This window comes from Oryzias latipes, chromosome 1, assembly GCF_053564925.1.
Source record: "Oryzias latipes strain Hd-rR chromosome 1, Olatipes_Hd-rR_3.1".
Lineage (NCBI taxonomy): Eukaryota > Metazoa > Chordata > Actinopteri > Beloniformes > Adrianichthyidae > Oryzias > Oryzias latipes.
In genome coordinates, this window is record NC_136237.1 from 41,976,534 (window position 1) to 42,046,604 (window position 70,071).

Genomic DNA, 70,071 nt, shown 5'->3' on the forward strand with positions numbered 1-70,071 from the left:
GTGAAACCCACCGACTGTTGAGCTCCACAACTGGCTTTTCTTCTTCTTCTGTGTTTCTCATCGTGCACAAAGGTTGAGTTTCTTGGCATCTGGAAGACTTATTCTATTTTTATTTTTATTTTCAAATAGACAAAGTCACAGTGGAAGAGTTATTCTAATATATCTCATTATACCATCTATAATGACAATAAAAACGTTCTATTCTATTTTATTCTTCGTTTTAACTCATGCAAATGGCTTTATCACAGTGAAACATTTCTAAAAAGAAGATTTTAAGTCCAGATTTCATCCAAAGGTTTTCATTATAGTTTCCTCTTTATCATTGGGAGTCTTTGAAAACTACATTTTTCTGCTGTAACCCTTGTGCTATACTAGGCACTTTACCATTGGGAGTTGGGTCATCTAGACCCACTAGACAGAGCTCTGAACCTTTTTTCTTCAATGATTTGTGATCTTCACTGGTGTCCATGGATTACATGAAATCCTCTCCACCTTTATCCACCTTTGTCATGGTAGGGAGAACATATCAATGGAAGGGAGGGGGGGGTTTATCTGGACTCCATAGGATAGCACAAGGGTTAAAAATGGTTGAAGCTTTTGAATCCAAGAACACGTCTTTAAAACTCTCCTTCTTGGTCGGATTTTTACCATTTCTGTAATCTGTGGAGCCACATGTAGGAACTTTCCCATTTTCCTCCTGATTTTCTCTCCAGAGGGTTGAGCCGAGAATCCTAAACACAACTCCATCACTGTGGCGACCTCCAAGGAATTCTGTCTGGGAATACGGATATTTCCAAAGAGTTTCTAGGAGAAATAAAACGTTTTCCTCCACGCGTGAGAAGATCCAAACTCAGACAGTCGTATGCAACAAACCCCAAAAAGCCTGAGATAACGCGGAGAGTCGGCAGGTCAAGATGCAAACTAAAAATAAAAGTGATTAATGTGTAACGTTAATGTTGCCCAGCTGTGACCTCCAGGTCACATTACATTAGTGCTCAGCTGTGAAAAGCAGGTTGTTAGTTTGATTACTTCACATAAACCTCGGATAGGAGCACAAGCACACAATGAGGATTAGTGGGCCTTCATCCACTTTAGCACGAGCGGCTGAACAGCCTGCAGCGCCACCTGCATGTCATTCCACGTCAACGCAGCCTCCAAACCGCAGAGGATGAGCTTTGTGCTGCAAAAAGAAAATATCTTCCGGAAACTGAAAATAAAAAATTTAGGTCTCAGTTCACTCCTGAATTTTTTGAAATAAACCAAAACATCTAAAGAATTATGACGTGAATAAATTTCTAAAGCTTAAAATTTTTCTTTTTTTTAAGTTTAGGGATTACAACATAAAATATCTACAAATATTAATAGATACCTACACATTTTTCTTGGTTGATCTCAATTTGTCCCACAGTTCAGAGTTTGGACAATATGACGATAAAATCCTAATAACCACTCGAATATTTTTTGTTTTTCTGCCAAGTTTATGAAATAATCTGCAGAATCGCTCTTCTTCTTGCGATTGAATTCTTGTTGGGATTCTGCTCAGTGGCTGACGTGACTAAAACGTGTGAAAGTTCAGAGATGCCTCTGGTCACTTCCTCAGCGACGCTCCTGAACCATCAAAGCCTCCTCAGGAGCCAGGTGACCTTCAGACCAGGTCACCTTTCTTTCAGCCGCCTCCCCAGTCCAGTCCATGCGTGTCTCGCCCTGTAGAGACGAGCATTTTACATGAATCAAATAGAATTGATGAGATCGTGTCTCCTGTTGTTCTCACTTCCTTTTGCACATAGTGCCTACTATCCAACTGGGTCAGGACCCAGGGCCGTTTGACCTAATGTGACCCCTCCTTCAAGGCTCCTCTGACCTTCACCTCCTACCAGACTTCATCTGGATTCCATCTGCCTTTTTTGGATCATTTGAATCTCTACATGGAAACATTCGAGACTACAAGAAAAAACAAAAGCAGAAGCTTCCAGAATGGCTTCCATATAAAACAAAAGTATAGTTTACATGTCCTTTCTTTGCATTTTCCCATATTTCAATGCAATAGATCAGGTATGGAATTATCAAGGAGTTCTATAACAATGCACTGGTATCAGTTGACCATTTCATTTTTTACAGTGCGGCAGTCAATTTTGCTGTTTTTGTCAAACTGTAGTTAATTTGATATTTCTAGGAAAGATGATCATTAATAAATACACCCAAAAACTCAATTGCTGTTACTCTTTTGGTAGTAATACCATCAATGTCATCTGTATTGCTTAATATCATGCAGCAGGAGGGGCAAAACTTCCAGACATTTCCACAGACTGTGCTCAGACAAAGCCACAAACGGAAGCGTTTGGCGCCCCCTGTAGGTTGATGTGAGGACTTCACTCAGGTCAGACGCAGTTTTAGTCGAAGGCGTTTAGTGACTTAAAACACACAGACTGTGGAGAAAAATCACTTCATTTATCTGGAATTTCAGACTAAGTCTCTGTCGTTTATCCTTATAGATCTGTTTTTCTCTCATGCGTCCCATCGGACCTGTAGTTCTTTGACGATCACACACTTCCTGAAGGTTTCTGGTCCCATGTTTGGATTCCACAGATCCTCCTGAAGCATCTTCTTTTTTTAGGTCTCAGTCTGCTCTGCTCGTTGCTACAGATTTATGCTTGGTATCATCGCTTTCACAGACAAGTTTGGGAGATATTTGTTCCTTTTTTTTTTATTGGTGCCACGGAGAAGTGAGCAGAGGAACTGAGAAGAGGATTGAGGTTAAACAGGACGGAGCAGCAGAGCCTTGAGCGAGAAGATGAGCCTTCAAGCTCTGAATTGGTTGGTCGGTTTGCTTTCCTTGTTTATTATTCTTATTCAGACCTGGAATATGCTGCCTCTAGGAATAATGGTATAATAAGAAGGCATAGTAGTTTTTAAGCTAATCCTAAGAAGTCAACGATTCATAATAAAACTACATTCAATAACTGATTTATCTCTTAATTTGTCTCATATGTTTTACTGCTTCGCCTCGAATGTTTCTCTGGAATTTTGAAGACTATAGTTATGCTAGGTGTTCATGTAATCCTTATGCAAACTCTGTCATAATGTACGTATTCTTGGAAGTGGGCCCCAGGAAGAATGCAATTTTACATTTGCAAAGACTAATGGGGATCCTTAAATAAACCATTAAAGAAATACCACATAAAATGCGTAAAATGTATTCAGCTGTGAACATTTTACTTGGTAAAAAGCTAAAGTTTGACTGTCGTTGAAGTCTGAAGACTAAAAGGACGTTTTCTGCACATGAATTTAAATTCTGTTTCTGTGTTAACAGGCGCCTGAGGAAGAAAGTCTCTAAAACGTCTAATGTTCTCAGCACAGACTCGTCTGTGGATTTCAACAGCCCTCTCTGTCACTCTAGAGCCGGCTGTGGTGCAGCGGTAGAGCGTTTCACCCACAAAGCTCCTGGGGTTTGAACGTTGATGTCATGTTCTGTGGTCCATCTCTTCACATGTACTGCCTAATCACACAAAGTTTCGGTCCGTTGAGAATTACGCAGTTTACGCATATTTTATTACGTGAATCTTACGCAATTACGCGTGTTTTTTTTGCGAGATGCATACACAAATTAGTGTCTTTCCATGACCGTTGCACGTATGTCTACTAAACATACGCATGCACCTATGATGTATGACATTTATATCACACATACGCCGCACGTCACAGTCAAATTGTGTAACTGTCGCACAAATCACTATTGAACTGGATATAAACAGAACAATAATTACGCACGGTTCATGTTCTATGTTTAATTCAATTTTCTTTATTTAAATAGCGACCCCGAATGGGACCAAACGGCCTACAAGATGAATGACTGTATTTGTACAGCCCAGTGTTACAACAATAGTTGTTGGTTTACGTGTTCTTTGCGTGGTTTATTCGTACTTCTTCTGTGGTTTTAATGTGGTTCATTTGTGATACATCTGTCAGAATTTCACGTAAAGACCACGAATTTTCAAACTTTTTCCACGTATGACGGATTTTCGTGACATCTTCAAATGTGAGTAGCAGCTGTGTGACACGGCCGTAACCCTTGTGCTATCCTGGGCACTTTGACGTTGGGAGTTGGGTCATCTAGACCCACTAGACAGTGCTCTGAACCTTTTTTCTTCATTGATTTGTGATCTTCACTGGTGTCCATGGATTACATGAAATCCTCTTCACCTTTGTCCTGTAGGGATAACATATCAATGTAAGGGTAGGGTCATTTTGACCCCACAAGACAGCACAATGGTTAATTCACAGCCCAGCTGCTCAGTTTTTTCCCAGGTATTTTTGACCCGTTTCCTGTCCCTGATTCCAGTTTAGTCCGTCTCCCTGGTGTTTTGGTCGGCCTTATTGGCTTCAGAATCTTAGACTTCAGATTTGTTTACCTTCTCTTGTGGACCATCTTCAACCAGGCATTGGATCTCCATTGCTGCTCTTCCTCCTCCCTCCTCTGAGTTGCTGAGGAGGCTGACCTCTTCTTACTCCCTTTTCCACTGAGATCTCCGTCTCCTAACAGTGTTCTCAGCATAAGAGGGGTCAGGGTGATCTTAAAACTGGACTTTTTTTTTTAATGGTTTCAGGTTCCCCCTATTCAACTGGTGGTGCAGAGAACTGTTCACTCCTTCGTCTCAAACATATCTGTTCATTCCTCTATCAGAACATTACCATTGTAAGACAGCAGGGCCACAATCAGAGTGTTAATGGGACGGACTGTGAAGCTTTGGGCCTTAAAGGAAGGTAGAAAAGTGCTAAACCAGAAGACTTCCTTCCATGTCTATCTGAAGTGAGAGCAAACATCCACTTCCTCTCAAATGAGTCTCTCCAGTTATACATCAAAATGTTTATAGTGTCTATAGCAGTAGCATACTTATCCGACTGAAGTAACAGAAACTCCGACTGTTTTATTTTAATTTGAGGATATCCATCTTCAGAACTTGTGAATCCCTATCAGGGTCACATGGTTGCTGGAGCCTATCCCAGACGGGCTCACCCGTCTGTCACAGGGCCACACACTCACATGCACACCTAGGGGCAATTCAGAGACACCAATGAACCCATGAAGCATGTTTTTGGACTCTTTTGGAGAAAACCAACGCCTGCACGAGGAGAACATGCAAACTCTGGGCAGAAAGGATTTAAACCAGAGCCTTCTCCCTGCCAGAGTGCTAACCACTACACCACATAAGCACTATAAAATATCATAAATTTCATCTCAGCTTCAATCTGTATTGAGGGGAAAGTTGGTTTCAAATAAGTTTAGGAGAAATTAAAAGAGGAAACGTGTGTCTGATCATAATCCACCCATTAGTCAGCATGAAATCCCACTTTTCTAATGAATTAATTGATTAGTTAAATTAAGTCGATTTGAAGAGAACGTGGATCCCAAAGCAGCTGAAACTAACACAATTCCTGTTTCTTTGTGTTGTTGTTTTGTGTTTGTTGTTGTGTTCTGTGGGGAAATGCCATCAGCAGCACAGAGTCACCGCGAGGCTGAGGCGGGAACCCAGTCTGGGATGTTAAAGCGCCACTGCTGAATTTATGGCTCTCATCATTGGTGCTCATGGAGCGGCGTTACGGGCGGAGCGGGTGGGGCCTGGCTGGGAACCGGGGAGGCAGACGGCGCTCGCTGACCGGAGACTCCTCTGTTTTTGAGTCCGGGAGCCGGAAACCAGACCGCATGTCTGACCCGGGGCCGGCCTGCCGCCGCCGGGAGCGAACCGCAGTCGTTTGTCCGATCATTCACACATGGATGCTGCCCGGTGGTAGGAGAGCGGGAGGGGGGAGGGAGGGAGTCGCCTCCGATCCTTTTTGCGCTCGCAGACCGCGCGCGCGGCAGCAGCGGTTTGGCCCTTTCTTTATCACCGGAGCCACATCCCCGCGGTGAGCTATGTGAACGCAGATCGACGCTAATCCGGATCCGCTGTCGAATAATTATGAACAACGCGCAAGATATGTCGCCCGACTTTGTGTTGATGCGCCTGGTTTCCGCGGCCGAGGACGACCGCTTGGACGCAGAAAACGGGAATGTGCCGCCGGGAGGAGTCGTGTCGGGGCTGGGGAAGGAGGTCCTGGCTCACAGCGGCGTCAAGGCGGGCTTGGACATCGGCCGAGACCCCGCGGGCCTCGAGCATCCCAGCGGATTCCTGAACAAAGCTCCGCCGAGCGGCGACGGCACGGCTGCACCTGACGCCGGGGGCACGGAGGGCCGAGCCCCGCTGTCCGCGGCTCCTCCTCAGCAGAGCTCCGTGGAGGCCCAGGGCTTCGACTTCGCCCCCAGCTCCGGCCTGCGGCCTCAGCTGCTCGTTTTCTCCAACATCATTCGGAACGGGGAGGGCATTTTGGAGCTGAATCCGCCGCGGGATGCGCTGGAGCAGAGCGCGGGCTCCGGCCCGGCCGCCAACAACAACCCCCGCAGCCTGACGGACGCGCAGCAGCGGCAGCAGGACCCGCAGGACCCCGGATGGAGAGCCCCGCCGCCGCTCTCCGTTCCGGCCGAGGGACCGGGAGCCACGGAGCTGTGCCGCCGGCATCGGCTCCTCGCCTCCCCGCCGGAGTGGCCCGTTCTGTCGGACAGGTCCACCCCGCTCACCGTGGTGAGCTCCGCGTGGGGATGCGGCGCGGCGGACCGGGACGGGGCCGTGTTCGAGCTGGCGCGGAGGTTCGGGGAGCTGGGAGTCGGCGCGGTCCCCAAGATGCTGTTCAAGGCGGGGGAGCTCCCGCAGTGCTCGTGTCAGGGCGCGCACAGGTCGGGGGCGGCGGGGGTGCCGCCCGGAGACGACCCCACGGAGACCAGCGATGCCCTGCTGGTGCTGGAGGGGCTGGGCAGCGGGGACGGGCTGGGCATGGACGGCTGCCCGGAGGACCAGGCGGAGGACGAGGACGGACGCCGAGACTTTCTCCTCCACCGGAAGCGCGAGGTGGTCCAGAAGATGACCGGAGCCTTCTCCATCAGCAGCTTCCAGGTGGAGCTGAGGAGGCAGGTGGAGGAGCCCGCCCCGGAGGCGGGGGCGGCGGCTCAGGTGTGCGCGGCGCACCACCCCGCCCCCGTCCGGACCCCCCCCTGGGCCGCGAGCCCGAACCCGAGCCAGGCGTCGACGCCGGGCAGGCGGCCCGAGCGGTGCGCCAGCGCGCCGCGGACTCCGACGCTGAAAGTCCCGGGGAAGTCCAAAAAGGGCTCGCTGAAGCTGCGGCTCAGTAAACTGTTCCGGACTAAGAGCTGCAGCGGCTCCAGCCACCTCCTGGACAAGAGGCCGTCCGTGGCCTACTCGGTGTCCTCCGCTGGGAGTCTGGTGGACATGGCGGGTTCCCCCTGCGGAGAGCACGACCCAGACAGGTGGGACACTCAGAGGACACCCCCAAAACGAGCCTATCACTAATGCATGTCACAGTGAAATATCTGCTCTCACTCATTGGTTGAATGCTCCGTTGTTTTTCCTGTTTCTCTTTCTTTATTCTAGTATCATCCGCCATTTTTTTTCTTTTTCTTTTGGTGCTTAACTCCTTCTACAATTTTTCAGCTATTTTAACATCCAACTACTCAAATGTTCAGCTCTTTCAGCTTTTTCCAGCTGTGACTTTTGGTCCTTCAAATCCTTGAACTTTTCAAGATATTCCAGGATTTCCAGGATTCTTTGCCTCCATTGAAATTCATGGGGAATCCTGGATGCAGAAGCTCGCGGGTTCGAGACCCGGCTCTGGCATTTTTCACAAACTCATATATTTTTGTTATTGTACTGTTTTCACTTTACTTATGGTCAACTTTGATCATTTCTTTCTTTATTTTGTGCCAATTATTACCCTTTAAGTTTCATTTTCATTCAGTAATACAGCATCAATCCTGCATGTTCTTCTGGAAACGCAGCTCCTTCTAGTTAGACAATAGATTTCAGGTGAGTTTCTGACGAGTCGATGCTTCTGAGCTCCTCTTCTATCTACTTTCCAAACATTTTCGTGCTGTCAGATGTAGGGAGTTTTTAGACCTTTGTGGTCTGTCCTCCTGTTAAGCAGCACACCGACAGAAGGCTGCGATTAAAAAAACATTTCTTCAAAAGCCTCCAGAGTCAGAACTTAAGAGCTTCAGCCAAACAGACGCTGCAGGATTGATGCGTATCCTCCCAGGCTCTGCTGCTGCTGCACTAACGCTCCTGCTGTCTTCTCACATTCTTCTTCTTCATCTTCTGGATGTCTCTCCTGCAGCCACATCCATCCCAGACTGACCAGGGCCCAAAGTGCCTTCAACCCTGCCTCCCTCTCAGCCTCCCTCTCTGCTTTCACCGGTAAGAGCCGCTCCAGCTTCCCCTCTGCACTAAAACCTGTGGCTGATGCATGAAAACTTTGAAGAAGTTGATCAGATCAGCTCAGTTCAAGAGAAGGAAACAGAAGGTCTGACAGTCGCTGAGCTGCAGGAAACGATTGAGACTCAAACCAAAGATGAGAGGAGCAGATAAAAACGTACTTAAACATTAAAAAGGAAACAAACGCTCAGAATGGGATGATGTAATTACACAAGAGTGTCTAAAGTGAACAGAATTTAAAAACGTGAACCAAATGTCCACATCTGAGATGGACGTAAGAGACGTCAGATATGTCCGTTGGTGGGAAAGTTGTCCAACTATTTAATGACTTTAGTCCAAACTTGAAAAAGTATCAAAAAGATTCTGAGGAATTTCTGTCAACAGTGGACAGAAACCTGTTTCTGTTCCTCATTACTTACTCTCAGGAATTAAGGTGCAAGTTTCAGGACTCGGTCCGGACCAACAGGCTTTTCCAGTCTGAACACATCCTTAGATTCACCGCTGCTCACAGAGAGGAATTCGGTTTCCTCTTCATCGGGAGGATGAGTGTGCTGTTGGGACACGGAGCTCTGCTCTCACAGACTCTAGTCCTTCAGCTGGACTTTCACGGCCTTTGCAGGCTTGTTCTCAGCGACACATATCTGTTCTTGGGACGGCTGAACAGCGTCCAGGAGTTTTCCAGGAGCTTTTCTCTCTCATTCCAGTTTGTCAGGACTGTAAGACACGTTGAGACTCTTGGCGGACTTCGGTTATCTCTGTTTTTTGGTGATGAGGAGTCATGATTATTGCTTCATGAGCTTGAAGTTTCAGACTCGAGTTCTTCCATTCATCGTTAAAATGACTGTCATCTTTTTTTGGGCAGGGGTTTCACAGAGTTTCAGGAGTTTATTTCCTTCTGATTTCCTGCAGATGTGACTCAGAATTTCCCTGTTCACTTCCTCTGGAGGTAACAGTTCTTTTAGCATCATGTTTCTTAAAGTTCCGGTCAGTTGCCAGACCTTCTCTGCTATTCTAAAGATACGTTGTTTTTTTTTAATGAACCTGCTGTGAGCTCTTCAGACTTTTCAGTCTGATTCAGAGCAACCGTCCAAATTCTGGAGTAGCTAACAGTTTGGGTGTCCAAACATTAACGCCTTTGTCACCTCTGCCCTTACGGGTGGACAGTTACGCGGTTTTCTGCAAGTGCAAAATGGTCAAACATGTATGAAATATCAAGGTCGCCGATCGCTCGTTGACCCTGTAGAGAGAAAATGTTCGTGCACAGTATGGATGGAAGGCAGGCGTGTCGCACGTATGGATATTTCATCTTTTCAGCCCAAATCTGCGGACTGTGATGTGCGCATACGGCGCACTTCTCACGCTCAAATTGCGTAATTGTCCCACGAATCAACATTGAATTGGATTTAAACAGCACAATAATCAGGCGTGGTTCATGTTTTACGTTCAATTCGATTCAACTTTATTTAATTTTATTTATTTATATAGCGACTCCGAAAGGGACCAAACGGCTTAGAAGATGAATGAATGTCCTTAAACAGCCCAATGCTACAACAATAGTTTAGGTGTTGTTTGCGTGGTTCATTCGTACTTCTTCGGTGGTTTTAATGTGGTTCATTTGTGATGCATCTGTGAGGATTTCACGCAAAGACCACGTATTTTCACACTTTTTCCACATACGGTATGTATGTTCACGTATGACGGAGTTTCCTGTCCCTGATTACAGTTTTATTTCTGATAATGCACACCTTGAAGGCCATTAACCCGCCTATATAAAGAAATAAATATTCAACCAGTTTTCTGTACTTTATTCTTGGTATTTCTTTGGTTTGGATCGCTTTTTTTCACAAAATGTGGACGATTTGTGGTGCGGCGCGTTGTCACGGTAGCTTGCCAGCGCGGACCTCAACAAAGGAAAGAGATACATGTGCTTACTTTACTTAACCCATCACGATGGGTTAAGTAAAGCATCAGCTCAGAGAGAAACAGAAAGTTCCCCTCTAACCGCTTGTTTTTGTCCAGACGATGAAGCTAAAGTTTGTTTTGTGAGAAGCCGGCGCAGTGATACATGTGACCGGAACTACTTTTTTTCTGATTGGCTGCTAGGTGTGCATTAAAAAAGTGAAAAAGAAGTTCCGGTCACGTAATTTAAATGTTCTGTATCTCTGTATCATCTGGACAAAAACAAGCAGTTGAACTCATCGTGACCATCAACATAGATGTTGCTCTCCTTTGCTACTGCACCCGAGGTAAAGGGGCACCACGTAACAAATAGTCCGCTTTTTGTGAAAAAAGGCGATCCAAACCGTAAAAATAACAAGAATAAATGACTACAAACTGGTTGAAAATGTATTTCTTTTGTAAGTGACCATGGTATAGGCGGGTTAATGGCCTTCAAAGTGTGCATTATCAGAAATGAACTCACAAGGGGGAAGCCTGAACCGCGGTTCAGGCTTCCCCCTTGTGAGTTCATTTCTGACAATGCACACTTTGTCATACCACACGCGTGACGATGGTATGTTCCATTTCCACCTTGAGGTGGCCGTACGACCCTCATGCATGCGTGCATGTGACTCAGGCTTCAGGAGTGGACTCACAGTTTCTTTTCTTCAAATCCTCTCCATGCGGAGAGTCTGCAGCTTTTGATCCAAACTTTTTGGTGATGAAGTTCAAAGCCCTTTCTGTTAGCGTTCATTAAAATAATATTCCAGTGTGGGATCACATTCAAAAAGGTGTAAATAATTGTTTGTCTGCTGCAGGAGTTTGTGATTTTATTCCCCCTGCTGTGGTTAAATCCTGACTAAAAAAACCACACAAAAACAAATCCAGAAGCTTTTTTTTTCTTCTTCCAGTTTTGCGGAGCTTCTTTAGGAGAAGTGGCAGCTGGACTCAAAGGCAGGACAGCAGATTGAAAGTGAAAAATAAAAGCCCCAGCTGTTTTCCTGGCAGAGGTGGAGAAGTCAGAGGTGGGCGGCAGATGGAAAGCCGTGCCGCGTTTTTTATTCATGCAGCAGATTTCAGCTTGGAGACGTCTCCGTGGGGCTTCACAGTCTTTCAAACACAGATGACAGATAAGCAGCAGAAGAACTTGATGGACGTATGAAACGGTTCAGGTTGGATCTGAAACCAAACCGGCTGCAGTCGGTGGACGGTTCTCTTTAGTGGCGTTTTGCTCTTAGCGTCTGATTTGGCTTCCTCTGATGCCAGAAACCGACTGCTGAACGCCGTTTTGGTAAACAGAGAACCTGCAGCGTCTCAATTAACTTGGGATTGGATGTGTTTCTTTATTGCAGTCATTTGTGCTGATTAGCTGGGTGTAATTCTCCATAAACATCCTGCTTGGTGCACTTTCAGAAAATCTCTGCATAGAAAATAGGATTTTTTTCCATTTTTCCCCTGCAGTTTACGTTGTGGTTTTGCTTTTCATCAATTCAAAAAAAAAATCTGTTTCTGGCTTCAGGTGAGACCGTTTCTTTGGTGGACGTGGATATTTCTCGGCGAGGGACGATCACGCCACACCCTCCGACTCCTCCCCCTCCTCCACGCCGAAGTCTCAGCCTGTTGGGTACTTTTTTTCCGTCCTGATTGAATGTACATGTCCGCGTTTTTGTCATTCCAGCGCAAACATCCCGACAGGAAGCGGTTTCCTTCACCATTCTGCTCCGTTCAGACGCAGACACGTTTTAGGAATCTGCTGTAATCTGATTGGTGGAGACCAAACTTCATTTAAACCTGGAGGATTCAACGACAGAGAGATGAAAAAGAGAAAATCTAGCTTCTCTTAGAGAATTGGTTTGAATAAATGTATGAGAGTGTGACGGGTTGAGCCCTGGGTTAAGGGCAGCAGAGGAATATGTAATGTTAAATTCCTGAAACTGTTTGTTTTCTGACCTTTTAAAGGCGCCTTCTCACTGTGAGTCCCACACATGATGTGGATGCCTCATGATGAATATTTACTGATATTTCAACAATAGGAATTCATCGTTTTGTTCTGCCGTCTTAGCTGCCATGTTCGTGTGTGTCAGAGGTTAAATAAATGTCTTTATGGTTCTGAAGCCGCTGGAAAGTGGATCGTTGGATCTCGACTGCATGCCAGTACTTTTACTTTGACAGTTTCAAACACATGTTGTGGTTAATTTAAAAAATAGGTTTTATGATTTAGGCTTAGTATTCACTGTTATTTGTGATCTGCGGTCTAAAAATGGATTTTTGTAGCTTTTTGTTGTAATTTTGTAAAACACAGATCCAACCCAAACAAAACAAAACCCCAAAATTAGAGATTTGGCCAAATTGTGGTGAAAGTGAGTGTCTGGATCCCCCGTAACCGGACGGTTTGGGTTCGGTTTGTCTGTCTGACGCTGATGCTGCTCAGAAATCCTCCTCTCCTGACTCCTTCCTTCTTTTGTCCCGTCTCTCCTCCGTCCCTCCTGTCATCCTCACAGACGACATAGCCGGGCCTCAGCCCGGCTCCTTCTTAGTGAGCGTCATGGGCGCCTCCCTGCAGTCCCTCCCCTTGCCTCTCCCGCCTCCCCCTCCTCCCTCCCACGCCACCATCCAGCACAGCCTCAGTCTCAATGGTAAGATGTGGGCTGATGTGTCAGAGTTGAGGGGATTTTTTTGGGGGGGGGGATAAACTCTAAAATTGTGATGTTTTTGTTGGTTAGAAACTCTTTTCTTGTGTCTTTTTTACGTCTCTGAATCAGACGCTTTCCTGCGAGCCCTCCCTCATTCCAACCCGTCGCCTGCTGACGCTCCACTTCCCGCCAGACAGGCTCCGCCTCCCGTCCTCTGTGCGCTGCGGCGGTCTGAAGCCAGCAACTTCACTGCCAGTCTAAGAGAGCTGGAAAAGGTAAAACAGTTGCTGCTCGTCATGTGTTGTAGTTTTTAGTCGGAGGATTTCACGTAACAGACCGTCTACTAATGATTATAATTTTATAATAAAAAGACTTAGATTCAAAAATGTTCTGATCTGTCTGTGAGCTGCTTGGACTTGATTTTGTGAAGGCATCAGCCAATCACAGTTCTTGGTGACAGTCAGCTCAGATGATTCTTTTTTCTGTCTGAGCTCAAAAACAAACCGCGTCAGGAGACTAAGCAGTCGGTCAGGGATGTTTTTGCTTTTAGCAAACGCCTCGGGGCTGATCAATAACCAAACTGTAAGAATTGAACAAAGTTCCTGGAAACGAGGCGAGTGAAGCTCTGGTTGCATTGAAGAGGAGCGGACACGGCGTGGGTGAAAACCAGAAATCCAGATGTTCGGTCAGAGCAGAACATCGCGATCCAGAAACGTCGCTTCTCAAAGTCAGCAATCCGCTCCAGTTGTGCCTTTTGTTTAAACAGATCTAGGGTTGATCCGCTTCACTTCACACAGAGTCTAACAGGATCGTTTAAATCTATAAAATAACACTTTTTGTTTAGTTTTGTTTGAGAAAAACTCTATAACTCCTTAAGCTCAAATAAAGAGTAAACCAAAGCCTTTTGTCTTTTTAAAAATCAGTTTGGAAAACACCAATCCTGTATAAAAAGGTCACCATAGCAACTATGGTGATCAGACTTTCACATGATGGGATAGATGGGTGGTCGGATGCTGTATTTTTCAATAGGTTGTGTGTTTTTATCCAGAATATTATCTTAACTTTGACAGGAACATTATTTTCATGCAGCAATAATCACTGACAGAAAGCCAGAATCAAGACTAAGATCAGTCTCTACCGAAAAGACGTAACTAACTATAAGAAACTGCTGAAATGTGCAAAAGCAGAAGCCAGGTCTGACAAACAGGAAAGAGTACAGACACACGGCTTCCCTTCAAAATAAAACAGGAAGTTAGTCTGAACTAACTCAACAAAAGAAAATAGCATTAGAAGTTAAAATGAGACAGAAATGAACTTTCAAACTCCTTCAGGAAGACAAAATAAAGTTTATATTTGGCCAAACAAAAATTTACAAAAACTGTATAACATTACAAAAAGAAATTAAATACATAAAGCCATTCTAAAAAGTTTAGTGTTTAGTTGACATTTGAAACTGTGAAAGTCTGGTGTCATGCACAGTTCTGCAGGAATATTATCCATAATGAGGCCGCCACCCCCCCCCCCCCCCCCCCCCCCCCAGTGTTTCTGTCCTGACCTGCAGGTACATTAACCCTTGTGCTGTCTTAAATGACCCCACCCTCACATTGACGTGTTCTCCCTACCATGACAAAGGTGGATAAAGGTGGAAAGATTTCATGTAATCCATGGACACCAGTGAAGATCACAAATCATTGAAGAAAAAAGGTTCAGCGCACTGTCTAGTGGGTCTAGATGACCCAACTCCCCATGTTAAAGTGCCTAGGATAGCACAAGGCTTAAGCAAATGTTGGCTGTCAGACCTTAAAAATCTAGAAAAGCTGAGGACAGTTAAAAGGAAACTGGGTCAAGAACCCATTATAATATATTATATTATATTATATTATATTATATTATATTATATTATATTATATTATATTATATTATATTATATTATATTATATTATATTATATGTATTTATACTAACTTATATTTACATACATGTGATTTCTTTAAAAAAAAAAAAAAACAGGAAGTTAGTCCAAACTAACCCTGAAAAGAACTGAAAAGAGACTAAATAAATGTTCAAACCTTTCTCGCTGAACGATTGCTGGTCCGTCTGCAGTGCGGCTGGTACTGGGGTCCAATGAACTGGGAGGACGCCGAGATGAAGCTGAAGGGGAAACCGGACGGGTCCTTTCTGGTCCGGGACAGTTCAGACCCAAGATACATCCTGAGCCTCAGCTTCAGGTCGCAGGGAGTCACACATCACACTCGCATGGAGCACTACAGAGGTGAGAGGCGTTCACACACACACACACAAACACAAACACACCTGTTTTTAGTGTTACTAATGGAAAACCAGGTTTGCAGCACAGAGAAGGTAACCTGTTCATATGTAACATGATATAACTTGAGTTCATGATTGTTAGATGAACTAACTCCATGTTTTGGTTAATTTGAATGTGAAATAATATTTGATTGGTAACCGCAGAACTAGAATATGACCTTATGACCTTCAGTCATGTGGTCAATGGGCCGGTGTGAAGGGCAAAGCGGTGGCCCAGGATGCTTCCCAGCAGATTTTCTGTTAAAAAGCCGTCCTCCAGTTCCATCTGGATGAAGCCCGTCTGCTGGACTAATAAAACATGTAGTTGTAGAGTTAGACACGCTCATTCTTTTTTACATCGCCTGTCCGTCCTGGGGGAGGATCCCTCCTACATGTGGACACCCCTGTGGTTTCTTCTTTTTCCCCCCTGGAATCTGTTTTTTTAGGAGTTTTTCCATACGGAGGGTCTGAGATCAGGGATGCTCAGTTACGTTTCGTCAGTTTGACCTGGCAACCAGATGTTGTATTTTATATCTGATTTCATGTTTTGGACAATTAGTGACGCCCATTAAGACAACTGTGATGTAATATTGGACACTTTTAAACAGAAATGAATTGAAATAAAGAGCCGTGAAAGGTGGTCTGTTTTCAGGTGCTTCTCATGTAGCGCCTTAACATGACAGCAGTCAGACAAGCCGAAAGAAAACTTTAAAAACTTTAAAAATCAAAACAATGAAAAATTAAGATAGTAAAAATATAAAACAAAATAAAAACCAATCAAAGCCATGACTGGTGCCCCCTCACTGGCTTCTACACACCCCTCACTCAATTTCTGCACCTGCCACCCTCAGAGCTCCATGTGATACATGGAAATATATACACATTTAAATAAAATACGTTTATATTATTATACATTTAAACAAAAATCCGTCAAAAAACCTACAACATGTTTTTCAAAACAAAGGCTTTTCGATTGGATTTATCTCTAAAGTATTAATTTTATGTTTCGATTGCCTGGAGGTGACCAACAGATCTATGTTTTTAAAAGAAAAAATCAAAGTACGTTTTAGATTTCCTTGGCAACAAAGATTGTTTTTTGTAACCCAGAGCAGACAGCTGGTTCCAGTTGCAGTAGTAGTCCACAAAGCTAAACCCAGGTCAGGCAGGGGTCAGTGAGGAGCGTGACGAGCGTGGGAGCATCAGAGAGGATACTAGAGTCTAGTCAGGATCCAAACGAGAGTCGGGGCAGGCGGCGGGCAAACGGAGTCAGAGACAAAACGGAGTCAGGAAACAGAAGCTCAGGTCCAGAAGCAACGCTCAGTAATGCCGGCTGAGAGGCACAAACCATACGTTGCAGTGAGCGAGGCTCAGCGCAGAGCTGAAGGAGACGGGGAGTGACTGCAGATGAGAGTCAGGTATCCGGAAAATGTGGGCCGGGGTTGCTGGGAGATGAAATGAACTCAGAACTCTGAAGACGGTTCCCGCCGGTGACCGGAGGGGGAGACAGAGTCCTGACATCTGACACCCAACAAGGGAGAAACCACTACAACGACCTCGCCACGCTAACGCCATTCAAAATCTACAAACTTTAGAAACCAGTTTTATGTTTGTAGCTGGTGCTAAAGATGTTTTTTTTCTTTTTCAAGATGGTTGTCTCCTCCTGAGGTCAAAGGTCAATGAAGCTTCGGTTGTGGTTTTAGGCTTAACCTGACAGGATGTGTGTGAAAGTTCGTGGAGATTGCTTGGATAAACGTTTTCTTTTCCCAGACTGCGGAAAATGTGAAAATTACCAAATTTCACACTTTGCCACAAATGGCTGCTGAGTTTTAGGTCAACTGTGGCCATCCCATAATGATTTCAAATCTTTCTTTAAATACCCACGCACCTGCGCTTTGGTTACATTTTTTAATTTTTTGTTTTTTTGAGCCTCTCACCCTGGCCGTTAGAGACCTGACAAACCGAAGGTGACGGTGATGCTGGTTTCAGGAGGTTTAACGCGTTTTATCTGTCAGCGCTCACAGTTTATATCACTGTTGACGTTGATTTCAAGAGCTTAGTGGACAAAAAGGAGGGGGGGGGCTATTTTATTGTGCAATAAAATAGGAGGAAGACGGATTACGGAACACAAACGGAAGTTTTTATATGAATGAAACTGAATTTTCCCGCAGCAGCATTTGCAAACAGAAACGCGTGTTTCAGGATTTCACCACATTACACTAAAGAGCCCCCCCCCCCACACACACACACACACTCAGCTCCCCATGCTCCACTGTCAGCGCCTCATGCATGTAACTTGGCCTTGCATCATGTGCTCTGCGCGGGCATGCATTACCCGGGTGAGTCACGCTAAAACATTCGTGCAATAGGGCAGAAGAGGGGGGCACATAAAACGCCGCAGAGCTGCAGGTCACTCTGGAATCAAAGACGTCCGCAGACAAAAGCAGCTCTCCGTTTCCACGAGCGACCCTCAGGAGGTGAGCGGAAATGGGCCACGCGTCCTGCTTACTGAGCGACGGCAGCGTTTGTGAGGATCGTTCTGAACGTCCAACAGGGATGCGGTAGAGAGGCTGCCGGACGCAACCTGCAGGGACAGGAGGCCGCATGCGCACGCGAAGGGGATCGTCCCGCAGTCATGCAAAACTTGAAAATGAAAACAATAAATAGTTGCTCCATATAGTTCAAAAACTGTTTCTTTGCTTTCAAAAAATAATTTTGCCTCAAATGTTTTCGCATGCGTAGTGCCTCATCTCGCTTTTTTCCTATCTTTGATTTTGCTCTCATGAGTTTCAGTTTAGCGTAACAAAGCCGCCATCAAACAGCTGCTGATTGGTCCAGATTGGTCCAGATAAATTGTAAAGTTATCAGACGTTGTGCTCCTGCTCCCCAAAAGATCCCAGACCTCCCGGAAAGCTCCTGAACCACAGAACACTTTGGCTATAAAAAGTAGCAGCGTCACTGTTGCCGGGTAATTTTTACCCGATATAATATACTTAACAAAAACATACTTTTACTAATAAATACATCAAAACATGACAAAACGTGATAAAATTGAATGGGTTTCTTTTATTTTCAACTGTGGTCTGTGTAACAAAATGAAAAGGAAAAACACATGAAGTTCCTAAAAACAAACTCAAAAATCACATAATTATTTAGGAATTTGAGAGCAAATAATTCCTAAAACATAATAAAAGGAAACATGGTCTTTGGTCCTCCCAGTCCTGGCACGTGTGCGACGTCCCTGATGAAGGCACAGACTCCTCGACACGCGACGTATTGAAATGCATGTAAATAGTTCTTCTGGGGTGAAAATCCCCCGGCGATGGCGCTCTAGGGTTAAACAAACGAGTTCCTTTTTTAAAAAGAGTTTTTATTAACGGGGATTTATGGAAATGTTGTTTCTACATCTTTATTTTTGATCAGATAGAGATGCATAAATGCTGATAGGACACACTCGGTCCTAGGTGAGTGCGCGTCCCCACCCCGACCAACAGTAGCTGGGATAGGCTCCAGCAACCCTGCGACCCTGAAAGGGCTTCAGCGGGTTCTGACATTCATTATCTGTCACATTTTTACTCTTCTTTAACATGTATTAAGTATTTTTTCCACAGAAGTCGTCATTTAAATGGAAGTGAAGGCAGAATAATACATTTTAAATTCTTGAACGGCTAAACAAAAATTGTGTTTTTGCCTTAAAATTCAAGATGTTCCCTGCAACAAAATATAGATTTGATAAATTGATAATTGTTTTTGGGTTTTTTTACGTATCAGAAAAAGCACAATGAACTCGTCCCACATTTGACCGATATCAGCTCAGTGGTCTAGTGGGAGAGTGTCCACCCTGAGTCAAATCCACAGTGGGGTCATACCAAAGACTCCTCCCTGCCAGACATCTAGCTGGCTTAACAGAGACCATGCTTTACCTGCTGCTGATTACCTGGACCAGGTGTGTTTGACCAATGAGAAGCCTTAATGGCAGGTTAGTTTGAAAACATGCAGGGCAGCGGCCATCGTGGCCTGGGGTTTGACCCCTGTGGATTACGGTTGTTGGGACTGCAGCTCATCACTCCTCAGCGGAGGGGTCAAACTCAGAACACGAGACGCTGCATGACCGCTGATAAGCCCCCACTTGTGTGTCTCCAGGGACCTTCAGTTTGTGGTGCCACCCGAAGTTCGAGGACCGCTGCCACTCCGTGGTGGAGTTCATCGAGAGAGCCATCATGCACTCCAAGAACGGCAAATTCCTCTACTTCCTGCGCTCACGAGTCCCAGGTGTGTCACAGACGCCAATCACAGGAAAAAAGGCTGTAGGGGCGATAATGAGCTACATTTACTCAGTTACCTTTAATTAAGGAACTACTAACTTTTCCGTGTTATGTAATGACTACTTTGAAGACAGTTAATCTTATTTTAAGCAATATTTTCTAATGAAACACGTTTTTTGATGATAATTCACGTATAATTTAACAACTTTATCTTAAAATTTGTAATTCTAGTCTTATTTTAATTATATGGTCTAGGAATAAGGATAGAATGTGACAGTATGTGACAATGTAACGGATTTGTTCACTTATCACAAAATATTATCGTATATGTTTTTAGCTTATTTTTAGCAGGACATTGTTTCTTCAGTAGCGTTTCTTGAAGCTCTTATTAGAACACTTGAAGACGTGTAAATAAACACGGCAGATTGTGTTATTTGAAGCCGTTTACATGTACTCCAAGCATGAGAGGGAGGCGTGTCATGATCAGCATGATTGGCTTGAACCAGGTTTGACGGTAAAGTCTGAGTCTGCTCTGAATGCTGCGGAGCTGCAGCACTGCACACGCTCTGCCTTTTACCTTAACTTTTGACGCCGTTGTTTGAAAACATTCCACGTTTGCGCTGAAGCCGGAGAGGCGTAAAGTGTGGCTAATTCCAGCAGAACGAGCAAATGTCATGTTCATTTTTAGAGCCACAATGGCCTAAATTCACTGCATCTGCAGCTTCCCCCTCCACATTATTTAGCTCTAAAACGGGATTCTATTTTTGTGTTTGTGGCTCTCAGCTGCTGGGGGGGGGGACAGACGCTGCTTTCAAAGACTAGCAGAGAGAAAAAAAGGAAGATAAATCTATAAATGTGAGCAATAGTCAATTCCACTCTGCCTTTGATTCTTTTTCCTATAGCACGGCAGCAGGAACGATGGGTTGGCCGTGGGTTCACCGTGATGCCTGCGGCCCGGGGGGGGGGGCTCGCCGGCCGGGTGGGGATGTGTCAGCGAGTAAAGTGCCGCTCTTTGTTTCAGGGCTTCCACCCACTCCGGTCCAGCTGCTGTATCCCGTGTCTCGCTTCAGCAACGTGAAGTCGCTGCAGCACCTCTGCCGCTTCTGCATCCGACAGATCGTCCGCATCGACCACATCCAGGAGCTTCCACTGCCCAGGTGAACAGTCCAGGACTTCCTTTCATTATTGACACACTTCTCAGGGTCTTCCTGTATTTTTTTATTTTTTTCACATACCTGACATGTTTCAAACATGTCAGGTATGTGAAAAATAAACACACAACCATGTCTGATAACAGAAGTGCCTAAGAACAATCGACTGATTTGATTTACTGGTTTATTTCCAGCATTAATTGTCGACGATCAAGCAGGAATATTAAAGCCATTTCGGAAAAAAAGAAATGCAATTGTTTAAAAAAAAAGAACAAAAATGTTAGAAGAAGAAGATCATTACTCATAATATTAAATAAATATGTTTGCAGTCATCAAATCAAATCAAAGTTTACTTGCGGAGCACTTTTGTTACTCAAAGTTTTTTACATAAAAACATAATCCAATTTTTAAAAACTTAAACGCAAGAAATCTGTATAAACCCCATACGATGCCCACCATGAAATAAACATAACATATAGTGATTATTAACTCAATTTAAGTAGAATTTGATTTACTGCTTTAAAGGTAGTGGGGACAAGCAAACCTATGTGATGCCACCCCCACTGACTTATTTCCTGTGATATTTTTGCATAATTGTCATAACAATAAATGTCAGGGATTGAATCTGCTGGACCCACAAGCAGACCGGGACTAGGATTGAAGTTATGCGGTTCATTAAACGTAGAAATGAAGGACTGGGGGGGGGTCAGTGTTCGTGGATTGTAGATCAGGTGAAGCGGCCGAACCTGCAGGAGGACAGTCGGTCCAGAGTGTTCTTCCTGGGGGAGGATGATGGCGAGGAGGAGATGAATCCAGAAGGTCTTGACGTGGTTTGAAGAGACTTGGCTTGGCTTTAAGTGGCTTGGCTTGGCTTGGCTTGGCTCAGCAAGGGTTTAGCAGTGATTGAGAAGCAGAGGAAGCGACATGGATGGACTAATAAAGGTTGTCTGATTGGATGCAGAACAGGTGTGACTGTGGGCGACCCCGGCACCTGCCTGACAACAAAAGTGGTTTAAATCCTGTCAAACTGTTCACGTGAAACGTGCGCGCTCTCTGCTGCAGCCTGACTGTGAGAAATGAGGACAACCAGTGTGTATTTTTCGTCGACGTCCTACGGGCAGACGCTGCACACGCACCCCGTGGTCGAGGAGCCCCAACACGTCAAAGAGCGTGTGTTATTTAGGAGTCGCAGGGGGGTTAAGCTCCTCCCCTCGCCGCTCCACAGACCCCAACATCCAAAAACCTGCAGAACCTGTAACGGGTCACCCTCATGCGGGTCGATTCTGTCTGGCTCATTTAAGAAAGTCTGTTAACACTAAAGCATGCCTTACCAAAGAAATAAAAAATAACCTCAATCTTCTTTTCTCTACAAAAAAGAAAAAGAACCAAATGAAATTAGTTTGTTTCATTTTTTAAATTGTTTTGTTTCTCTGCATATTTTCTTCCATAAATATATATTTTTAATTAAATTAAAATGTGGAAAAACCTGATAATTTCAAGATATCTTAAATAAACCTTACCTACTAGCTGATGCATGTGTCTGCAAACAGGTGAACATTTGCATTAAATCCAACTGCTGCCTCTCTGGATCTGATGGTAAACCATAGAAAATTGTTCCTTTTGTTCTTCTGCAGACCCCTTATCTCTTACCTGAGTAAGTTTTATTACTACGACCCGGAGGAGGAGATGTACCTGTCCATCAAGAGCATCCGTGGGGTGGTGGGGGCAGAGCAGGAGGCGGAGCCTCAGACGTAGCAGCGGAGATCGCCTCAGCATCAAGTGAGTCAGTTCTTTCTGCGGTTTGGAACTATTTTAGGACTTAGAAGAAGGAACTTCTCATTTCCCCATTCAGTTTTTCTTTCAGTTGAAGAAGCTTTTAGCAGAAACAGAAACGCGTCAGAGTTCAGATGAGGCCATCTGCAGCTGAAAAGGATCCTGTTTCTGTTCAAAGTCAAAGCTGCAAAGTGTAGTTTAGCTCAATTCATTTTGAAATATCGTCAGGAATCGTTAGAAACCCCAGTTTCTGGTGACCTGTGTGCAGGTTTCACACGGGGGGCAGATCTGTTGGGGTCTGCCGCTGTTCCAGCATCAGCCAATCAGGGAGCGTTTCCTGTTGGACTGGGATGGAGCTCCTCTGTGCTGATTTGGACTCCTCAGAGGAGAGCTGTGTGTTTGCTGTTTGACGCTAACGCTGCTGCTGCTGCTGCTGCTGATGCAGAGGACTCACGCCGAGGAGCGCCTGCAGAGACGTCCTCACCCAAAAGAAAGACTCGGAGCCCGAATCACAAACTCAACTTTCCTATTTCCTGCTGGACTTCTAAAACACAACATGCTGGTCAGTTTGTACAACCGTTGTTTGCCAACATTTGTTTGTTTTTCCTTCCATTTTGTCATATTGGAGGACTTTGGATTGCAAGATGTCTGCAGCACAGATATACACCCAGAGGCGGCGAACTGCACTGAACGCAGAACCCCAGAATCTGAATTTTACAAGCAAAAACATGTTTGTTTTGTATTGAAGACATTGATGTGCAAAAGTTAGGATCCTTTAAATGTGTTTGTGCAAAAACTGCAGATAATTGACTTATACATTATATAGAGTTTAAAAATCAAACAGGTGGTGCTCACTTACAGCTCCTACCGCCTCAGTGATCTAATTATCAAGCACAGATCTCCATAAATGATTTGTCAGTTTGGCGTTCTGGAGGATCCAGCAGTTTTTTTTTTCCATCTAAAAAAATCATTGTCACCTATTTCCAAACATGCAGATGATTCTCAATCTTCCCAGGAGTAAAGGTTCGAACCAGATTAGCTCAGGATTTGCAACAGTCTGACAAAACAAAACAAGGCTGCAAATCAGACTCAAATTTGGCTCATGGAGGATCTTCAAGACACTAAATAAAAATAATTGAACCACAGAAAGAGAGAAAAAACAAAAATACACTTTAAGTGGTGAGTCTGAACAACAACAGGAGTTAAGAACATTTAAATTCGTCAGTTTCTCTTCACCATTTTAGATAAAAATGTTGAATTAGCTATCAAGCACGGCAGTGGAGGGTTGATAATATGGGCTTTTTGGAGCCACGGGTACGGTGGCCCTGAAGTGCAAATCAACAATCACCCAACTTAAAAACGTTTTAAAGATCACAACAACAATTCAAAAAAGAAAAACAAATACTAAAACATTACATTTACAAATTCAAAACAAAATTCCAGAAACCAAAATGTAAACAATTTTGACGAACAAAATAATTTGAAAACAAAATGTTAAAAAATGAAACAAAATAAGAAAAGTTGGTATAATGGGACATCGTGATTGGATGATGATACGTTTTTAAGAGGAGGTAAAGGATGGAGTAAAAAAATAATTACACAATCACCAAACCTTCCCGCTTACAAATTTTGTTTCATTGTTTAATGTTTTTATTTTAAGTTTTTTGGAAATTTCCTTTTGTTTTCTGAAATGTTTTTTTTTTAATGTTTTGGTTTCTGGTTTGGTTTTTTTAAATTTATTTATAAAATGTTGCTTTTTTATCACCATATTTTTTTGGAGTATAAGTTGCTTTTTTTTGCATAGTTTGGCCAGGGGTGCGACTCATACTCAGGGGCGACTTATTGTCCGAAAAATAAGATATTTGTTTATTATTTTTTAATTGTGATCTTTAATATGAATTATTTGTTGATGTGATTAGAACCCTGACAGGGGGCCATAATGACAGATCAATAATAGCAGCCATAAAAGACTCCTAATCATAAAAAGTGGATCAAAGAGCCGCTCCAAACTGGACAAGCGTTTATTTTTATTTTTTATCCATCATCAAATTGTTACATGAAAAGCTGTTTCTGATCTGAGGTATGTGTTAATTACTGGGCCTTAACTTTTGCACATAACTGAGAGTTCTGTCATCCTATACAGGAGATGCATCCATTTATTTTTTATCATCAGATTTTAAGAACAGTTCTTTTTTTTAAACCAAGTTTGACAAAATGTCAAAAGACAAAAACGCCAATTAAGACTCGATGAAACTGAACAAACAAACCAAAGACAAATCCTGTTTATGACCACAGAAAACTTTAATCTCTGGTGGGAGTTTATGTTTTTTGATTTCCCTTTTTTCATTTTGAACAATATTTTAGTTATGAATGTTATGGATATGTTATGGTTGCAGAAACCTCAGCGTCCCTTTCAGAGCACAGGTCAGTTTCTTGAAGCAGCACATTGTTGGTAGAGGGTCCAGGAGTGGCGCCCGGAGCCCAAAAGCTGACGAAGTTCAAAGGTCAAAAGATGCACAGAGTTTTTCATTTTCAGAATTGAGCTTGTCCGTAGTCATCAAACACTTTGCTACTATTACGGACAACTCAAAAACCAAAGTAAGGGGATGTGATTCAGCGTAGCGGTTACGTTGATATACCAGACCCATCAGGCATTTTGTGGCACCAGCACCAGATTTGCCATGGAAGGACCTCAGGACCCGCTCTTTCAGATTAAAAAACACGTTCGCCACGAAAAAAATCCAAATGAGCAAAAACGAGCAGCCACATGGACCGAATCTGAGAACTGGGGTGAGCGAGTGTGACGTCACTCAAAGGCTTACTTAATGATGGAACGATGTCAGTTCGGTCGTCACGTTTTTGCCGATCAGGGTGCCGCGGCGATTGGTCTAACCTGGACTGAGTCGACGTCGCTATGGCAACCACTCTCACCAATCAGGAGTGAGCTTGTTAGAAGGCCACACCCCTACCACTTGAAAACAGGGCAACAAAAAATATCTGTCAAACATTTAAAAACTGGATTGGGGGGGCCAGCAAGCTCCGCCTACGTTTATTGAGACATTTGATTGGTCAGTTTATAACCGGAATAACTTGAACTAAAGAAAAAATATCATGAAGAAAAAGAGAGGATGATCAAGAAGATTAAAAAAAAGGTATCAGATCCAGAATGGTTCTTCTGAGCAATAGAATCACAGCAGTTGATTTCTCTATAGAAGTCTGTAGGACTTTTGATGCTCAAAGCCACTTCCTGTTTGGAACACCAGGTGGGAGGGGCCACTCAGTCCAGTCCTTATTTAGAGTCAATATGGCAGCAAACAGATTTGATTTCTATTGGCCCCAACAATATTAGTGCATAAAATGCCTTTTTTTTTTTTACTTGAGGGGTACCTACAGAATACTAGGATGTATACATATATACTTTATATATTTTCCCATCTTGGATTTCCTCGTGGCAAATAGGATTTTCTAAAACCGGGGCCCATCAGCTACAGTCGATTTGGTGCTTGTACCACAAAATGGACTACTTAAGTAACTAGCCCCACTTTGCCCCCCCGCCCCCCCCCCCCCCCCCCCCCCCCTGCGTGCACACCACCTCTCTGGGTGTATGTCCTCCGTGCTGCCCCCCTGCCCGTTTTCTTTGTAGAAATGCCCAGGTGTACTTTGCCCATTCTCAGTACCATGACGCTGGCCGCCGGCTCAGCGCTTTCCGTAGAAAAAAAGAGGAAAAATAAACGTCAGTGTGTGGCATATTCTTTTTATTCTAAGTATTTTTATTGTAAGATTGATGCAGATGATTATGTAAAAAAAAAACTGAACAGAAACAAAGTATGGAAAATTCAAATTTTATGAAGGAAACCTTTCTGATTTACCTCTTGTTCATGAAATAAAGGTCATTTCAGGGTTGAAACCAGGATGTATTTGAGCTGGAAATGAAATAAAAACATTGTGCTTAAAAAGCAAACATTTTTACACAATTCGTTGTTGTGTTGAATTTTCAAGAATAGTCAAGAATTTTTTCACACAGTACGTTTTTAACATACTCAAATAATGTTCATCCTCTGTAAACTTTAGATACTATGACTCTAAAAGTCAGAAAATACAACCTTGTAAATATTTTATATATAAAACTACACATACTTCTTTCAATAATATGAGTCTAAAGGCAGGAGATGAGCAAACGGGAAGACTTTTTTTCTATTTTCACGATCACTGTGAGCTTTGAGTAGCCGGTTTGGATTTTTTTCGTTATGTGATTGTGAGATTTTCTCGCAAAGTTTGGATTTTTTTTCTGGTTTGCAGTGTTGATTTAGTATGTCGCTAATCCACAATTTACCATTTAATTTACCAAGACGCCACTTAGCTTCACCTTGGACAGAAAAAACACTGAATGACTTTTGTATGTACAATTGGAGATAAATTCAGGCATGTAGGGGTTCACACAACGTCAAGAACAACGTCAACCGTAAAAAGGAACTGGAACGAGTGAGCGTGACGTCATCCATAGAAAATGTTTTGCTTTTGGCTCCAACGGCTCCATCGCCATTTCCTCGCAATGCAGATCCCGCCATGTTGGAACCAGATGTCATCAGTAAGCCGTCAGAGCTCCGAGTCAGTCTGAGTCACCGTTTCCACGGGAACCACTCCCACCAATCAGTGAGCGTGTTGGAATGCCACTCCCCTTACCTCTTGAAAGCGGGCAACACATAGGATTTGTCCTAATTCCCTGCTCCCTATAACAGCTAAAAGACTAGAAAGTGTGGCGTTCTGGATTTTAACAGCAAGAATATGACGTCACCGATTTAACGAAGTAAAAACCTGATAGATACAAACATTTTACGACAAATTTTCATGAATCTACTGTGTTTTGGTGATGAAAACTTTCATGTTTATCTTAAAAAAACACACATTTATACACATTTTTCCCCGGCAGAAAATTGTTTAGACACAATGCATTGTGGTCTATATTCACCAATGTGGTGTGCGTTGATGCTCACTGGCTTTTTTGCAGACTTCTGGGAAATTTTTTGGGCACTGGATTCAGGCAGCTTTAGAAAATGACGAACGCTCTAAATAGTGCACTATGTGGTGAGTAATGAAAGAATTTGGACATTTGGAGCTGTTATAGGCTCCAGCAGCCCTGTCAGCCGGAAAGGCAATCAGCGGGCTCTGAAAATGGATGGATGGCATAGTGACACCTATAGGATGAAATGATTCATCCTGCCGAACACGGCGTTCGCACTGATCTGCTTCACTTGTTTAAAACACACAGGCCAAATGAAGATGTGAAACTGGTCCTCGCCCCGTCAGACTCTGACTCACATCAGTTTTCTGGAGTGACAGGAACCTCCAAGTTCTGCTTCTAATGCCCAACAGGCTGGAACCGCTTTAAGTCACTACCTGTGATGTGTGTGAATCACGCGTGTCATGCATTCGTCTCACATGACCATCGGGTTCAGCGCCATGAACCTCCCGAATAATGTCTGTTGTGAGGCGCTTGATCAAAATCCATGACATCAACGGGTGACATTGACACCACACACAGCCATGACCTGTGACTTGTGAGGAAGGATGGACCAAAATGAGTCTATGCAATAACGAAGGAGACAAGTATGATCAAACAGAGGGCTGGTAGGAATCATGGGAATTACTGAGTCTTCACACACGACTTCATCATCCGTGTTTTGGTGAATACATGTTAATGCGGGGCAGACGGTTTGAAGACCTCCAGCATACTGGACTCCAAAGATTTTCACAGAAGATGCCGACATCCATCCATCATCCATCCATCCAGGCATCCATCCATGGATCCATCCTTCCATCCATCCATCCATCTATTTACTTCAACATAATTTGAAAGGATTTATACCGTTTGAAATGACTAACTGCCCAAAATGAGAAAAAAAAGTGCTGTTAAAGTGACATCATGGATCAATAAATGTCCAACTAAAAGCTAGTTTTGTTTTCTATTCTGCTGAGCAGAAGATGTGTGGATAAATGGTTTTGTTTAACCTTTTAGCTGCCAGAGGTTTATCTACAAGCACATTTGATCCTTAACATGAAATATTCAGTAAACTGTCTTTATAAACCAAAACACAAAGGGGGGAGAATGTGCAGCAAACACAGAGAGCCGCTCAGCAGGACTGCAGCAGTGACATGTTTTCTGTGGAGACGCTCCTCGCCGTCTGTGGGGGATTCTGCGCTTTCTGTCGTCAGCTATTCCCTTTGAAATGTCTGAGGCTGAAAACTCTCCAGCTGCTTTGCCGAAGCTCTCGGTTAAATTATGCAGCTCTTTGTTTCAGCGGCCCTCCGACGAGGAGCTCGGGGAGAAAGTGATAGATGGCAGCGTATCGGCATTTTGCACAGAACACTCCAGGTGAAGTGGTGGAACGGCTTTGGCTAAAAGCAGGACTTTAGAGGCCCAAAAACACGTCAGAACTCCTACAGAGAGGGATGACAGCACAGGAAACGAGATGTCTGTAAGGTCAAGAGCACAAAAAAAGTATCTGCATGGACTGTGGATGTGAACAGTCATGTGGAGTGAGCTAAAGAGAGAAGAGTCACCGTTGCCTGCATGTTGGCTGAAGGTTTCCGGAGGGCCGACTCTGCTGAAGCCGACGACAGATGGGACTGACAGCCATGACGGGAACATTTCCTCCACAGGGTGAAAGGCCTGCTGCTTCAGAGCCGGGATCACGTCAGCACAGCTCATTGGGTGGTTTAAAAAAAAAAGACAAGATTGTAAACTATTGCCTTGAAGGTGCTTTGTTTTTTTGTTTTTGTTTTTAGAGAAATTGCGAATGCGAATAAGTCCGTATTTTTTCAGGAAAGCAGCCAAAGTCAAGTCCAAGATCAGAGAAGAATTGAAAATGAAAACTTAGCATGGACATTTTTTTTCTTTTAAAGTGTTTCATAAGAAATCAGAGGGCTGTGACAACTTACACTCATAAGTTTAATATTTTAAAGGAATTGTCAGAACACTTTAACACTTTATGAGCCTTTTGGGTCCATTTCTTTCTGGCAACAACCCAGTTGGAGCCACAAAGACGGACTTCATCCTGTAGATTATTGAGATGTATTGATGTCGTTGTTACTATTATGATGGAAATCAATGAACTGTTCTATTTTGGCATAAATAAATGTTAAAAATACTAGTTGCCATCCAGCACCACCAGCAGGCCACGCCCACTATCAGCTCAATAGTGATCACCTGTGAGACTCAGCCAGGAACTTACTTAACTCAGCCAGCTTGTATTCTCTTCCCACTCCAACCTCTACCAGGAGAAGAAGCAGTCCCAGCCAAATGCTGCCACAGATCAGTCTATGTCCAGCTAAGTGGATGCGTCACAGACAGATGTTTTATTCTTATCTTCAACCAACAATGGATGATTTATCATTATTGTCTTTTGTTTCTGCATTTAATTACAGGCAAAATCCTCCCCAACTCATCAGCTCAACTCAAATAAATGAGATGCCTGTGGAGTTTTGGGAGTTCAGTGTTTGAATGTGCCCCCCACCTAAGATGTTCGATGACCCAAACCAACTAAACAGTTTTTTTTCATGAAACAGAAACATAACATGGGTTCTCTCTTCCTTAGCTTTTTTTTTTTTTTTGTCATTCTGGCCCGCAGCAGCAGTCACTGACTGCAAGGAAAACATTGTTTTCGCAGTTGGAACGATTTCGGCACCTTTCAGCGAAGATTTGACCCCCGCAGCAGTACGTGTCTTAGCAACGCCCAGCAACCGGCAGAGGTTCTGAATCCTCTCTGCTTCAAACTGCCGACCCTGGTTGCTGTGCTGCACCTCAGGGACCCCGTGCACCAGCACAAAGACAGCGGGCAACCGTCTCTGCAGTCTGGTTGGGCAGAGCATAAACATTCACAAATTTTGTGAAGTAATCCTCTACTACCAACACATATCGGTGGCCAACCCCAACAGGGACAGAGGGATGCGTTTGGGACGGCGCCTGCATCCTCCCGCAGTGGCAGGATGGCGCGTGCTCCATCACGTTATCAGGACTTTATTAGGATGTAACAACACAGGATTATGTCACAGTGATTTTTTATTTTATTTTGGTAAAGAAACTATTATTTATATGTTGTTTTGTTTTCCCTCCTTGAAAGATACTGTTGAATAATATCCTGTTGTTTGCAGGCAATGTTGTATTATTATTATTATGGCCCGCAGCACTCACAGAGTGCAAGGACCATATTGTAACTGCTACGAGGGTCGAACACTCAAAAAGGTCCAAAACGTCAAGAAAACGCGTCAAAACGCCAAAAAATGGGGTCAAAAGTCGCCCAAAGCACACAACAACACGACAATTGTGTAACGCAACAAAAATACACACACACACGCACAACACCATCGCACAAACGACAAAATTGTAGTCGCAAAAATGACGACAAAGACACAAAAAAGCCCCAAAAAGCCCTCAAAGAACGGGTTTAAAGCCAAAAAGACATGCCCAGCCTATAGTAAAAGACAGGCCGCATTGAAATACATAGGAAATCCTAACCGCAAAAACTTCTATATTGTTTCTGCTTCGTTTCATTTTTATTTTTATTTTTTTTTTTATTCTTCTTCTTTCTTTCTTCCACTTTCAGCGAAAATTTGACCCCCGCCCCATACCCGAAAACTCACCAAAATTGGCGCACACCGAGGATAAATTGAAAATGAATTTTCGGCAAAGAGAACGTCACCCCCCCCACGATGATGACATCACGGCGAGCGTTCCCGTAAAAAAAATGAAGGGGCCGAAAATCGCTTATGGGGCCAAAAAAAAATATTTCGAAATACAGTTACCAAACCAAAACACACGTGTTGGACATATCCCAAAGAAGTTATGAAATCATTATGGGATGGCCACACGACTTACGGCTTGGCGGCCATTTTGTGGCGAACTCAGTGAAATGGCGATTTTCGTGTTTTTTGACAATATGGGAAAACGACACTTTTGTTTGAGCGATTTTAGCGAAATTGCACACACAAGCCACCAGCTTGATTCTACAACTACCAGAGAAGTTTCCTTGACCTTTGACCTTGGGAAGGGGCAGCCATCTTGAATTTTCAAAAAAAGCACCTTCAGTAACGGTTACAAACGAAAACTCGTCCTAGGGATTTTTATCGATCTTTTTGAAACTTCTCGGGCATCAATGGCAAGCTACTGTGGACAAAATGTTGGAATTAGAAGTTGTAGAATTTGAAACGCGTGCGCGTGGCGAATTCGCAACCGTCGCCGTTTTAGCTAGCTCGCACATATTTTATCAGAATAGCCTGAAACTGAAATATGCGATACCCTGGTCCACACTGAACAAAATGATGTCACATACGACAAAATCCATAAAGGAATGTGGCCGTGGTAAACAAAAAACGATCGCAAAAAAAAGTGCTGACTCGGCAAAAAAAATTTTTTTCGGATTTTATTTTTAAGAATCGGCTAACGAAACCCAGATAACTTTGTCGGGTATATCCAAAGAAAGTTTTGAAATCATTACGTGATGGCGACACGACCTACGGTTTGGCGGCCATTTTGTGCCAAAATCGGCCATTTTGAGTTTTTCGCGTTTTTACACAATATGGAAAAAGGAACTTTTTTTTGAGCGATTTTCACGAAATGTGACTCGCATGTCCGTAGCATAAGTCTACAATCACCTCTGGAGTTTCGTCGACCTTTGACCCCGGGAAAAGGCGGCCATCTTGAATTTTCTATAAAAAACACCTTTGCCACTGGATTCAAACGTAAACTTGTCGTTGGAATTTTTATCGATCGTCTCGAAACTTTTTGGCCATCAATGGCAAGCTACTGTGGAAAAAATGTTGGAATTAGAAGTTGTAGATTTTGAACGGTGTGCGCTTGGCAAGCTAGCAAAGTGGCGCACTGTTATAACTCCCATGCATTTCAATACAATACAGTGAAAATTGAATGCATGCATTCATGCCTGAAACTGAATACATTGAAAAACACTGGATATGGACATATAAGGAATGTGGGCGTGGTTAGCATAAAACCACTGTTGCTAAGGACGACAAAAAGTTTACTTTTACCGATTTGTCCGAAACTGACGTCAATCTGTTCGTCTTCTCAAGGGGAACAAAACATAAAATGGTTGCTATGGAGATAAAATAAACAAAAAAGCCGCCATTTTGGAAAAAGTGGGTTTTTTATCAACTTATGGCATATAGCTCTCACCAATGGAGGAATGTGTTTTTCTGAGTCAGTTGATGATGCCGATCGCTATGCTAGCACTTTTAGCCACATTAGCATAGCTAGCATAGTTAGCATAATTAGCATTTTAGGCAATGTGTTTTTCTGAGTCAGTTGATGATGCTGATCGCAATGCTAGCACTTTTAGCCACATTAGCATAGCTAGCATAGTTAGCATAATTAGCATTTTTAGTAATGTGTTTTTCTGAGTAAGTTGATGATGCTGATCGCTATGCTAGCACTTTTAGCCACATTAGCATAGCTAGCATAGTTAGCATAATTAGCATTTTAGGTAATGTGTTTTTCTGAGTCAGTTGATGATGCTGATCGCTATGCTAGCACTTTTAGCCACATTAGCATAGCTAGCATAGTTAGCATAATTAGCATTTTTAATAATCTGTTTTCCTGAGTCAGTTGATGATGATGATCGCAATGCTAGCACTTTTAGCCAAATCAGCATAGCTAGCATAGTTAGCATAATTAGCAAAAGCCGTTTTGACTAGCCTTTATCAAAAGTGGGCAGTGAGGGAGGCGGTGGTGCGTAGAGTTGGGCGTGGAAGGCGGGTTGCGTCTGCGGGCCATACAACGCCGCTTGCGGCTTTAATTATTATTATTGTTTGTCCTCCTGTGGTGGGATATTTGCCTGTGGGTTTTGAAAACTCATGTAGTTCCTGTTTGGATGACTTTTGTTATCGCCATATGTAGAAATGAGGACATTTCTTTTGAAAGGGTGGACGTATGTAACAAACTTCTTGGGTCTTTTATTTTGGGAGAGGTGTGTCCCTCCCGGGTTACCGTAGAGACCAGAGGGGCGTTGCAAGTTTTGTGGATTTGGAGTTGAAGAAGAAGAATAAAGGAGTGGTGAGCAGATTCACCAAATGTGACCTCAGAGTGATAATTGAACCTTCCCCATCGCTATGCACACTAGCATATGCAGCTTTGACTAGCCTTCATTAACGGTGGGTGGTGAAGGCGGCGGTGGTGTGTCGAGGTCGGCGTGGAGGGCGACTAGAGCCAGCTCCTCAAAATACTCCTTCCATCTTTTCTGTACACTCTCCTAGGTTGTTAGCACCTTTCCATCTCTGTCCTTAATCACCCTTATCTGTTGCACGTCCTTCCCATCTCTGTCTCTCTGTCTGGCTAGCCTGTACAAGTCCTTCTCTCCTTCCTTTGTGTCTAACCTGTCATATAGCTCATCGTAAGCTTTCTGTTTGGCCTTTGCCACCTCTCTCTTCACTCTACGCTGCGCTTCCTTGTACTCCTGTCTACCTTCCTCAGTCCTTTCTACATCCCACTTCCTTTTAGCCAACCTCTTCCTCTGGACGCATTCCTGTACTTCCTCATTCCACCACCAAGTGTCTTTACCGTCTTTCCTCTTTCCAGATGACACACCTAGCACCTTCCTACCTGTTTCCCTGATAATCTCTGCTGTAGTTTCCCAGTCCTCTGGAAGCTCACCCTGACCACCCAGGACCTGTCTCAACTTCTGCCTAAATTCCTCACAAGTTTCTTCATTCTGTAGCTTCCACCACTTGGTCTTCTTTTCTGTTTTCCCCCCCTTTTTCTTCCTGACCTCCAGAGTCATCTTACACACCACCATGCGGTGCTGTCTGGCTACACTCTCTCCTACCACCACTTTGCAGTCATTAACCTCTCTCAAATGACCTCGTCTACATAGGATGTAGTCCACCTGAGTACTCCTACCTCCACTTCTGTATGTCACTCTATGTTCCTCTCTCTTCTGGAAGTAAGTGTTGACTACAGCCATTTCCATCCTCTTCGCAAAGTCCACCACCATCTGTCCCTCCAGATTCCTTTCCTTCACACCAAACCTGCCCATCACCTCCTCATCACCTCTGTTGCCCTCACCAACATGCCCATTAAAGTCTGCTCCAATAACAACTCTCTCTCCTCTGGGGATACTCTCTATGACCTCATCCAACTCACTCCAGAATCTCTCTTTCACTTCTAACTCACAGCCAACCTGTGGCGCATACCCACTGACTACATTCACCATCACCCCTTCAATTTCTAACTTTAGGCTCATCATCCTGTCTGAGACTCTTTCTGAGACTCTTCCCTTCTCTCTCTGGCCCCGGACCCTTCTGCCTCCCCTCTTTCTTCGACCAACAGTAGTCAAATTTCCACAGACACCCTGTAGGTTAACAGCATCGGTGGCGATCGTTGTTAACCCGGGCCTTGACCGATCCGGTATGTCTAAAGTGTTGTGGATGATTCGCATGCTTATTTTGGCAAATTTTACGCCGGATGCCCTTCCTGACGCAACCCTCTCTATTTATCCGGGCTTGGGACCGGCACAGAAGTAACTGGCTTGCAACATGTAATTAATGCTGATAAAAGTTGAGGAATGTGATTTAAACTGATCTTTGATTCATTTTAGCTACTAACTTATATCTATAGCCAAATTTTACATTTTATATTTGCACCACTACAAAGTATGTTTTATATGGTTTATGTATGGACAACTTTGAAAACATAAAAATGATGATGATTTTTAATTAAGTTTTCTGGAGGGTTCTCACAGTTTTTCTCAGTCGCTTTAGTACAATTCTCAGATCAGAATTGAAATTTGCAAATTCGTGTGTGCATTTCTCAAAACAATTTGTACAAACAGCAAAACACTATGGATTTCTTGCAAAAGCCTGTAACTTGCTCAAAATCTTTAGTTCATCTCTCAAAACTAAGTCTTTCTATCAAACATGTCAGTGCCATCAGAACGTCAAGTCCTTGTGTCGTTGTCTACGAACAAGACAGTCAAATGACTAAGTCATGTTGTCAATATAACTGTGTACTTTAGAGGGAGGTTCTGATGGAAACTATGGCTAAAGTTTGGATGACAATTATTGTAAAATGTAAGTTACATCTTTTCCAGGACTTCCGGGTCCGGAAGTTCAGAACCGGGAAAACGTCTACAGGCCCTCGGCGGTTCCTTTGAACATCTCTGCTTCATGACGTCATTTCACAACCAATCAATCAATACCACTGGAGTATTGATATTGATCGATGACGTCCAGAAACATCAGAATTCCTCTCGTTTGCGCAGCTACCGCTGGTCGAACTGCGACTCTGTGAAGGAGCCGTCAGCACGCATGCGCGAGCAGGAAGCGGTTCTGTGGAGGAGCCGTCAGTACGCATGCGCCAGCAGGAAGAGGCTCTGTGGACGAGCCGTCAGCACGCATGCGCGAAAATTAAGCGCTTCATAAATCCATAAAATCATAACGTTTGCGACGCAGCACGTGACACACCGTCAGAAAATGTCACATTAGGTCATTCAGACAGATGACGGCATATTGCGTCATTACCACGATTGTTTAGCAGGTCATCATGATTTTTTAGCAGGTCATTCAGCGTCAGATGAGAGCATGTGACGTCATCTAATGTTGTCAGCAACATTGTTTAATATAACCACCTGAACTCACAGAGACACCGAGGGAAACGACGGAAAGAGATTTTAAAAAAGAGCAGAAGTGGCAAGAGAGACACAAAGCATCAAAAGAACGATTCCAGAAATTCTAAAAGAAAGTTTGAAAATGTCTCTGAAAGAAATCAGCCAAAGTACAGAGACAATCCTGACCCAGAACTCCATCATGGTCAGCCAAATGGAGAAGATTGGCAAAAATCTGTCTAACATGAAGGATCTGGAGAGCACCCGCAAGAACCTGAAGAGGGAGAGGAAAGCTGCTGCTCAGAGAAACAAAGAGCTGCTGAAATCCCTGCAGACCCTGAACACACAAGTTCAGCAGCAGATGAAGATCCAGGAGAAATGTGAGGCAGAAAGACAGACAATCGCTGCCTTCTCTGAGAACATCCGTGAAAGCAAAGAGGAAATGGTGGCTCTGAGGTCCAAACTCTGGCTGGACGAAGAGCTGAAACTAGAGCAGGAGCGGGTGAAACAGGAGAGGAAGATCATGGAGAAGAAGTCTGCAGTTCTGAAAGCCGAGCTGCAGAAGCTGCAGAAAAAGGTCGGCCACCAAGCCGTCCTGGAAATGGACTACAAACTGGAGTTCAACCATTTCCACGCTCTGGAAGAGGAGACCGCCGCTCTGAAAACGGAGCTTCAGAAGCTGCAGACAGAAATCCTGGAGCGAGACCAAATGAGAGAAGAGTTCCCCGCCATGGTTGAAGAACAATACCGTTTGGAGGAACTCAAGAAAGAGCTGCAGGCAGAGCTGTCCCAGCTGAGAGAGCAGCCCAACGACGCCATCCAGCTCCGCATGCTGCACCAGAGACTCAGCCTGGAGCTGATGCAGCTCAGAAAAGAAACCAAAGACCTGCAGAGGAGACGGGAAGGAGTCCAACGCTCCTCTGAGGAGGTGGAGGAGCTGCAGTCTGCATGTCAGAATCTCCAAACTAAAACCAGGAAGGCGTTCCAGATCAACTCTGACCTCACAGAGGAAATCACCAGACTGGAAAATGAAATCTCACAGCTGAAAATTCAAGAAGCTAGAGGTCAGGAGTGGACTGAAGAGTACAACAAGCAAAAGGCTGAAGCAGATGTTCTTCAGCTGGACTACCAAGAACTCCAGAAAACCAAGGAGCAGCTGACAAAGTCCATCAAGAACATGAAAGCTCTGCAGTCTGCATGTCAGAAACATCAAGCCAAAAACAAGAAGGCGGTCCAGATCAACTCTGACCTCTCAGAGGAAATCTCCAGACTGGAAAATGAAATCAGTCATCATTTGGATTTGGAGGACAGAGTCTGTGCCGCCAGAGAGGAAAGAGAGAGGATGGAGAAGGAAACTGTCATCCTTCAAGGAAAAATCCAAGACCTGCACCTCCAGATGCAGCAGTTCCAGCAGCAAACGGAGGTTCTGCAGGAGGAACGTCAGACGCTGCAGGACCGACGCCACCAAAGAGACCAGATGAGGGAGGAGTACTCCAGAATGCTGGAGGACATCTGCTGCCTGCAGAACCAGCAGGCAGGTCTGGACACGGAAATCTCACGCCTGAAAGTGGAAGAGATTGAAGCTCAGGAGTGGATGGAAGAGTTCAAGAAGCAAAAGGCTGCAGCAGATGTTCTTCAGCTGGAGAACCAGGACCTCCAGAAAACCAAGGAGGACCTGACAGAGTCCATCAGGAACATCCTCACAGACCAGGAGGAAGCAAGCCTGCACGAGCCTTCATCCTCCTCTTCATCAGGCATCCAAAATGATGAGGACATCAGTTCTGATGAAGAGCTCCAGAATACTTCAGATGATGAACAGTCTGTGAATTCCATTAAAGGAGCAGTCTCCATCAAAGAAATGAAAGGTTTTGTCTCTTCACTGACTGAGGAAAATCAAGAGAAACATGAGGATGATGAGGAATGTGAGGAAGAGGAGGAGGAAGATGACAAAGTCAGTTCTGATGAAGAGCTCCGGAACACATCAGACGATGAAGAGTCTGTAAATTCCATTAAAGAAACAGTCTCCATCACTGAAATAAAAGCTTTTGTCTCTTCACTGACGGAGGAAGATCAAGAGAAAAATGAGGAAGATGGTGAGGAGTGTGAGAACATTAGTTCTGATGAAGAGCTCCAGAATCCTTCAGATGATGAAGAGCTCCAGAACACATCAGACGATGAAGAGTCTGTAAATTCCATTAAAGGAGCAGTCTCCATCAAAGAAATGAAAGTTTCTGTCTCTTCACTGACTGAGGAAGATCAAGAGAAACATGAGGAAGATGAGGAATGTGAGGAGGAGGAGTATGAGGAAGAGCTCCAGAATCCTTCAGATGATGAGGAATATGAGGAAGAGTGTGAGGAGGAATATGAAGGGGATGAGGAAGAATATGAGGACAACAGTTCCGATGAAGAGCTCCTGAATCCTTCAGATGATGAAGAGTCTGTGAATTCCATTAAAGGAGCAGTCTCCATCAAAGAAATGAAAGTTTCTGTCTCTTCACTGACTGAGGAAGATCAAGAGAAACATGAGGATGATGAGGAATGTGAGGAGGAGGAGTATGAGGAAGAATGTGGCGAGGATGATGAGGATTGTTCCGATTTTGATGAGGAGTGGTCCGACTTTGAGGATCAGGTTGAGGATCTCCTGGTTCTGTAAGGGTTTAGGTTATATTATTAGATTGCTAGTAGGAAATAAAACATTAGAGACATTTTAGATTATTAGAAAAAAAAATAGAGACATTTTTAGATAACCAGTAGGAAATAAGAAATTAGAGACATTTATAGAATATTAAGAAATAAATATGCAGGAATGTACAGGGTGCATTCAGCCTCTAAGTTTAGTTATTAATTCCAAACAGGATCAATTTCTAAACAGTTTTTATGATATAGTTAAAAAAATACCTTTTTGTTCATTTAAATCTTTTTGATTTCTTTTTTTTTTTAAATCCATTTGGGACTTTAAACCAGATCCTCTTCCAGGGAACCTTCAACCCAACCTATTTAACTAAAAATGCCGTCACTATGGTAACCGGCAAACACACTGAAGGTTCTTGTTGAATGGAAGTCACAGCAGTCTTTCCCGCTCTAATGCTCTTTGGATCAGCGCTGTGGCTTCACTGGAAGAGGATCCAGTTAGCACGGGTTCTCTCCGGGCGCTCCGGCTTCCCCAGATCTAAAAAGAATTGAATACGTTTGAGAAAATGTAAATGTAAAAAAGTAAAGCAAGGCATGAAGCGCTGGCTGCTTTATCGCTGCACCACCACACACCTCTGCTGGAATGAGTGAATAGCCTGATACATCATTTGCAAAGTTATGACTGATTTCTGAATCAGGTGTTTTGGTTGTAACAGCATGTTATGAGGACAAAAAAATATATTTATTTTTTTATTGTCAGCAACAAAGATAGCTTGCTTTGATATGTTTTATATATTATCAATCAGTCAATCAATCCAATAAATAAATGTAAATAAACGAAAAGAAGAATAAGAGTAAATAAAAAGGACGCACTAACTACAATAATGTCACTGAAAGTCAGCAAAAGAAAGAAACCGAACCCACACTTACTGCTGGAAAAAAAAAAGTGCTGCTGTTTTAACCACCAGACTACAGCAAACATAACAGCACGTCACCCATATGTGACGCAGAAAAACAGCGTTTTGGATGCACAGCTTTGAACGCATTTAATGCTGCTTTTTACGCCCGTCCTGACTGTGTCAATTATGTGCTACTTTTAAGAAGTGCGTAAAAAAATGGCGCTTTTGATGGCCAAAACCCTGTTCTTTACATTACCTCTGGCTTGCTGTAGATTGCGATTGCATTTACTTGTGGGGCACAGATGAGAAAGCGCTGAAACCAGGCCAGTGCAGACGGAACAGAACGCGATCACGTCTGCGCAGACTGTGCATTCGTGTCACATTTGTACTCCATCAATTAATATTTATCTTATGAAGGATCTGCTATACTTTTTTAGGATTTTTTTTAATCTTAGTATTAAAGTTTGTATTGTTTGTTTATGTTGTAATTAGGCCTGCACAACATATCGCAAATTTATCATTATCGCGAGATCAATCTGTGCAATATGCAAAAAACGGCGAAAATTGCAAGAAATGGTTACCTTAAATGTGCTAAAAAAATCTCATGGCAGCTTGAAGGATTTGACGAGTCAAATAAATCCATTTATGCTTTTGACCAATCGGATGGACGCCTCCACGTTGTTGACCAATCAGATGGAGCTCTTTTATGTTAGATGCTCGCCTCCTATGCAGACGAGGGTCATCTGGAGTGTAATTTTTAAACTGTTCCAGTGAAATGGAAATATGTTTTTGGTTGTTTTGCTATTTGTGTAAATACCGCAAGTTATATCGTCATCGCAATATTGATCACTTAAATCGTATATGGCAAGTTTTCCTCATATCGTGCAGCCCTGGTTATGGCCCGCCACGGCACTCACTACACCTAATTCAACAAGGACCAGATTGTTTTCGCAGTTGGAAAGATTTCGGCGCCTTTCGGCGAAAATGTGACCCCTGCCGCATGCTCGAAAACTCACCAAAATGTGCACACACCTAGGATAAATTGAAAATGAAATTTCCTCAAAGTCAACGTCACCCCCCCCCCCCCCCCCCCCCCCCCCCCCCCGAAGACGTTGACATCACGGCAAGCGATCCCGTAAAAAAAAATGAATGGGCCGAAAATCGCGTTTGGGGCCGAAAAAAACTATTTCAAAATACAGTTACGAAACCAAAACACACATGTTGGGGATATCCCAAGGAAGTTTTGAAATCAATATGGGACGGCCACACGACCTACGGCTTGGCGGCCATTTTGTGGCCAACTCTGAGAATTGGCGATTTTGGTGTTTTTCCACAATATGGGAAAACGACACTTTTGTTTGAGCGATTTTCACAAAATTGCACACACTTGCTGCCAGCTCCAGTCTACAAACACCACAGACATGTCGTTGACCTTTGACCTTTGGAAAAGGCCGCCATCTTGCATTTTGAAAAAAAAAGTACTTTTAGTACCAGATACAAACCGTAACTCGTCCTCAGGAATTAATCGATCGTCTCGAAACTTCTTGGGCATCAATGGCAAGCTACTGTGGACAAAATGTTGGAATTGGAAGTTGTGGATTTTGAACGGCGTGAGCAGGGCGAATTCGCAACTGTTGCGATCATAGCTAGCACATTTATTATCCTAATGTCATGAAAATGAAAGATGCGATTCCCTGGCCCACGCTGAACAAAACGATGTAACATACGACAAGATCGATAAAGGAATGTGGAAGTGGTAAACAAAAAACTGTCGCAAAAAAAGTGCTGATTCGACAAAAAAAAAATTTTTGAATTTTTTTTTTTTACAATCCGCTAATGAAACTGATATGACCTTGTCGGGAATATCCAAACAAAGTATTAAAATCATTACGAGGTGGCGACATGACCTACGGTTGGCAGCCATTTTGTGCCAATATCTGCGATTTCGCAATTTTCGCGTTTTTACACAGTATGGAAAAATTAACTTTTTTTTTGCAATTTTCACGACATTTCACACAAATGTTGCTAACGTAAGTCTACAACCGCCTATAAAAGCTTCGTCGACCTTTAACTTCGGGAAAAGGCTTCACCGACCTTTGACTTCGGGAAAAGTCCATCTTCATTACAGGATACAAACCTAAACTTTTCAGTTGGGATTTTTATCAATCGGCTCAAAACTTCTGGGGCATCAATGGCAAGCTACTGTGGACAAAATGTTGGAATTAGAAGTTTTAGATTTTGAACAGCGTGCACATGGCGAGCTAGCAAATGTGGTGCACTGTTCTAACTCCCATGTCTTTCAATGGAATTCTGTGAAATTCGAATGCATGCATCCATGGCTGGAACTGAACATAATGAAAAACACTGGATATAGACATATAAGGAATGTGGGCACGGTTAGCAATAAATCTCTGTTGCTAAGGAAACTCAAAAGTGTTCTCTTTCCAATTCATTTGAAACTGACACTGATCTGTTTGTTATCGCCAGGCGACCAAAACATAAAATGGTTGCTATGGAGATGAAATATTTTCTTTACATGAAAGGTGCCTTAAAAATAAAATTAATTTGAATTTAAGAAGAAATTAGCCTTTTTTTCAAATTATTTGATGACTTGACAGACTTTCACATGACTTCCTTTCAAAATAAAAGAACGTTGTGTCATATAGAATCATCTCAATGCAACTTAGTAGTCCATGGTGTAATGTTTGTTGCAACTCTGCCAGAAATATGTGATAACTGCACTGAACAGAGACACGAAAGCAACACTTTTGTTTTTGCTCCCATGAGATGAGAATATCTGAAACATTTTCCACGAACAAAACAACCATTTCTCTCAAATAGTGTTCGTGAATCTGTCTAAATCTGCGACAGTGATCACTTCTCCATTGCCGAGATCTCCCCTGCCCTTTATTAAAAATTAAAGGACAGGGGAGGCTTCTTTAACTGAACATTACAGCTGTCGGCCTTTTCTTGTTTGGACTGCCCCTCAAAACCCATATTGGACGCTAAAAATGTCAGTAAATGCGTGTTCTCGCTGTTAATAGGGCGCTTACTTGCTTGCGGTTTATTGTCTAAGCACCGCCCCGTTGGAGCATTCTCCTTATCCCATTGGCCGAAGTTTCATCCATCGACCACTGTAAATATGTCCCGCATTAAGATTGGCTGAATTTGGTGTCAATCTTACCAATCCCTAAAGCCGATTGGTCGTCTTAGACGTCACTCAACCCACCATTGTACGTGGATTGGTGTAGCATCGCGGGCGTATTCCTCGGTGGGCTCGGTCTTCAAGGCTCACGGAGAGCGAATGTCGTCATGAGCGGTGGGTAGGAATTAAAACGTTGATGTTTATATTACATTCTACTTCGTTAAACATTGTATTTTATGCAAAGAGATAAGCACTGGACATATATGTGCACGTATACGTGTGTTGCAGGGGAGCTCGGATGGTCGAGCTCACCAAAATAAGCGATGCACTTCCGGAAAAGGGCTGCCTTTTGCTGTAACGTTATCAAAGAGTTTGACTTGCTAGCTGTTCATTAGCTAGCTGTGTTTTTTTTCTCTCTTTCCACTTGTTTCCCCCCTGACTAGTTATGCACCCTCACTAACACTATAACCCAGCAAACACATGGTTTTATTTTTTATTTTTTTCTGCAAGTTTGGATCCAGTTAGGACAGAACTGAGGGCAAAATCTGGTTGAACTACTAGTCTGTAAAAATGTTGCTCGGTTTTGGTCAGTTTCTTAGCTAACTGGCTAGCTAGCTAGCGTTAGCGGTTTGCCTGGAACTTAGTTTGTTTCTGGTGGTGACGTAGGGATGGTGGAAACAAACACGTTGCATTATTATTCCGCATACGCGGGGCCCGAAATTGCATCACGGTGACGGGGAAAACCACCGAGCAGGGTCCGGTATCCCGGTGTGGAAAGTTTCAGGTGAAGGAGTGTAGTAGTGAGGCAGGCAGCTCTTTGGACAACAGGTCCTGGTTGTGATGCAGTGCAAACACATCTATTGGTATCATTTGTGTTAATAAAGTTGGCAGATAGTGCAGTTGTGTTGATTGACCTATATGTGTATTTTTATTTATCTTCCTGCAGTTTTCATCGCTGTGGAAAAGCAGCCGAGTTAGAGGTGTGTGTATAATAATACATTTTAAGTTTGCATATTAGTACAATATATTTTTCATTTTTAAACTAAGTTCTGCTTCTACCTCATTCAGCGTAAAGCAACTCTTTGTTTTCCTTCAGGGTCTAACCATGCTCTTCTTATTACTTTCAGAGTTATCTGTATCCCTATATATGATAATATATTACTTTTGACACTTTAAAGAAGGATTTTTTTATGAAATATAAGTTATTTTCGGAGTTCATTTTCCTACCTAAAGTAAGATGACTGGATATCTGAGGCTCTGCCTTTCGTGACATCATCCTAGAGGCGGCCTTGGTGGCGTGTCCGTTTCTCCCACAATAACAAACAATATCCGAGCTTTTGCAAAGATGGATTTGCAGATTGTTCATGTAAAAGGAAAGTGTTTGGCCGATCACCACTAGCCCCACGGAGAAAGTTAAATATTGATTTTGCATGAAATAAGCCCTTTAACTCATTGCTTAGCGATTATCTGGACATTCGTTTATTGTTCCGTTGTGTATTGTGGATTACTAGTTTTGTTGGTGTGTTCATTAGAACAAGGGGAGGACTGTGTTGCCACGTGAAACTCTGAAGGATTATGGTCTCTCAGGAGGAGCACAGTTCTGATTTTCTGAATTTCTCTGACGTGAAGCGAGTCTGTGTCATACTAAACTCATAGAGGCATCAGATGCCAACACAATAACTTGTTTAAAAATAACTTCCAATAAACATACCACATTCTGAATTTTCCTAAAAGCTGAAATGTCAAGGAAAAACACGTTTTTCATGAAATTTCTGGCGCTCTGTGATGCTGTGAGAGATGCGAGTCCTGCTGTTTGCAGTGATTTCACCTTCTTATTCATCCATTCATCTCTCCAAACAGCTTTTAGGTCTGGGCTGAAGCGGGCCTTCATTCATCAACAGAACTCTCCAACCTGTTTACATCTGGATTTTACCCAGAGCCATACGTCCTCTTCTTCTTTTCCTTTGAACCGCTGGAAAGCTTTTGCTGTGAGACAGAAAGCTTCACCTCTGACAGAAAAAACACGTATAAAAATCAAAGATGACACTCAGGAACGGATGATGGACTAAATGCTCAAACCAGGAGAACAATGCAACCAAATGTGAACATAACTTCAATTTGTTTGTAGATTTTTAAAAAATCTAATTGTTTTTTTTTAAATCTGCATAACAAATACATTTCTGTTGGAACTTTCTGCACATTTTTTTATCATTTTGCAAAGGGAAGCAAATATAAATCGATATATTTTTATGAGAAACAGGATATAAAGTGAAAAAGAATAGAGAAAGAAAGTTCTCTTTTTATTCAGCTGTTTGTTTTGAAGCTGAAGAAACAGATAAACAAGTGACCTTAAGGTCAGAAGTCCTCCTTTGTATCCTCGTATTGATTCCTATAGAACAGACACCAGTTTTCAAAGTGCTGCATTAGATTAAGGATAAAAGGGGAAAAAAAGAGTTAAATCCAAAACCAATTTATAGCAACATAAATAGATTTATTTTACTTAAAAAGATTTTTTTAAATGCATTAAAGGGCAGCAGAGGCCTTATTTGAAAGGCTTTCATCTCTACTTTTAAGATGCACCTTAACGATTATGTCTTAACACGTCTTCTTCTTGACTTCTTTATTTTGTTTCTTTTAACTTGAAACTTTTAGCTTTTTTTGTGCCTGCAAGTTTGATCAAAACATTGTTCATTTTTGTCTGTTCATTTCCATTTGAAAGGCATTTTGGCCTTTCTTTAAATGCCAGAACAGAAACCTCCTAAAGCTGTGTCAGAGTTTGTTGATTTGGGACCTCCAGCCTTGACTTCTGCTCAGATCTTCAGTAGCAGCGCCGCCGCTGAATGTGAGAACGTTTGGCTGAAGCTCGGAGAGTTTTGACCTTCCAGTAGCTTCTGGAGTTTTGAAAATAAGACGCAACCAGTCTTTATTCATTTTGATGCGCTGTTTTTGGTTTCAGATAAAGAAGGAAGTATGGCCACCACTGTTGCTGTCAGCCCCAGTGAATACCTTCAGCCCTCCTCTGCTTCCACGCAAGTGAGTAACAGTCGCTGCTAAACACTTAGATTCATCTCAGTTTTTGGTTGGGAACCTTTCCAGTGGACATTGTTCTGCTATTTTGTCACATTTGGTTCAAACTAAGGTTTTGCCATTAGCTGAATGTGGCGAGTTACTGCTGTCTACTGATTTATTGAAATCGTTTTACAAACAATCTGACCATTTCTGTGAGTTTATTATGCTCCGTCACAGAAGACAAGGTCCAAATGATCTCATGACATCAGCACTTTTCAGGATCTCCTAATCTCTCCGGACCCCACTGGGCCTTTTTTCCACATCTTCCCTTAGATCCTCCGTTAGATCTTCTTTCTTAGCTGCAGCAGCACTGCAGTGCTGGTTAAAGCTCCGCTCACATCCGGTCTTTATTGAGTCTCATGCTTTTCCCTGTGGAGAACCACAGAATCCGTTAGGTTCTACTGGACCAGAGGTTCCCAGCACAAACCTCCATCCACACTGGCTCGTGTGGTTTCTGCCCTTTTGCATAAGCAGCTTAAACAGCTTGTTTGGTGAGGATCATTCAGCAGTGAGCCGTCTCTAATTTCTGAATGTGGATCAGTTTCAACATGTCCGTTTTTGTCCTAAAAAGAGCTTTCTTTGATTTTACAAACATTATCTGGAAATGAGTCATTGACGTTTCCCGTCAGTGAAGGATTATTTAACGACTTTTTTAGGATATATTCAGAAGTTTGAGAAGTTTTTATTTTCACGTGTCTCAAAGGTTTTTCTCCAAAAACTTTTTCTGACCACCATGAAGTGTCAGTTTTCCCCCATTCTGTTTGTTTTTCCCTTTTTAGCACTAGCTTTACTCTGTTATTGTTGCTGATTTCAGTCTGGAAACTAGAGAAATTCAAAAGTATCAACGTTTTTATATCTGATCAATAATATTGTTTGTTTGTTTGTTTGTTTTTGTCAGAAATCTTGAAGTGAGATATTTTCTGTGGATTCAAGCAGAAATCCTGTCAGCTCCTTTCTTTACTTGGATCATCCAATACAGATTCATCAAATCTATGAATGATGTAAAAACTCACAATTCTGAGGCACGGCGCACATTTTGTGCATTTTCCACGTGTTATACCTCATTCATTTGTGTTTCTTGTGTTCGTCATCCGTCGAGGCTTTCAGCCATCTGCTCTAGACGTTACTTCAGTTTTGAGCTGTCAAAACTTTGGTTGGTTGAGAAAATATGCAGTTTACGAGTATTTTACGTAGTTTATGCACAATTATTACGTTAATCTTAAGCAATTGCGAGTATTTTTTTGTGAGATCCATACACAAATGTGTGTCTTTCCACGACTGTTCCACGTTTGTCTTACAGACTTTTCACGCACAAACCATCAAAGTATAACTTTTAGATCGCATATTCGGCGCACATGTCACGTTCAAATGATACAATTGACCCACAAATCACTAATGAATTGCATATAAACAGCGCAATAATCACACACAATAATCCAATTTTCATCCATGCCATATGTGTAAAACATACATAGTTGCTGTTTGACGGCCTGAAGTCACATAAACTGTTAACTTACCTCCAGAACTGCACATGAAATCACATCTGGGCAGTTTGAAACACCATCGTCAGACACGTCTGTTTGAAAAAGCTTGTAATACTCAGTCGTCCATGGCAGCTTTTCTTCTCCTACTAGTTCATGTAGTTTATTTCCCTGTATAGTTTTATGCTGTAATTTTAATACTTGTTCATAATTTGCTCTAAGTTTTTTTTTTTTTTTTTTTTTTTTTTATTTTCTTTTTTTTTTTTTTTTTTATTGTGTAGTACTTTGGTGCCCTGATGATGTTTTTAAACCTGTATAAGATAAGATAAGAGGATGTCTTAACAGAGGACATGAAGTTGGCTAATGTTAGGGTAGAAGATGTCCATGATAGAGTGAGGTGGAAAAGGATGATTCGCTGTGGCGACCCCTGATGGGAAAAGCCGAAAGAGAAAGAAGATAAGATAAGATAAGACTTTATTTATCCCACAATGGGGAAAATCTTTTGTCAGCAGCAGCAGTGACATTCAGTACAGTTCAGCAGTGTAATAATAAAGTTCATTCATTCATTTTTGTTTAGTCTAAATTACTTAAATTTACTTTACACCAAACAGGTTTTGGATTGTTTTTTTTTTGAGAAAACAAAGCGATCAGTTTATCTTCTTGTTCATGATCTGATCATCTTAGCCTCCCTAGAAGGATCTCAGTTCAGCATCGTTTCCGTTTTTTTGGTCAGAACATGAATTTGATCGTTTTTCAGGTGTAAAGACAAAACACATAAAGGTAGTGTGATCCAGATTGGTCCAGGTTTAAATGTAGAAAACTCTCATCCTGTTGCTTGAGGACCAAAGAGGAGCACAAAGGTGTTACAGGTGGAGTAACACCTTTGTGCTTTTATTTCAGCCGCTTGGCTTTTATTTTGAAACTGTTTTTCACGGAGGTGTTTGTTTCTCACAGCAGGACACCCAGCCGTCCCCTCTGGCCCTGCTGGCGGCCACCTGCAGTAAAATCGGCCCTCCCGCCGCTCAGGCCCCCGTCACCTCTCCGCCGGCGCAGCCGCAACCCCGCAGGCTCCTCCCCATAAAGCCGGCCCCCATAGCCCCAGCTCCTCCCAAAAACATGGGCTTCCTGTCAGCTAAGGGGAATGTGATCCAGCTCCCCGCCGGCCTGGGCTCCAGCGCTCCCGGCAGCCCCATCGTCCTCACAATCCAGCAGAGTCCTTCCCGCTCCAGCGCCTCCGGCCCGGCTAACATCCAGTACCAGGTGGTGCCGCAGATCCAGGGACCGCAGACTATCCAGATGATGCCACAGGGGGGTCAGATCCAACTCATTCCAGGCACCAACCAGGCCATCATCACCGCTCCTATGACCGTGCCGGCTCCGGCCGCCGCCGCTCCGGTCACGCCGCAGAAGACGGTAGCCATCAAGCCGTCTCTGAAGGCGAAAAAGGCCGCTTCTGCGACGGTGGTGCAGCTGCCCGGCGGCCATACGCTTCCGCTCAACGTGGCCACCGGCGAGGTGGGCGTGGCGCCCATCCTCACAGAGACGCAGGCTTCCCTCACGGCTCCCGAGAAGGGCCGACGGGGCCGGAAGAGGAAGGTGGTTCTGCCGGCCGAGCCTCCGCCCCCCGCCCCCACGCAGGCGGCCTCCCCGACTCCGGACCAAATGGAGACCATACTGATCGAGGCTGGTGACAACATCATTCAGGTGCGTCTGCGATGCAGCAGAAGATGAACTTCACTGGGGGAGGGCATCGTTTGGGTTTTATTTGGTGCTAAACATCTAAAACAGTCCCGACGCAGGTTTAGAAAACTTGATGGTGGTAAAAAAGATTCATAGATGCAGAGATTTTCACTTAAATTAGCAGTTATCTACGCGCCGAACTGAGAGGACCGGAGGAAGTCACAAGGAACGTTGTGCCGTCTGCTGCAGGATGCTGGTTTCAGGAAGACTTGTTGGATCTGGATCTGGATCTGGGATGTTTCTGTCTTTGCAGGCGGGAAACAACCTACTGATTGTCCAGAGTCCCGGTCAGCCGGCTGTGGTGCAGCAGGTTCAGCTGGTCCAGCCCAAAGCCGACTCGCAGCTGGTCCAGATTCCCCAGCAGGCCTTGAAGGTGGTTCAAGCTGCTTCGGCCACTCTGCCCCCCGTCCCACAAAGACAGCCGGTCTCTCCAAACCTGCAAACCTCTCCAACAGAGCCGACGCCCACACAGGTATCTGCCAAAAGTCAGTCCAGAGCTGCCTTTTCTCTGAATCTGATGGTCAAACGTATTTATATCATTAAAGACGTACACTTGGGGTCGCCTCAGGACGACATGAAATTATGGAAGTGACTATTCGCACGCCATTTCTAAAATACGTGTGGCCAGCGCTGCACTTTTATTTTGGTGTGTGTTCTGAACCGTGTGGCTACTGACCAGCCATGAACTTTTGCTCCCCCAGTAATCAAACGTCACACTCAGAAGGTTTTCTATCAACTTCCCGGTTAACTTCAGCAGTAAACAAAACATAAACATCACTGTTGTTTTGGATCATTTAACACCAAATCCTGAACATGTTTTCCACCGTTTTTCCATCCTCAAAGTTCCGATTGATCGGATAGATCGACGACAAGAAGATGCAGCTGCAGCAGCTACATAGAAATAGAACAACTAGAAAACCCTCACAGTCCTTTACACTAAACTTACTACAGTGTTTTTAACAGAAAACATGATTTGCAAATTAAATATTTTCATCTTTAGTGGAAAAACCAAAAAAAAAACTCCCCAAACTTTAGATGATCATTTTACCGACGTGTTTCGGTACGACTTCTCCACCACGCTGGCAGTCACGTCACATGACATCACAGTATTGAGAGCTTTTCCTAACGTTCGTACTTTCATATCAGTTCTTCTTTATGTCAAATTGTCGACCACTGTATATCTGCCTTTAGTTTGTCAGCCGGCATTTGTTAGAGACGATTGGAAACTCCCAGGCAGAACGGCGACGGCTAACGGGTTCATCTTGCGGTGAAGTTGGGTCACAAAATGCAGAAAACAACACTAGATGAACCTTTCAAGATTCATTGAAAGGATGAGAAAACATTGTATGATGTTCTGATTATCTCTGGCTGTGAGCGTTTCTTTTTCTCTTTGAAGCATCAAAAATCCTCTTGGCTTTCACGCGGATCGCCTTCCCTGAGACACGCCCACCTTTCCGCCTTTGCTCAATAATTCACGCTCAAAGCAGTTTGTTAATTCGTTGCTCGCCGTCTTTGCCTCTCCACCAGGAAATCGTCGTCTCAACATCATCCATCTGCTCACGCCGCTCTTAAGAAACGCCCCTTAATGCCGTGCAGATTCCTCACCAGAACGTTCTTCGGCGGCTGCCGCCTCACGGAATTTAAACGCTAAACCGAATGACCGTGTCTCAGGCGTCGCCACACTGACTCGCAGCACAAACGGCACAGACACCCGGCGTCTGCACGAGAGCGCGTGGGAGGTGTGTTTTCATGACGCCCGGCCACGACTAGAGACCGGCGTCTGAAGTAACGAGCACCTCCGGCGTAAAATCACACCCGACACCCACACTTTATTTTGAAAATGTATTTTCTACTCTACTTTTTGTAAAAAAAGAAAAGTCAGCCATCGTTGAGGATGCAAATATTTATGCTCCTTCATCACCTTGAAGTCGCTTTTTGATTTATTTTTGTTAAATGACAATTTTGAAGAAGTTCTGGTTAAAAACAACAAATCAGGTCAAACTTTTTTTTTAAAAGTTTCCATTCATAAATATATAGTTCTCTGCAGTTTAAAGCTTTTTTATTTATTCCTTTTAGCTGCAAACATACATGACATTTCTGTTGGAAAAAGCTGTAACAACAGTTTCAATGATGCATTAAAAAAAAGGAATTTTAATGGTTAAACTCCAAATCTCATTTTTAGATTTCACCTCACGTGTCTTTATTCAGATCATCTTTAAGACAGCGACGGGCGAGTGGCAGTCCGTTCAGCTCCAGGAGTCCGTTTCCACGGTAACCACCCCAACCACCTCGGTGGCCCCCGCCATCACCTCCCCGTCAGCCAACGCCAAGAAGCCGGGGGGGAAAAAGGAGAGGACGTTGGCGAAGATCGCCCCGGCGGGTGGAATGATCACCTTCAACGCGTCCCAGCTCCCGTCGGCGGCACAGGCGGTCCAGACCATCAGCATCAACGGGGTCCAGGTCCAGGGGGTTCCCGTCACCATCACCAACACGGGAGGTGAGCGCCCACGGGGGCTCCGCCCCTCACCGCCTCCGGCTGGTCGGAGACACGCTTTTAGACTCAGCCGCTTGAATGCTCGTCGTGAGGCCGGCGTTTGGAGAAAATCGGGCGTGTCTTTTGTGATTCTTGAAGCACCGTTTATAAACCGGAACAGTTTCAAAAGTACCGGTTCAACACGGGATAAAATCCAAACAATATCTGCAGTTTAGAACATATTTGACTGATGGAAAAACGTCTAACGCTCTTGTTTCACGCCTTCTGTCGCTGACGTTTGCCGTTAAGTTCTGTCCATTCTCTTTATCTCAGTGTCTTCATTTAAGTGTGAGCCGTTTGTGCTGTTTTATTGTGAAAAGCCCACCACCGTTGGTTTCCTGTCAGCTGACACTTTGCTAATTGAAAAAAAAATATTTGCAGTATTTTACCTCTAGATATAAACTATTAGATAGCGAGCTTTACGGTTGTATTTGGAGAAAAACTGGTAATATTTTGAATACATTGATCCAAAGATTGTGGTTAGAAGATATTCATGAGCAGGACGGTTACGGTTTCTCCAGCTGGTTACTGGTTATGAGACGCCGCTTTCCCCCCAAACACGCCGAGGGACGTGAAAAGGAGAATTTAAGTGCTGCAGCATCACCCGTTCGGCTAAAACGCCCCGGAAATGCTCCTTGACTGCAACCGGTGTTCATTTCTGCCCCCGTCAGGCCAGCAGCACCTGACGGTTCAGACCATGCAGGGCGGGGGGCTGCAGCTGGCGCCCACCCAGGGTCAGTCGGCCATCCAGGTAGAACAGACCTTCACGCTGGAGCTGCCCAGTCAACCCGGGGAGAAAAAGCGGCGCATGGCCTGCACCTGCCCCAACTGCAAAGACGCAGACAAAAGGTGAGTCTGCGCAGCCGAGGACACCGCAGGTCTGCGGTTTGAAAGGTTCCTCAACTGCAGCAAAACCCCAACCTTTAATTTAAGCGGGTTATGTGAGGATTTTTAACAGGATTCCTTTATAATTTATGCTTCTTAAATCCTTTTTGAAATATTTTTGGAGGATTTTCTTTTATTTACAGCTACACAAAAAATATGTATTGGTGTCCCAACAACACATGAAGAGAAGCAGAAGGAGCATCTTTCTGCCCTTTTAAACCAAAAAAGCATTTATTTTGTATTTTTCTTTGCAACATGTGCTACCTTGCATCTCAGCAGTGTAATATTTCAGCCACCATTGAGTTTGAAATGGGATTTTTCTGAGCAGATGTGATTTCTGTGCGTTTCCTCTGCAGGCCCGGCGAGGTGGGCAAACGGAGACACATCTGTCACGTTCCCGGCTGTGAGAAGACGTTCAGGAAAACGTCGCTGCTCCGAGCTCACGTCCGGCTGCACACGGGGGAGCGGCCCTTCGTCTGCAACTGGGTTTACTGCGGGAAGCGCTTCACGCGCAGCGACGAGCTGCAGCGGCACGCCAGGACGCACACAGGTGCGTACAAACACGCAAACGTTTTGAAGGCAGCAAACTACCGTGGTTTCCATCACCTGTTGCCGGGCAACATAAAAAACCTGCTTCCATCACTTTATTTAAAGAAAATAGTCAGCAAATATATAAAGACAGACTGTGGATATGGAAAATATCACGAAAAGTGACTAAGACGTTTAAATAAAAAAGACCCCGTCCTGTGTTGCATTTCTGCAACAAAGACACCTTGGGTCTTGTCTGGTGTGGTAGATCTACACCTTGGGTCTGGTCTGGTGTGGTAGATCTACACCTTGGGTCTGGTCTGGTGTGGTAGATCTACACCTTGGGTCTGGTCTGGTGTGGTAGATCTACACCTTGGGTCTGGTCTGGTGTGGTAGATCTGAGCCTCTATGGCTCTGGTGCTCTGGGCTTGTTCCTGAGCTGCCAGGATGAGTGCTTCGGTGCTGTCCTGTAGGCCAGCCCTTTCTAGCCATTGGTAGGACTTCTTGATATCAGCCACTTCAGTTATGGTCCGGTGGTACATCCCATGCAGGGGTTTGTCCTCCCATGAGGATCTGTCCTCCAGCACTGTATCCTCTGCTCTCCATTGCCTGAGACATTCACTGAGCACACTGTCAGTTGGGGCCTTGAGCTTGATGTACTCATGCATCTTGGATGTTTCATCCTGGATAGTGGCTTCTCGACTTGCACCCGTACGGGGGTCCACCTGTACAGGTGCTGTTACGAGGAGCACAGGTGTGTCTCGCAGCTGCCTTGAGGCTCGTACGGCCACCGTAAGTCTATCTGTAAGGCTGACGGAAGTTACACACACCTATGACGTACTGGTGATGCTGTCGGACGGCTCTAGTCAGTCAGGTGTGAGTACTGGCTCCATAATGACCACGCACAAGTGCTGCGCACCTGATCTATAAGGGCGCCTGTAGGATGTCCACACGGATCGACAACACGCCTGCGTCTTCTTCACTTGATATTTTGTGTGAGCCTCGTACAGCTTTGACCAACTGGAACGATTACGTTTGTCTTCCTTTCACCTGGCCTACTTTTGCAGATTTATGAAGCGATGTTCATCCGTTTTGCCGGCGCTTTGCCGAACCAAAGCCCGGCTCTCACGTTGCCTGTTGTCGTCCTCAGGAGACAAGCGCTTCGAGTGCAGCCAGTGTCAGAAACGCTTCATGAGGAGCGACCACCTGACGAAGCATTACAAGACTCACATAAACACCAAGAACCTGTGAGCCCGGCCCGGCTTCTACCGGAACAGAACTGTTACAGGAAAGCCGTGGGGGGGGGTTATGCCTGACTCAACCTGATGTGGAAAAACAAACTGGTATTTAAGCCCCCCGCTCCCCCTCTGCTGCTCCAGGACGCTGCTGTGGTGTACAAAGAAGTCCTTTTTCCAACGGATCCAGTCCTTCACATGGCTTTATCTTTCTTTTCTTTTCTTTGTGTTTTAATGTTCAGAACTGGCACGACTGTGTTTATGTTAATGAGGGGGCGTGGCTTCAAGCACTGATGCAGATCCCTCCATTAAAAAAAAAAGATCTATAACCTTGTGTGAAGGTGGGAAACGGAGGCGTCGGCGCTGGAGAATCCAGGACGGGTCCCAAACTCCGGCTTCAGTGGTTTGTTTAACTCCAAACTATAAAGACGCTAAAACAACAAAACATGCAGATTCAGATCCGGATTCTCCCTTTTCCACTGAATTTGAAACTAATTCTACAGATAAATAAATCACCGTTCTGCTGGATCCTCATCTTCACCTGCGATCATGGAAAAGTAACTCAAAGATCAGAAGCAAACGTTTTAAGCGGCTTTGGAGCTGAAGATGAGATGAACTCACATTCTTACTCCATGCAGTTTTTAGTTTTTGAGTTAAAATGGTTTTTATGACTAAGAACTCTTACAGAAACTTAATTGGAGAAAAAGAAATGAACTTTTTTGCACACATCCAATCTGAAAAGTTTCATGTTGAGTGGAATTCTGGGAGGTTTAGTTTATAACCTCTTCAGACTTCCATTTGAGCTGACAGGCACAGTCACAGGGCCCCAGAAAAAAAAACAAATTGGGTGATGTACCCCCAAAATGTGATGTCACGTGACACGTGGACGCCATCTGCAGAGGTTAAAGGTCAGAATCAGACTTTTAATAGCAGCTTTGGAGCTGAGGAGGAGATGAACTCACATTTTAAAACGGAGACCTACAATAGAAACAGGAAACCTGAACACCACCACACATCAGTTTCTGAGAAGCTTCCTGGTGAGTTGAATTCTGGGAAGTGTAGTATATTGAAGGTTTTCCATGATACTGTTTATAAAGTAACATTTTTCTGTGGGAAAGCTGCTAGCTGCATCAAACAGGTGTGCTTGGCGTCTAAAGTCGTTTGTACTGATATGTTTTCAATCTTTTGACTTGATTTACTTTCAGACTGTTGGAGGGAATTACCCTAAAACATTCGGGCCTCTTCAATAACCTGCGATGGCGTCTTAGGGCCACCATCACAGCTAAATAAGATGAACGGAGGAAAACCGTAACTATTTTACAAGAATAAAGTGGTAAACGTATGCTTCATAAAGTTGTAATTTTACAAGGAAAAAGTTTTGCTTTTTTGATAATAAAATGTTCAACAATCTCAATAAAGACCATCGGAAATTACCTGTTAAGTTGACGATGGAATCTCACTAAATGGAATTTACTTTTTATAGAATTTAATGACTTTATTTTGATCGAAGTACAACTTTATTTCGAAGCTTTGAAAGACTTTTTCCTTGCTGAACTGTAACTTTTAAAATCCTAAATATACAACTTTATTCTTGTAAAATGTTGACTTTTTCTCATATATATATATATATATATATATATATATATATATATATATATATATATATATATATGGTGACCCTAATGCTCTGTTGTAATAACCATATATGTATTTATTCACGTTTTTAAACTGGCAATGACTTTTTAGACTGTATGTTCTAGAAAGGAAGTATTTTCCATAAAAAATTACGGAAATGAGTTTGCTTTAAATGATGTACTGAAAAAACAAAGTTGTTAAGCAGCGTTTTCTTCTGGTTTAGTCGTACGTTGCTGTACACGAGTGAATGACTTATTATTTTGTCTATTTGACAATCATTTCACAAAATGCAAACAGAGGAAGAAAGTCTTTCTTTCTTTTTGTTGAAGCTTTGATGCAGAGTCGACTCCTGACAGGTTTCCATGTTGAATCACAGACCAGCAGCTTTGTGCTGTTGTGCAGCGTTCATTGTGTTTCTAACAGAAAACCCGCTGATCTCATCCGTGTTAGTCGCCTGAAGAACCTTTGAACAGACTTTTATTTTTGGGTGAAAGTTCCCCAAACTCCCTTTAAGCTCTGCAGCTCCCCGCTGCTCACGCTTTCAAGATGAAATTTACATTTCTGCATCTCCGTTCTTAGGTTTATGCTAGAAACGTATGACCAAAAACACAAACACACCCTTTTAAAGTGCTTTGTGAGCCCAGACGGCTCCTTTTTTTTGTTCTTTATTTGGATTAAAAAGACTGTCTGGAGACGTGCCACGGCATCGGGACGGAAAACAAATTCATATTTATGCTTTTCATGTTTGAAAATGTAAATAGTGTGTGTCAAGTGACACGGTGTATGTAGAATAAAGTTAATTAAGCTGCATAGATTTCAGGCTGGGCAGCCGGCCTCGAAGGAAAACACGTGTACAGTTTGTAAGAAATAAAATAATGTGACATTGTATAGCTTCATTCCTGCTTTCTATAAGGTGTCTTGACCTTTTTCTATTGGATGAAAGATGCCTTAGACAGCCACACCCAGTATTTAACAGTACCCCCCCCCCAGTCAAAGTGTTAACATTTGTAAGTTATGTTTTAAGCTTTTAACTTAAAACCTCACGTTCTACAGTTTGTAAAATTACCATGTAATTAGAAATGTGGGCTTTTACTTTTTTTCTTTCCCCAAATGAAGGCATTTCTAATGCTTGGCTTCTGTGTATTAAATGGTTCTGTTATATACTGTCACACAGCCCCCCCCCCGGTGATTATCAGGAGAAAACCTAAAACCAGCAGCCGATTTTATAAAAGACTTAAAGGTGCTAGAATAAGCTTCGCTCCTTTTCTACCATCACCTCCTCAATAAAAGACTCAAACCGTTTTCGTGGCCTTTTCATTTGTTTTTTTCTGATTCCAACGTAGCTGGAATGATGACTTAATGATGACTGTGAAGGATCTGGGCCCCCGCTCCTGACAGCAGGTTGTCCGGGTTCCCTCTGTACGTTTGAGGATGAGGAAGCGAGAATCCCCAGCTTTCGGTTCCAAAGGTGGAGGTATGTGTCGCCATGGCAACCCGTGCTCTGAACACAACCTGGTCTGGGGCAGGTGATGTTGGTGTTATGTTCGTGGATGAAGAAGCTCAGATCAAACTTTTTCCCGCCGTGAAAGGCTGATAAGTACGGAGCCCTCCACTGGTTTAAAAAAAAACAACAAACATCGGATTATTTATTTTGAACACTGAAGGGCTCCGTCGATAAGACCACGCTTCGATGTTTTTTTTTATTTTTTACCGTAGCGTTATCGTTTTACTAGACTCGTTCATTTTTTTGAAGCCGCTCATATTGAACGTCACACGTCGTACAGCAGCGCTGAGCACATTTTATGCATCGCCCTTCGTTTTTTTGGACAGCATAGGTGATGAACACGTGGGAAAGGCGACTGCGTGTAGGACAGCTGGGACAAGATGTCTACCAATCAAACTCCTCCTAGGAACGGTTTCCTGTCCATAGACCACTGAGGGTCATTAACCCTTGTGCTATCCTAGGCACTTTAACATTGGGAGTTGGGTCATCTAGACCCACTAGACAGTGCTCTGAACCTTTTTTCTTCAATGATTTGTGATCTTCACTGGTGTCCATGGATTACATGAAATTTTCCACCTCTATCCACCTTTGTCATGGTAGGGAGAACACGTCAATGGAAGGGGGGGGTCATCTAGACCCACTAGACAGTGCTCTGAACCTTTTTTCTTCAATGATTTGTGATCTTCACTGGTGTCCATGGATTACATGAAATCTTTCCACCTTTATCCACCTTTGTCATGGTAGGGAGAACACGTCAACGTAAGGGTGGGGGGGTCATAGGATAGCACAAGGGAGGAATTCCACAGAATAGCAGCTTTGTCCTATTATTTCATTTGACAGCACTGCTTTATCAAATATCCATACTGTTTACAGTCACATTCATTACAATGTTTCTAATCATATATCCTTCCATTTCAGGGTTCCCAAATGTGATTGATGGAACACACGTTCCTAGTACAACAATGTAGTAAACTTAAGTGTCCTAATCATACTGATTACTGTTCCCAGCTATCCAGGTCATAAGTGATGCCACCCACCTCATCACAAACATTGAAGCCAAATGGCCCGGATCTGTTTGTGATGCCAGAATTTATGGGGAGTCATTGTGCCTCAAATTTCACCAAAATTTCCCCGTCCTGGGGGAGGATCCCTCCTTCATGTGGACCCCCCTGAGGTTTCTCCCCCTTTTCCTCACTGAGAAGCAGTGTCTTAAGGACAGGGATGCCCATTTTTGTTCAGCTATTACCAATGAATTCACGTTTATTACACGGGTATGAAGCTCATTGAGACGACTGTTGTAAATGTTGGGCTATCTAAATAAATTGAATGTGTCGTTCTTAGCATCGCCACCACGAGAGGTGAGAGGGCCCCGCCCCCTCTCGATGAAGACGGCCAAGCGGACGCCCCATTGAACCCAGCTGACCACAGAGATGGCAGGGACATGATTATCCACAATTATATATATCAAATGAAATCAAGAGTCAAAGGCGGATTGTTCTCTTTATTTCTTTGTTTGCTGTAATAAAATAAAAATACAAATTTATTGCTTTATCCTCCATTCATCAGATGAAATATTCACCAAGTGTTTCTCACCTTAAGCTGACGCTCCAGCAATTCTATCTCTAGGCTGGTCTTTTTGGCATTGAGTTGTATTAGGTCCATCTCAAGGTCACATTTTTTTATTTGCCTTAGAAGATGGACTTTATGCAGCTCTGTGGTAGGCAGCTACAACGACAAAGCCATTCCACATCGTTGAATTAGACGTTTGCAAATGTTAAACGTGAGAAAAATTGTAGCTGCAGGGATGTTCTTACACTGCCGAGATTCATGGTGGAGGGACACCGACCCTCATCTGCACTTCCCGCCCCAGCAATATTCTGTAAAATTGCAATGGGGGCATCATGTACCTCCATGGGTCTCGAAGAGTCAAGTTCTCGTACAGCAAAAGCGGCCTCTTCTTCATCTTCATCCTGCAGTGTGAATATGTGAAGAAGATGCTTGATCCACCAAACAGAAAACTACAGATCTAAAATAATCACTTACAACTTTGACAGAGTGTAGTGATGCAGGAGGCTCCATTAATACGAACTGACCATCAGCATCTGCAATTAAACCAATAAGATACTTTCAGTATATACTTATACAGGAAAAGCAGTATACATCATCATACGCAGTAATATAAAGTAAAAATGCACAAAACATTGAAGTAATGACTAAGAGGCATTCCAAATAACTCCTTCATATGGTGATTTATTTATTGAAAGGTAAAATCGTCATGACTCATGATATATACCCACCTATACATTTGACTAAGGCCATTGTGTTTGTAGCAGAGTCTGATGAACTGCCCCCTGGAGTCCCATCAATGGCAGGTTCTCCTTTCAGGGGTAGATCCAGCTCCTCTGCCGGGGGGAGGGACAGAGGACCCCCACCTGCTCTAAGGGCCTCAGCTTTTTTTCTATTGGCTACATAAACAACCAGATTACATGAAATATTGACTTAAATATAAGTTGGTAAGTTGAGTTTGGATATTAAATGACCTTGTTGGAGAATGTTTTTATGTTTCATCTTGACTTGGCTCAGAGTTCTTCTGGTTCCAGGAGTATTACACCTGATAAAGCAAAACCACACATTACATATTTGTCCTTTTGTCCTAAAAACACTTTACATCCCAATGAAACAGGAAATCAGATCAGAGACTCACGCGTTGACTCTGTCCGTTATTTGTTGCCAAGCAGAAATTCTCTCTTTTGCTGATGCAGCCGTGTTACTTTTTTTGGTTAAGACGGGCTTATACTCCTCATACGCCGTCATTAACACTTCCAACTCCGTCTCACTGAAGTATGAAGCTCTCTTTTTGTCTCCACGTGTTTCCATTGTTGCTCCGGAAATCGGCAATTCGTTGAAAACGCCTTTTTGTGGCCGCCGTGCACGCGCGTTAACTCAGGGGTTGACCGCGAGGACGTTAATTGTCCGAACTGATAACCGCTGTCTTACACCGGAACCGACATACCCAGAGTAAGCTAGCTTAGGGTTACTTAACCGAGAGTTCCGGGTTAAAGTCAGGGTAAGTTAACCTTGCTTTCCGGAAAACCCCTGAGTTCGTAGGTTTTATTTTGAAAAGCTTGCTTTGCCTCGTCACCTGTAACGCTGTGACGTATTTCCTGTCAACAAAATCAGAGCCGGTAAAATTTCGAAGGTTGCTTTTCTTTTTAAACCTATACTTGTTGTTTTTTTATTTACATTTCTGACTAAAGCTGATTAATATTTACCTTTTTTTAAATATACATGAAATATCAATTTAATTATTGCCTCAGATTAACCGAGGAAGCAGTTTGTTCTATTTAGCTAACAAGTTAGCTAACTTGATTTGTTTACATGATCAGGTTGAGCTTACTCAGTTTGTTTTTGACAGCTTTGCTTATTTTGGGGGAATAATTGAAACCACACATTATAGCGTAAAAACATTTTAAAAACTCTTGAAGAAATCTTAGCACGAGCAGAGATTATCAGTTTTTAAACGGCAAACAAGTCATGAGTTTAGCAGAAGCTATTTTTTTCAACGAAAACCTTTAGTGTATCATTTTAACTGCTTATAAACACACAAAAAGTGAGCAATGAATAGACAATAGACAATGAAGAGACTGTGAATATTATGTACTATTTTACAAACGAGGAATTTTGGTCTTTATTGTTAATAAACTGTTCAAAATCTTCCTATTGTCTTCTGTCAACCAAATACAATTTTACACATTAGTACACATATTTGATACACGTGACTGTAATCCAGTTGTACGGCCAAACTTATCGTGATTCTTTTTCCTTTCATTTTACTCATTTTGCTCCAGCTGTGTCCAACAGTGTTTAAGGGGCTCAGTTTCACTCCGACATCGTTGAATCAAATCATGTTCCAGCTGATTTATGTCTTCTAGCTTCATGTTTACAACCTTTCTTCTGTTCCAGGTTAGGAGTTCTGGCTGTCCCTGAGGACGTTCCTCGCTGGATTTTCCTCCTCTGCTTCAGCCTGGGAGACCAAGGAGGAGTCGTCTCCTCATGACATGGTGGAAAAGCGCCGCTGCACGCCGTCAGAGTGAGTCCAGCCCCCTCCTCGTCGGCCTTGAGGACTCCCGGATTGTTCCTCCGCCTCTGCTGTCTCTGCTGTGTGAGGAACCCCCCCCCCCGGCGTGAGCTGCTGTCTTTCACCTCGGACTCTGAATCCAGATTCATCTGAACTTTTGCTTACCTGACCGTCAGACTCACCTGTGGATCTGGCAGCAAACCAACTTCCTCCAAACTGACAATAAAGACTAGAACTTTGTCCTGCGCATGTCTCAGCGTGGAACAAGTTAAAGGCGGCGAAACATCACTGGGTTTGCATGAGGAGGGGACCACCAGCATCAACACAGAGGACCGCCCCCAAAGCCAGAAAACCAACAACCTTCCTGATGTGCACAGCTGACGGGGAACACACTGGTAAATGTAAAAATCTATAGACTAGTAAGAAGGGAACGGTTTAAGAAGCTAATGTCGTGCAGTTTTCCAATTATTTAATCCTAACCTGTAATCTATTTTTATATTTAAATATTTTTAACCTAATAATTGCAGTCAGCCTTATTGTAATGTATTTTAATTTTAATTTGTGACTTTGTTTGGCACAGTGGAAGCTAAAAATACAACAAAAAAAGTGGCTTTGTGAAGTTTATTATTATTATATTATTATTATTATAGACTTCTAACTTTACTTTTACATCACCATGGGGGATTTTGTTGTATCTTAAACAATTTTAGAATAAAATAAAAGCAAGCAGACAGTAGAAAACACATGATGGATTTTTATAATTTTCTTTAACCACTTTGGTAAATTTGATCATTTTGAAGACTGGGATGAAGCGGCAGGGAAAGCGGGAATAATAAATAAATAATAAAGCGGGAAGGTAAGGAGGAAATGTAACAACGAGGAAGTGACAGCAGAGGGAAAACTCTTCAGACTTTGTTTCTTTAAAACCAACTTTTGCTTCATCATCTGGAGAAAAAAAAACACGGGAAGAGCTGAACTGTCCTGCTAAAAAGATGTTTTGTTTGTTTTTTTCATGACGATCACTTCCCTCAGAGAAGAAGTGGCGAGAGCAGGGCTGGAGCCGTTACCATGACAACGCCGAGCACCGCATTTTAAATAGTCCGCTTTTTGTGAAAAAGTATTTCAAATTAAAAATATAACAAGGATGAAGTTCTAATATTCAATTTTAAGTCATCATTTGAAAAGTATTTTTTTTCTTTTTCCATAAATAAAATGTTACGTTTAGATTTTTTTATTTTTTGAAACTTTTAAGGGACAATCAAACCTAACGTGTTTAACCAGAGAAATCGATATGGACACCGTTTCATCCCAGTCTAAAAGGATGACACACAAAGGAAAAAAACAACAGACTCAAACTTTCTCAAAATGCATAAATGTAATCCGATTACAACCTAAAGCCGGTATGAACAAAGAGTAGCTCTGCCATCTGGAAGAGTCGTGTTTGGGTTTTCCAGATGAAAAAAGGAAAAGAAAAAGTACAAAAACTCAGCCTGAACAGACGTCACTCTGCTCAAGGATCTCGCTGAATCTGCTTTTCTTTTTATTTTCAAAAGTTTTTTTTTCTCGTAAAGTTACGACTTATCACAAATGTGCTAGATTTATTTACGTTCTTTCACGGTGGTTCTTTGACTCCGTCGTAGGATTGAACGGGAATTCTGGGCTTTTGTTTGATCTTTTTCAGAAGGTTTTCAGTCCAATCGAAGGCGATGAAGGACTCGGCGCTGGCTGAGCTGCTGGCCTGCCTCTGCCAGACGGACACGGAGAACCCTCTTCCTCTGTGGCAGCATGGACTCATCGGCCCCTGCTTTAACCAGCTGGTCCTGGGGGCCCTCCCTCATGCTGGGATGGCGGTCGTCAGCGCCTACTATCTTGGCATTGCGAGGTAAAGTGAGGAACGTCAGCAGTTTCATGTTTCTCCGATGAGGTCACCCGTTGTGAACGTGTTGTCCTTCCTCTCAGATGCAGCGTCCCTCAGGCCTGTCCTCCGTGCGGTTGGACGCTCAGGATGGTCTCGGCGCTGCTGCTGGCGTTGCTCTCCGCTGCGGATGTCCTGCTGGCGTCCGTCCTCCAGCGGGGTCGCATGTACCTGGACGTCCTGACTGACGGCTGTGGAGTCCTGGCCTGGCTGCTCCACCTTGCCGCCCTGCAGGTCCTCCTGAACACGGCTCACAGGAGAACCAGAGGACCTCCTGTCCTGTTTTTCATGGTTCTTCTGTTGGTCCCTAACCTCGTCCTCACGTTGATGCTTTACTGTGACGATGAGGACTTTCTGAGTCTCACCAAACCTTTCAATCTGGCCAGATTTGTCCTGGCCTCCACCCGGGCACTGTTCTTTCTCCTTTACCTCCTGGCGTTTGCATTTCCGTGCGTCAGGGATGCCGGATACTCGCTGCATGTGGACGCTGAAGACGGCTCGGCAGTGGAGCCGGGGGGCAGCCGGCCGAGCACCGGGGAGATGGTGGCGGAGGACGGCAGTGGCTGCGTCTCGCGGCTCTTCTACCTTTGGCTGAGCCCTCTGCTGGCACGAGGCCGTCGAGGGGAGCTGAACAGACCGGCCGACGTTTACCACCTTCCGTGGAAACTACGGACCCGCGTGGTTTGCGGACACTTCCATCAGTGCTGGGAAGCCTGTCGGGGGGTCGGGATCAGGGACCGTGTGGACCAGTGGCCCAAACCGATTGCCAGAAACTTCAGGAAAGACGACCAAAGCTCCCAGTTCCAAGGGGTTCTGGAGCTGGAGGGGGATGTGGGATTTCTGCGCGTGTTGCACAAGGCCTTTGGTTTGAGGTTTTACCTCCTCGGTGTCCTGAAGGTGGCGGTGAACGTGTCGACCTTCGCAGGTCCGCTGCTCCTCAGCACTCTGGTGAACTTTGTGGAGGAAAAAGGAGCCCCGCTCCAGACTGGGGTTTTATGTGTTTTGGGACTTTTCCTCAGCGGCCTCTTAGGTTCTTTCCTCCAAAACATTTTTGTTTTTGAGGTTTGTAAGGTGGCGCTGTCGGCGCGCGCCGCTCTGGTGTCGGCGGTGTACGGGAAAGCCCTGCGGGTCAGCAGCTGCAGCCTGGCCGGCTTCAGTCTGGGCGAGGTGGTGAACCTGATGAGCACGGACACGGACCGCGTGGTCAACTTCTTCAACAGTTTCCACGAGCTGTGGAGCCTGCCCTTCCGCTTCGCCGTCACCCTGTACCTGCTCTACCTGCAGGTGGGCGTGGCTTTCCTCGGAGGACTCTGCGTGGTTCTGGTTCTGGTGCCTCTCAACAAGTTCCTGGCCTCCCGCATCCTTCGCAGCAACGAGCGCATGCTAGAGTGCAAAGACAACCGCGTCAAGGTGAGACTTTTATCAAGCAAACCGCATTTATGTGACCGTTTAAGACACAAAGGGCTTTGACCAAACCTCGATTAATATAAACAAAATAAGAGGAAAAAGAAGTCAAAACAGAGGAGATGAAATAAAAAACGGGAAAAGATCAAACTTTCATTTTACATTTTATTTTCTAAATTGTCCTCAGTTGATGACGGAGGTGTTGTTCGGCATTCGTGTCATCAAGTTCTATAACTGGGAGGCTCACTTCAGCCAGAAGGTCGCGGCCTGCCGCAGAGAAGAGCTGAGCCACCTGAGAACCCTGAAGTACCTGGACGCCGTCTGCGTGTACACCTGGGCCGCCCTGCCCGTGGTCATCTCCATCACCATCTTCCTGATCTATGTGCTGCTGGGGCACCAGCTGACCGCCGCCAAGGTACCGGCGTGCTGCGGCGGGTTTTCAGCAGAAATCGGTTTCTGTGTGTGAGAAAGAAACCTTCTGCACCCGAACGCCTCTTCAGACTGACGGGACCGAGAATCACGGATAACATTGAAGTTATTTTAGTCTCCAGAATTCTGGGAGATTTATTTCCAACATGCGAATCACAAAAATGAAGATCAAAAAATTCCTAACATCTGAGCTTAAACGACAACAGTCACAAATATATCAGATCAGAGCTGCATGAAGCAAATTCATTTAAAAAGTGGTTTTATCTCCATAGCAACCAGCTTAACTTATGGTCATCTTGCGGTGCCAAACAGGTCGATGTCACTTTTAGACGTTTGGATTTCCTCGGCGGCAGAGGTTTGGGATCATTTCGTTCGGCTTGAGTCAACGATCCACGTTTTACATTTTCCACCAGTGAAAAACATGCGAGCAACAGAACGCCACTATTGCGAGTTTCCCCCCCAAGTATCTTCCCATGATGCTCGAGGAGTCATGAGGCGGTGGATTGAAATCCCTAAAAGGGATTTAAATCTGTAGCAGGAAGTGGAAATGAAGCTGGTGACGCAGAAGCTCAGCGTTCTGCGTCACGGCCCTGAAGACGAAGCTCTCATTGTTGTTCCTGATGATGATGATGATGATGCCTCCTTCCCTGCAGGTGTTCACCACCATCGCCCTGGTGGGATTGTTGATCATTCCCCTCAACTCCTTCCCCTGGGTGCTCGGCAGCATTCTGGAGGCCAAGGTGTCTCTGGAACGGATCCAGCGCTTCTTCAAACTGACCAATCAGGATCTGCAGGCTCACTACGCCCTGGGTGTGTGGCAGCTTCATCGCTCTGGTGGTTTTTCCTGTTTTTGTTTACAACCTCTCAGAGCATAAACGCACGAACATTGACCTTTTTTTTTTTTTTTAAGAAATGTTTGCAAATCAGTCTCAAAGTTTAAGCAGAGCTTTTATTTTCGGCAGTTTTTACAGCAACCAGACGTGTGATTTATTTAAACGTTTCTAGCAGTAAACCTGTCAGAAACAATAAAGTTTCAGAAGCTTTTAGATTCAATTACCTTTAGTAACTTTGGAGTGAGAGGACTCTCTCCACAAAAGGCTGATTTTATTCTCAGACAAACATTTGTTTTTTCTAACTTATCAGGTTTTGGAACAGTAAACAGGGGGGTATTCCAGGAAGCATGTTTAAACTACCCCGACTTTAAGCCTGAACTCTGGCTGAAATCCGCCTGAACTTGCTTACTCTGGGTATGTCGGTTCCAAAAGACCGGATATGAGTTAGCGTAATTACGCTCCACTAACCCTGGGTTAATGCACGTGCACAGCAGGTACATAAAGACATTCTCAATGGATTGCCGATTTCCAGAGTCGCCATGGAAACACATGGAGAAAAAAAGAGAGCGCAATTCTTCAGTGAGACGGAGTCTGAGATTAATGACGGCGAATGAAGATTATATGTCCATCAAAAAAGTAACACGGCTGCATCATCAGCAAAAGACAGAGTTTCTGCTTGGAGAAAAAGAACAGACAAAGTAAACGCACAAGTTTCTGATCTTCTTTACATTTTCATTGTGACGCATACCGTATATTATATATATATATATATAACTTATCCAACTTAAATGAATTACTTCAATTGATAACAAGTAAATAAGTTAAATTTTTTCAACCTAATTCATTACGTCTACCCAACTCATTTTTTTTTAAAACTCAAATTTACATATTTATCTAACTAAATGTAATTTTACTGCAATTCAATTAAAGTTTTTCCATCTTAATTTATTATAATTCTTGAACTCTCATATGTCTAAATTTGAGCCTGCAGATATTCTCACTTTTATAATAATAAAAAAGAAGCAAAATGGATTCACTAAATGAAACACATCATCATTTACTATTTCTCCGACTTTAACATTAAACCATAGAGCACTAGTGGTGCTGAATATCTCCTCATCCTCTCCCTCCCTCTCACTCATGGTGCAGAAATAATTAAACATAACCGGACAAATAACTCGGTAAAACACAGTAAAACAACTAAACAACTAAACATATTTGGTCAAAAAGCCACGCTTTAAACCCAAATCCGTCCAGACAGGCAAAGGGAATGGTATCCCACAATCCCTTGCGGTGCCGATCTAACAGCAGCACCGAAGTTACACCTACTTAATTGAATTGATTTGAATGAAAGTAAAATAACTGTATGAAAACTACGTGTTATTTTTAAGCTGACTTAACAAAAAAATGATTTATCTTACCTGAAGTAAATAATTAAGTTAGATCAAAGTATAAATTTTATCTTTCCAACATCCATATGTGGTCTTATCACCCTCTCACGGTGGAAAAAGTATTATCTGAGCTTCTTCATCCACTAAATCATCTTCAAATGGACACGCCATGCTGCTGCACCTCTCTGTAAACAAACTAAGCTTCAACTAAACCTGCTCCCGACCAGGTTATGTTTAGAGCATGAGTTGCTATGGCAACTTGACCTACCCTGAAACATACCTCAATTTCTGGAACCGAAAGCTGAGATTATCAACTTCCTTAGCCTCAAACTTACCGTGAGAGCTAGCATAACCTGCTTTCTGAATACCCCCCTGGAGTCCAGCTTTAGTGTCTCCTGATGCCTCAGAGCTTCACAGTTGCCATAGCAACATGTCCTATACTGAAGTTTTTTGTATTCATTCTGTCCAAAATTTGTCAATTTTGATGAAATTTGGTCGTGTTTTTATGTAAATAAAAATTATTTTAATGATTTCAAAAGAGAAAAATCTGCATATCATGAGAGGAAAAAATACAAGTTTCTCTCAGACGAGGGAAATTGCAGGTCTTTCTGAAGTTGTGAGCCATTAAATCCGCTGAAAGGACGCCGCATCTTCACACAGTGTCTCCTGAAGACGCTCGGATCTCGGTTCTGCTGAACCAGGCCGGATTCTCCTGGACCGGACCCAACGGCGCCGCAGAGGGAGGAGCTGAACCTGCAGCTTCCAGAGGAAGTCTGCAGCTGCACAGTCTGAACCTCAGTGTGACAAAGGTACAGCGATCACAAACACACACGCCGCTTACACACAAAGTCCACGTCTTTATCACGAATTTAGAAGCTAAAGAAAAAGCAATCCCTTCTAGAACCAGAGACGGACACTCCTCAACATTTATGCAGTTTTCTGAATTAATAGAAATATATTTTCCTCCAGGTCACACTACATCGTTTACAGAATAAACTTTGTTGAAACTATCCATTCATAAAAATGTAGCTTTTCAATATTTCTAATATAATTGAGTTGCATAGAACAAACACAAGGACAGAGGTAAGCATGTGTGCCCTGTCTGGGCTACCCCACCTTGGTGGGACACAGCCTGGGTATATAGCTGGATAGAACAAATTTAAGTTCAGTAGCACATCCAAGTTCCTTTCAAAATAAAACCCATTCCGTGTCAAAAGAGATCCTCCCGATGCAGCAGATTTCTTTGAATTTCATTTCTTTTCATACATAAACATGATTACATTGGTGTAGAATCCAATTAGAAAAATATAAATACAAATCTATAGTTTGAAGAACAACTAGACACTACTGTTGTGCAACAGAAGATGAAAATAGAGGCTTTAAGCTCATTCTAACATCATTTTACTCAGTTATCTGACATGGAAACAACCAACAGAAATGACAAAACTTCATTGAAACAAATGAACCAGAACCATTATTTATTTAAAATAAGCAACCCTTGATAATGTAAAGGTTTTTATTTATTTATACGTTTCCACACTTGAAAATGAGACAAATTATAATATTTCTGACCAAATATTTATTTAAATATTACTTCACGATATCAATTCAACATCACTCACTGGAGACGTTTTATCTTAAATGTATTGATTGTTAAATCTAGAAGTGCGACTAAATCTTGACGTCAGTGACGACTGTTTCCCGTTCCTGTTGGATTTGATGTGAATCATCTTGTGTTTTTATCTGACATGGTGCTATAGAAACCAGCTGTGCTTACCTGTAGAGTGAGCGTCCACGCTGCTTTTCTGTGTCTGCTTCTTTCAGGGCTCTCTGGTCGTCGTGGTGGGAAAGGTCGGCTGTGGGAAGAGTTCCTTGCTTTCTGCTCTGACTGGAGAACTTCACCGGTACGCAGGAGTCTGTTTTCTTTAGCTGCTCAGCGTAGAGGATCTGACCGACTGCTGGGTTTGCCTGCCGTCCCTGCAGGCTGAGCGGCGTGCTGTTCGTTGCAAACAGAGAAGCTGGCTTCGGCCTGGCCGCTCAGGAACCTTGGATCCAGCACGCCACCGTCCGAGACAACATCCTGTTTGGAAAAGACTACGACGCCGTCTTCTACCAGGCTGTGATCGAGGCCTGCGCGCTGCAAGATGACCTCAGTGTATGAAATCCTTGATTCCCTGCAAAACAAAAAAGATCTCTCTAATTAAGTTGACTCCAAATGAGTGACTTTCTTCTTAGTAACCGCATGTTTCGTGTGAAATCGGTGGGAGAAAAATCAACCAAAAGGTTTATTAACTGCACTGAAAATCTTTCTGCATCTGCTAACATTTTCAAACTTATGTTTCCTGACTTAAACACTCAAACCAGCATTTTCCTTCATAGTAGAAACACATCCTGTGATGTGTTCATGGTCAAAGGAAATCTCTTTTCCTGGTTAATATGTGGCGTTTATTGTGCATCCTCAATGTCATATTAGTTGTGGCATCGTATGTTAAGTCTACCGAGTTAATCTGACGGAGAGTTTAACACATTTATTCAGATTCAATCCTGCTGGGTCTTGATTTGAAGAGTCTCTCCTCTGCAGCAGCTGTCAACCTCCGTAAAGAAATCCCTGTATGACTGGGATGGACGTGTGAATCTAGCCCCGCCCCCTTCTCTTCATTTTCCTTCGGGTTTCAGAAAGTGTTTTGACCCTTTAACAGTAAATAACCTCCAATCAGTCGTTGTGGTTTTCATTGGGAGGATGAT

At 43.5% G+C, this 70,071-nt stretch overlaps 5 protein-coding genes across 12 annotated transcripts in view; 4 read left to right on the forward strand and 1 right to left on the reverse strand.

Annotated features, from left to right (window-relative positions):
* The first annotated feature begins 5,599 nt into the window (after positions 1-5,599).
* socs7 (suppressor of cytokine signaling 7) lies at positions 5,600-26,355 on the forward strand. Of its 2 annotated transcripts, XM_023956542.2 has the most exons (10): positions 5,600-7,357; positions 8,221-8,300; positions 11,776-11,880; positions 12,758-12,892; positions 13,019-13,164; positions 14,992-15,160; positions 19,336-19,464; positions 20,479-20,614; positions 22,243-22,387; positions 22,650-26,355. In XM_023956542.2, exons 1-9 carry the CDS (start codon positions 5,958-5,960, stop codon positions 22,361-22,363), a joined length of 2,421 nt encoding a protein of 806 aa, XP_023812310.1. In that variant the 5' UTR covers positions 5,600-5,957; the 3' UTR covers positions 22,364-22,387; positions 22,650-26,355. The 2 variants fall into 2 exon arrangements, with proteins under 2 accessions (XP_023812310.1, XP_023812324.1); XM_023956556.2 differs by lacking the exon at positions 12,758-12,892 and having other exon boundaries at positions 5,610-7,357.
* Positions 26,356-36,030: 9,675 nt separating this feature from the next.
* LOC105356822 (uncharacterized) lies at positions 36,031-38,782 on the forward strand. The gene has a single exon (XM_023956464.2). It carries the CDS (start codon positions 36,137-36,139, stop codon positions 38,642-38,644), a length of 2,508 nt encoding a protein of 835 aa, XP_023812232.1. The 5' UTR covers positions 36,031-36,136; the 3' UTR covers positions 38,645-38,782.
* Positions 38,783-42,700: 3,918 nt separating this feature from the next.
* On the forward strand, positions 42,701-56,658 carry sp2 (sp2 transcription factor). Of its 6 annotated transcripts, none has more exons than XM_078948423.1 (9): positions 42,801-42,840; positions 43,613-43,646; positions 45,623-45,699; positions 48,171-48,920; positions 49,210-49,428; positions 51,165-51,453; positions 52,161-52,338; positions 52,731-52,924; positions 54,053-56,658. In XM_078948423.1, the coding sequence occupies exons 3-9, from the start codon at positions 45,637-45,639 to the stop codon at positions 54,151-54,153; spliced, it is 1,794 nt and encodes a 597-aa protein (XP_078804549.1). In that variant the 5' UTR covers positions 42,801-42,840; positions 43,613-43,646; positions 45,623-45,636; the 3' UTR covers positions 54,154-56,658. The 6 variants fall into 6 exon arrangements, with proteins under 6 accessions (XP_011490170.1, XP_011490608.1, XP_078804549.1 ...); XM_078948431.1 differs by having other exon boundaries at positions 48,174-48,920; XM_011491868.4 differs by lacking the exon at positions 43,613-43,646 and having other exon boundaries at positions 42,701-42,840.
* Positions 56,659-58,763: 2,105 nt separating this feature from the next.
* On the reverse strand, positions 58,764-60,363 carry LOC101158414 (uncharacterized). The gene is made up of 7 exons (XM_004065482.5): positions 59,981-60,363; positions 59,817-59,887; positions 59,574-59,741; positions 59,320-59,378; positions 59,091-59,246; positions 58,870-59,001; positions 58,764-58,792 (listed from the first exon to the last, which is right to left on the reverse strand). The coding sequence occupies exons 1-7, from the start codon at positions 60,151-60,153 to the stop codon at positions 58,778-58,780; spliced, it is 774 nt and encodes a 257-aa protein (XP_004065530.2). The 5' UTR covers positions 60,154-60,363; the 3' UTR covers positions 58,764-58,777.
* The window catches only part of abcc10 (ATP-binding cassette, sub-family C (CFTR/MRP), member 10), a 22,258-nt gene continuing 12,534 nt past the window's right edge, over positions 60,348-70,071 (forward strand). The window contains exons 1-9 of one of the 2 annotated variants that reach the window (XM_078948334.1): positions 60,348-60,475; positions 61,240-61,749; positions 63,036-63,236; positions 63,314-64,679; positions 64,861-65,088; positions 65,756-65,912; positions 67,987-68,135; positions 69,151-69,230; positions 69,310-69,481. In XM_078948334.1, coding sequence (XP_078804460.1) covers positions 63,061-63,236; positions 63,314-64,679; positions 64,861-65,088; positions 65,756-65,912; positions 67,987-68,135; positions 69,151-69,230; positions 69,310-69,481 — 2,328 coding nt within the window. In that variant the 5' untranslated portion in view covers positions 60,348-60,475; positions 61,240-61,749; positions 63,036-63,060. The remainder of the gene's footprint in view (positions 60,476-61,239; positions 61,750-63,035; positions 63,237-63,313; positions 64,680-64,860; positions 65,089-65,755; positions 65,913-67,986; positions 68,136-69,150; positions 69,231-69,309; positions 69,482-70,071) is intronic. The other variant, XM_078948336.1, reaches the window with a different exon arrangement.

Coding starts and splice junctions, on each gene's coding strand:
- socs7 (XM_023956542.2), top strand. CDS start 5,958: ATGAACAACGCGCAAGATATGTCGCCCGACTTTGTGTTGATGCGCCTG. Junction 8,301..11,775: donor CTCCCTCTCTGCTTTCACCG/GTAAGAGCCGCT, acceptor TTCTGGCTTCAG/GTGAGACCGTTTCTTTGGTG. Junction 12,893..13,018: donor GCACAGCCTCAGTCTCAATG/GTAAGATGTGGG, acceptor TCTCTGAATCAG/ACGCTTTCCTGCGAGCCCTC.
- LOC105356822 (XM_023956464.2), top strand. CDS start 36,137: ATGTCTCTGAAAGAAATCAGCCAAAGTACAGAGACAATCCTGACCCAG.
- sp2 (XM_011490439.4), top strand. CDS start 45,406: ATGCCAGAACAGAAACCTCCTAAAGCTGTGTCAGAGTTTGTTGATTTG. Junction 48,921..49,209: donor CTGGTGACAACATCATTCAG/GTGCGTCTGCGA, acceptor CTGTCTTTGCAG/GCGGGAAACAACCTACTGAT. Junction 52,339..52,730: donor TGCAAAGACGCAGACAAAAG/GTGAGTCTGCGC, acceptor TTTCCTCTGCAG/GCCCGGCGAGGTGGGCAAAC.
- LOC101158414 (XM_004065482.5), bottom strand. CDS start 60,153: ATGGAAACACGTGGAGACAAAAAGAGAGCTTCATACTTCAGTGAGACG. Junction 59,247..59,319: donor CACTACACTCTGTCAAAGTT/GTAAGTGATTAT, acceptor TTCACACTGCAG/GATGAAGATGAAGAAGAGGC. Junction 59,002..59,090: donor CCACCATGAATCTCGGCAGT/GTAAGAACATCC, acceptor TTGTCGTTGTAG/CTGCCTACCACAGAGCTGCA.